Source organism: Perognathus longimembris, chromosome 3 (genome assembly GCF_023159225.1).
Source record: "Perognathus longimembris pacificus isolate PPM17 chromosome 3, ASM2315922v1, whole genome shotgun sequence".
Taxonomy (NCBI): Eukaryota; Metazoa; Chordata; class Mammalia; order Rodentia; family Heteromyidae; genus Perognathus; species Perognathus longimembris.
Genome location: NC_063163.1, coordinates 89,824,634 through 89,894,563, shown reverse-complemented (window position 1 = coordinate 89,894,563; position 69,930 = coordinate 89,824,634). Strand labels below are relative to the sequence as shown.

At 54.5% G+C, this 69,930-nt stretch overlaps 1 protein-coding gene and 1 long non-coding RNA gene across 2 annotated transcripts in view; both read left to right on the top strand.

Annotated features, from left to right (window-relative positions):
- The window catches only part of LOC125347989, a 6,509-nt gene extending 3,367 nt beyond the window's left edge, over positions 1–3,142 (top strand). The window contains exons 2-3 of the long non-coding RNA XR_007210286.1: positions 2,264–2,269; positions 3,001–3,142. This is a non-coding gene — a long non-coding RNA (uncharacterized LOC125347989). The remainder of the gene's footprint in view (positions 1–2,263; positions 2,270–3,000) is intronic.
- Positions 3,143–17,752: 14,610 nt separating this feature from the next.
- Rimbp2 (RIMS binding protein 2) lies at positions 17,753–67,183 on the top strand. The gene is made up of 21 exons (XM_048340926.1): positions 17,753–17,839; positions 22,204–22,326; positions 30,467–30,571; positions 36,410–36,460; positions 43,057–43,328; positions 43,920–43,998; positions 44,759–44,835; positions 45,976–46,085; positions 46,815–47,627; positions 51,310–51,461; positions 51,969–52,424; positions 52,850–52,996; positions 53,278–53,436; positions 56,530–57,240; positions 58,632–58,749; positions 61,518–61,702; positions 61,921–62,089; positions 62,261–62,364; positions 63,465–63,536; positions 64,304–64,438; positions 66,416–67,183. The coding sequence occupies exons 3-21, from the start codon at positions 30,470–30,472 to the stop codon at positions 66,602–66,604; spliced, it is 4,101 nt and encodes a 1,366-aa protein (XP_048196883.1). The 5' UTR covers positions 17,753–17,839; positions 22,204–22,326; positions 30,467–30,469; the 3' UTR covers positions 66,605–67,183.
- Positions 67,184–69,930: the final 2,747 nt, after the last annotated feature.

Genomic DNA, 69,930 nt, shown 5'->3' with positions numbered 1-69,930 from the left:
AATTAAGTGTCTAATTGGTGAATGCGCATCTCTGGAGTGTGGTTTCTCAGCGGGGGGGGGGGGGGGGGTTCAGGTTGTCCTGTCCTCCTCTGTGGAGTCTCAAGACCAGCAGGAACCATGGATTGTGTTTGCAGAGCTGGCTGGGGTACTCTGGAGATAAGCATTCTGTGTGTGCTGGAAGATGATTGCATTACAGAGCTCATAAACCCATCTGCAGCGGGGCCTAAATTGGGCCTTGGAGCTCAGAACATGGTCACAGCTAACTCAATTAAGACATCAAGCCGGAAGCCAGGTTGGGCAGTAAATTAATTTTTAATCCATGGATGTGGCTCACTTTTGACCGTCTTCAGTGCACCTCTACCTGGTGGCTGCCAATCAAGATGTCAAGTCAATCTTTACACTGGCAGCCCTCAGCCCTCCTCTAGCCCTGCCGCCAGCCCTGGTCCTGGCCTGTCCCCCGCTGGGCCCGCCCTCAGCCTGGCCTGTTCCTCTGGGCCTGTTCCCCCCTGGGCCCACCCTGTGCCCACCCCATGCCTGGCCTCTATGGTCTTGGTGATGTGGTTTGTCTGTCCAGTTTCACATAGGAGGGAGGAATTCTGTGGGCTGGACTGACTGTGAATCCCCATCTTGATGGCCACTGGCATCCTCCTTGCTGGCTGACCCACGCAGAGACCCTGGACAGTGAGGGTTGCCAGGTTCTGGTGCTCCTTTGCAGCCCACTGAATGCTCACTTGGGGTAGAGTCCAGCCGGTAGGCAGGGCTCGAGGGCAGGGAGGCTGCCTCTCTATGCAGCAGCAGACTGATTGATGTCCAAGAGCAGCTGGCAGACGCCCGGGTCTTTGCATAATTAACTCTGTGGTTTGTAAGTTTAAGGAACGTCTCAGCTTCTTCAAATCAGACACAATTATGCTTCTACTTAAAAAAAAAGTTTGTTAAGCAATGCTTGGAAAGTGTCATCCTATGCACAGGCCCCTGAAACCCTGGTCCCGTTGCTGGACAGGTGGGTGTCTCTGGGACCAGAGCTCTTCAGAGCTCTGCCATCTTTTGACAGGACAGCCATTGTCACTTGATGCTGGGAGCTCTGGGTGTGGACCACGTGCTCGTTTGTCAGAGCCTACTAGCCTGGCATTGGGGGTTTTGCTTCCTTGAGGTCTTTCTAGCCTCCCTGTTTTGCCATCAGTGCTGGGATTGAATCCAGGGACTTGTGCATGACAGGTGAGGGCTGTGCCACCGAGACATGGCCCCAGGCATGATTTTCCAAGACAGGGTTTCACTATGTATCCCAGGCTGGTCTCAAATTCGAGATCGCCCTATTTCAGCCTCCACAGAACTGGGCTATTGGTTGGAATCACTGTGGGTCCTTGGCTGATGCAATGGGTCCAGGGTAAGGGGCGATGGACGGCAGATCCTCAGATAGCAGGGGACATCATGGTACCAATCACATATCTCTGTGCTGGAGAATACTGCTAACATTCATACTGTGTGTGTGTACTCGCACGCATGTGCATGTGTATGAGAGTGAATCTTGTTCTGAAGGTTCTTGAACCTTAGTTGTAAGACCTTTTGGTGTTTAGCCATGTGCTCAGTGCAACCTTCAGGGGCTCCCTTCCTCCTCTTCCCCTCTTTCCTCCCCTCCCCACCTCCCGTTCAAGGATGTGCACATCTGTCTCCCACACAAAGCTCTCTGCCATCGCAAAGGCAATTGTGGCTGTTAATTATTCAAGGCAATTGGAAACGTTTGTTAAAAGATGAAATTTTAATAGACTGAGTTTAGCCTCCCAAACGGGAGGCTGTTCCACGATTCTGTCTGTGGCCTTGGGGACAGGACTCAGCGCTGATCTTGCTGGGGTCACAGTCACCAGCGCCTCAGCGCCTCCATGGGTTGCAACCACCACATAAAGGGGTGAGCAATGCAGGTGCAGTGCTGAGGGCTGGGACAGAGCACAGGATGGAGGAAGGGCAAGACCCCACAGGCTCCGCCCCAGCAGAGGGGGGCCATGGCTCCAGACTCCCATGGGTTCAGAGCACCCACACTGTGTGTGTGTGCACGCATGCACATGTGTACAGTTCTGGGACTTGAACTCAGGGCCTGGGTGCTGCCCCTAAGCTTTTCTGCTCAAGGCTGGCACTCTGCCATTTGAGCCACAGCGCCACTTCTCAGGGCATCCACTTTGAGATCTATCTCTGTGAGCTTCCATTGTATACCATCTCCTCTCAGATGGACTGGGCTCATGGTGGGCCAGGCCCTCAGCCCAGTGGACAGAGCAGGGTGCATGGTGGGCCAGGCCCAGCCCAGCAGATGGAGTGGGGTGCATAGTGGGCTGAGCCCAACCCAGTAGACAAAGCAGGTACATGATGGGCTGGGCCCTCAGCCCAGTGGATGGAGCCAGGTGCCTGCTGGCCAGGTCCTTAGCCCAGAGCTCTCCTCGCAGCCTCGCATTCCACGAGAGATCTGCACGGGGCTGTCACTGCTGGGGCGCCTGGCACCTGCAGCCCTCTGCTCACCGTGGTGGCCTAGAGCTGGGCTCAGCACCATGTTGGCTAGTCTGGGTCACCAGGGCACTGGGAAGTGCCTTCTCCAGGTCTCACAGCCAAGTCATTTCCAGATGGACTGAAGGTCCAGGTGCACAATGCGAAATTCCAGGCCTGTGAGCTGGTGGGGTGGGGGTGGGGGTGAACAGGGTGCAAGGAGCAGGGTGGGACAGGGCTGAGGGGGGCCATTGCTTCTCATTGATGCCCTTCCCAGCTGCCCTTCCCAGCAGCCCTGGGAGCAGCGCAGAGTGCTGGTGACCACATTGGTGGCAGGCAGGGCTGGCCTCGGTGGGGGCTGGTGAACCACACAGGCTGGAGTGAGGTTGAGGGCTTTCCTTTCCCCTGAGTTGAGTTCTGGGGCACAGGAACATTCGGTGAAGGAGGATCTCTGTTTACAGGAAGGAGAAGGATGTCTTGAGTGCCTCCATGAATGCTTTGTCTGAGAACTAAGAAATGTGCTGTTGCCAGGTGCAGGCAGCTCACGCCTGTTACCCCAGCTGCTCAGGAGGATGAGATCTGGGGACCACTGTTCAGAGCCAGCTTGAGCAGGAAACGTCCATGACACTCTTATTTCTAATTAGCCAGCAAAAAGCTGGAAGTGGAGCTGGGGCTCAAGTGTTAAAGTGCCAACCACAACCTTAAGTGAAAAAACTCAGGAGCAGTGAGTGCTCAGGTCCTGAGTTCAAGTCCCCCTGACCCCCATGTGTGTGTGTTCAGGACCATGTGTATATTTGGGCCTGAGTCTTTGGATTAAGGGGTCAGGTTTCCTTGCTGGGTGAGCTGCAGTCTTCCAGGCAGGTATCTTGGGGTGGTGTTGGTTCTGGAGTAGCTCGGGCTGAAAGTGAGTGTCTGGACACCGGTGTTTTGATCTCCCCATTTCTGATTAGCACGTCTGGTCTGATCTCTCAAGATCTGATCTCTTTGTTCCTGCCCTCCGGGAGCTGGGGCAGCGGACAATCTCCCTCTCTCCCTTTGTGTGCTTTGTACAAAAGCCTGGAGGAAATGAATATCAGGAGGAAATCCTGTCTCCAGCATTGCAAATCCCTCAGTGATGTCAGGTAGTGGATAAGAATTTTAATCCCACTGGGAGTGGGTTTAGCAAAGCTCTAGGGTGTCTTCTGCAGGCTCCATGGAAACTGGCAGGCCTCTCCCTCCTCAGGCCTCTCCTTCCTGCTAGTTTTCACAGTGAAGGTCGAGTCCACCCCCCCTTCCTGGCCTCAGCTTGGCTGGCCGCCCTCCCTACAGTTTGGGCTGCTTTCTGGGTGCAGGTCTTTGGCTACAAGCTCCCCACCTGCCCACTGCCATGGGAACCTACATGACAGTCTGGCTCCCGGTGTGACTCGTTTAGGACTTGGGGCTCCATTTATGGCCTGGGGTGTGTGCATATGACTCATTTAGGACTTGGGGCTCCGTTTATGGCCCGTGGTGCACACATATGCCTCCCGGCACCTTGGCAGCATGGCTGCTGCTTCCAGCAGCTTGTGCTAAGGAGCTCCCGCTGTCCCCACCGGCTGTCAGCCAGGGCTACATCCTCCTCCCTGGCTTTCCAGACCCACCGTTTGCCGTTTGGCTCCAGACTCTCTTTTCTTGGGTGATTGTTTGGGTCCAGCGTGAGCGAGTGTGTGCATACAGGCACACGGGCGGGCACCATCTGCCCTGCTGGAGGAAGCCCAGGGCCCTGTGCTGCTCGGTGCCTGGACATCACAGAGGCTGGCCCAGTCGCAGGGCTGGTGCAATCTGCAGAGGCCACACATTCATGGGGTGTCTAAGCTGCTGGTCCCGCTGTTTTCCCACAGCGCTTGAGCCGGGTCCTCAGGCACACATCTATGCCTTTTCCTTTGCTTACTGGCCTATCCTCCCCCACCTCATTGGCCTCCATTGGAGTCTGAGTTCCCTGAGAAGGACTGGGCTGTGGTGAGCACTGTAATAGGGAGGTCAGATCTGGCCAGTGCCATCATTAGCTGTGGAGGAACTTCAGATTGACTCCAGCTCAGATTAGAGCAGAAGCCAACTCCATCTCCACTAAGCTCTCCCCCACCCTATCCAGGGAAGCTCCCCTTTATTATGATGTTATATAAATTGACCACTTGAGGCCTGGGAGCTTCAAGGGAACCTGTGCCCTCCTATGAGTAGGCGTATCCACCTGCATCATGTGAGCCCTGCCAAATCCATGCACCAATTCTAACCAGAATGATAGGTTGGTTCAAGTAGATACTATGAGACAGACTGTAACTCTATTGGCCACCTGCGTGCGGCCTATCATGCTCTGTAAGTGTTGTATCTTCATTGGTCACCTGCGTGTGGCAAGTTTGTCTGTGATGTTTGCCTTATAATCAGGCTGGAAGGCCACACGTGCGCGCGGTTCCAGCTCCCGAGTCTGGGCCCTGATCCTGCACACGTGGTCGGCAGTTTCGGCTCCCGAGTCTGGGCTGCGACCAAGGCTGGTCGGTTCACTTTTTGTTCACTTTTTACTTCCCCAATAAATCCGTCTTTTTGGCATCTTGTAGCTGGAGACTGTGTGGTGGACTCTTGGGGGAACCAGGAATCCCCTCCCTTGGGGGGGACCCCGTTTCATTGTAGCGAATCCCCACTCTACTTCAAGCACCACATGGTGGGCATTCTCCTGGCAAGGTGCTTTTCAAGCTGCCAGGTGACTGTAGTGAAGCCCTGGGGCAGGAGGTAGGTGTGGGCTGGCCCACACCCTGGGCCCCAGGGGTTTTCCTGACCACCTTACCTAATCCACACTCTGTGCTCTGAACTGCATTTTCTTTTCTTTTCTAGTCACACTGTGGTTTGGACTCAGGATGTTCAGGTGCTGTGCTGCTTGAGTGAGGCCACCTGTCCTTTTTTGTTTTAGTTATCTTTCAGGTAGAGTCTTGAAATTTTGCCTAACTGGTCTTGGACCAAAATCTTCCTACCTGTGCCTCTGGTATAGCTGGGACCACAGGCACCTGCTACCAGGCCCCACTTATGGATCAAGATGGGATTGGTTAACGTTTCTTGGCCTGTTGGCTTCAAATCAACATTCTTGTGGCCTCAGCCTCCAAAGTACTGGAGACTACAGGCCTGATCCACCACACGAGGCTTACCTGCTCAATTTTTTTTACAGTCTTCCCACGGTCTAGCACTTTACTTTGTGCGTGGCCTGTCTCTCTTGTCTAGTTCCCAGCTCTGCTCGGCTTGGATGATGGCAGATGGTCCAGGACTGTCATGTGATAACCACACTGTGGTGTTCCATGTTGCCCTGTCACAGGGCATCTGATCCTGGGGAAAGAATGGAAGGGTAACACGGGAGACCTAAGCAGGAGCAGAGTCCTCACTGCAAAGCAAAGTCAAAGCACAGCCTAGTGTTCTCTGAGAGGTGGAGTGGGTGGAGGAAGGTTCTAAAAGGAACGTCTTCCCCAGGGGCCCAGGACTTCAAGCTTCATCGGGGTCTGAGGACAATAGTGGGCAGTTCTGGAAGCCCTGGATACTGGACCAAATTTCAGTTACTCTCATGTGTCTGGAAGGGGACAATTGGTTTCTGGGCCCAGGAGTCATCCGGAGTCCTTGGTTAATGCCGGACACCAGGCCACCCATCTCGGCCACTGGGTGTGGAACACATACACTGAGGGCTTGAGGTTGGCGTGGAGATGCTTCCTGCACCTGAATTTCACACAGCAGTGCGTGGTGAGTCTGCCTGGACTGGTCTGCTTGGTTCATCAGTGCTCCAGCGGCAAGCAGGGCCTGCCTGGGGAGCCTCAATGCCCCTGGGAGCTAAGCCCGCTCCAGGCACTCAACAATGACTAGTTCTACACTTTGTGATTTCTCCTAAATGAGAAAAGCTAGAACGGAGAGGGCATAGCATGTTTAATATAGCGTGTTTAGTGGGAATGTACTTTGGGAAGGTTGTGATAGAAAGTGGACAGAGATGTGGGGTGTGCAGGGTGATGGAGGGAAGTGTGAAAATGTACAAGATGGTCAGGGGGGCCGAAGTGGGAAGAGAGGGAGCATGAGTGAAGAATTGAGGGCAGGCAAGAAGCCAGGCACCATGGCTCCCAGATACTCAGGACGCTTAGATGCAGAGAACGGAGCTTCAAAGCCAGCCTGAGCAGAAAAGTCCATGAGAGTCTATCACCAGAATAACCAGCAACAACAACCAAAGTGGAGGCTAGCTCAAGTGGTAGAGCACCAGTTGAGCAAGCAAGATGAGTGAGTGCAAGGTGCCAAGTTCAAATCCTTATAACCCCTACCCCCCCAGCCAAAAAAGAGTTGGGAGTGAGCTCAGCTGATGCCTGGGAGAAGGCAAAGGCCCTGGGGCAGGGATGAGCAGCAAGGAGGACGGCGGCAGCTGGAGCAGAGTGAGCGAGGAGGAAATGTGGAGCAATTGAGGTCAGGCATATCGGATGAGCCTCGGAACCTTGCCGAGATGGAACTCCATCTCTAGGTTTCAGAAGGGAGCGGAACGCAGGCTGGGGTACTGTCTGGATCTGCTGGGTCTGTGGGGGGAGAGGGGACATCACTCTGTTGCAGAGGGGAGTGTTAGCACCCCTTTGAGAACCGGGGGCTGTGTGGGAGGCACTGAGCTCCTGGGAGAAGTGCTGCCTGGCTCTGGGGGAGTACTGAGCTCCTGGGAGAAGCACTGCCTGGCTCTGGGGGAGCACTGAGCTCCTGGAGAAGCACTACCTGGCTCTGGGGGAGCACTGAGCTCCTGGAAAAGCACTGAGCTCTTGGGGAAGCACTGCCTGCTCCAGCCTTCTGTCAATGCCTTGGGAATAGTACTTGCTCTTGGAGCCAGCTGGGGCATGCACTGTGCTTGTTCCTGCCCTCAAGGGGTAGTGACCTTAGTGATGGGGCTCCAGGTCTGGTCTGAGCTACCGTTTTTGTGACTTGCTCCCCATGTCGTTGGTGGCTTATTAATAACTGGAGAGGGATCCAGAACTGTTCCCTGTCAACCTTTGATCTGGGAATCCAGGCCCACCCTCCCCTCTTTCATCTTGGGCCCTACCAGTCTAGTGTCTGCTCATTCAGGTTCATTATTGACTCTGGGTGTGTTTTGGAGGAAGAACCCCTGAAAGGGTAAAACCTTCCCCAGGTCTCCAGCAATCCATTTATAGTGTGTGGGAGAAAGACGCAGACTGCTTTAACAGATGAAAAATGACGTGTGCAGGGCGGTCCTCACAAACCATGGGGTTTGTGAAAGTCTTCTTACTCAGGATCAGACCAGATAACAGGGTTCAACAGACAGTTTGTGTGTGTGTGCAGCATGCATGGTCTCAAAGTTCCTGCCTTTGTTCCCAGAAGGCAAGGGGCACCCAGATATGCCCAGCAGTCAGCTCATCCATGCCCAGTCGTGGTCAGCTTAGATGTGTCCAGTGGTCAGCTCAGCAACTGGCTCATCCATGCCCAGTGGTCAGCTCAGCCATGCCCAGCCACACCAGTGCATCTGTCAGAGGCATAGGTTCAGATTGTACCAGACACGAGGGAGCAGCCCAGAGGTGGTATTGAAAACCAGAGGCCTGGAGCTGAAAGCAACTTGCTCAGACCATCTGGCTATTCTGTGGTTGGCATATACCCTCCGTGGTGGTCTGCCACCCAAAGGTGGGGTGGCCTCTGGGGTGGCAACCTCAGCCCCCACCCTGTACTTCCTGGCTCTGAGCAGACCACGCATGGCCTCATGGAAGCTAGGTACCACCCAGTCCACCCCCAGAGCTTGGAAGTGTGAAGAGGAGAAGGGCAGGTGCTGGTCTGCTTGGCCATCGTGGTGTCTTGACCCAGGTGACAAGCTATTTGGGAAATGTGCATTAGCAATAATGTGGAATTGGCATGGTTTCAGCAGGAAAAGCCACAGGCTGGGGCTAGGTGGGAATGTGAGCTGAGCAGGCTCTCCCTGACCCTGAAGGCCTGTGCCTTCCTTCCGTGGTGATGCAAATGCCACGGACAGCTTACCAGCTCCATTCAGGATCTGCTCTTCCAAAGAAGCTGCCTGCCCAACCAAGTGCTCAGCCCTGCCTCCTTCCCGGCCCTGGGCCTCGCCCTGCCCAACCCACTTGGCTTCCTGGGCCCTCAGGTGCCACACTGAACATGTGTGCTGGCCACACTGAGCATGTGCACTGGGCCTGGCTCACGCACCCCAGGTGCTGGCCGCTGACTTGTGACTGTCATGGTCACCAGAGGAGAAAAACCAGCCCCACCAGCTCAGGGAGGAGGAGCTGCCCCACCCGGCAGCTGTGTTTGTTTGCAGTGACTAGAGGTGTATTTGTTGGTGATCGCAAAATATTATGATCCCAGATGTCCAAACGGATCACAACTGTGGAAGTGTTTGTTTTCTGACTTTGTGGGGTGTTGATGTTGCTGTGCTCTCAGTCTTCCGGAGACAATGCAGGAAGGCTGGCTGGACTTGGTCAGATGGAAACAGCACTAGGGCAGCCAGAGGGCCTGCTGGCTTTGCTGTGCTCCTTTGTCTCATTCCTGGGGACTTGAGCTGTCAGCGCCTCCCAGCAGTGTGAGCAGAATGGCCATCACCAGACAGCCATGGCGCTGTGTCCACCATCTGTACCACGTGTGTGTATGCAACCCTAAGGCATTGCAGATGGGGAAACTGAGTCTTGGGGGCTTAAACAACCCGCTGGAAGCCAGCTACAAGGGTTCTGTCAGTGGTGCTGTCCCAGATGAGGCAGAGTGTTGGGAATGGTGGCCAGGTACAGGAGAATCTGAGAATTATGCCATCACTCTCCAAGGGGAGTGTCAGCTGCTACCTACTGCCTCTCAATAAATGGCTCCCCAGTTGGTGGCCTCGAAGGACACTGGCCACCTGTTCCTGTGGGCGAGGCATTCGTGCACAGCTCAGTTCGGGGCGGGGCTCTGAGCCTGCCACCTTGTGCAGGCAAGCTGCCATCTGAGGCTTCAAGTGCCTGAAGGAGGCTCTGTTTCTAGTGGTGATCAACCTCCGTGGTCATCCCCCTGGGTGGCCACTCGAGGGGTGGACCCGCTGACTGCATCCCCAAAGGGTACAGAGGGATTCAAGGTGGCCACGGCTGTCACAGAGAGTGGTTCATGCTGCTGCTTCTTGCCTTGGCCCTGGGGCTGGAAGTTTGGGGCCAAGTCACTTGGGGTGGGTTTCTGCCAAGGTTCCAAGAGGTGCTCTGCCTGGGGGTCTCCTAGCTCCTTGTGGCTGTGGGTTGGTCTCTGTCTGATCTAGATGCCCTCTGGGCATGTGGGAGCAGGTGCATTGTACTCCAGTGCAACCTCCTCTTGACTTGATACGGCTGCCGTGGCCCTGTGTCTGGAGTCCATGGGCTCGGAGGTGGGGATGGGGGTGGCAGAGCCATCCATGGCACCAGAGATACTGCTGCACTTCAGTCAGGACACGGGAGCTTGACAGGACAGCCAGGTCCCCATGTCTGGTGCCCTGGCACTGTCCTGGGCCCAGCTTGCACTTGCTCTTGACTCTTTGCTTCCCATCCCAACCACTGCTGCTTCTCCCCTCTTTCCTATGACCTGGCCATGTCTGTGGACCCTGGCACCCCAATCAGGCTTGCTTCCACAGGCTTGGCTAGAGGGGACAGAGAGCAGTGGGGGCCTTGTTTGGGAGACTGCATCCCCCAAAGCAACTGAGTCCTCCAAGGCTCCAACTCCTCCCTCCTCCAGGCCCCACCCTCCTCCCAGTCTCTCCCTCCCCAGCTCCTCCCCCATCTGAGTCCCACCTTCTGGGAAGATCCCAGCTCCTCCCCCTTCCCCACCTTCCCTGTCTCTGCTCCTCCCTGGACCTGTCAGGTGTAGTAGGGTTGTGATCACTGCCCACAGTCACCCCATGGTTCACCTGAGCATTTCTGACTGGATGGTAACTCTGCCACCAGCCTTCCCCACGACTTTTTCTCCAGCTCTTTAGAAGCCCAGCTGAGCCAGCAGGGACGCCATCTGTCCCCACATAGCACCGAGCGCTCCTGCCTCCAAACTCCACCATTTGTCAGAGGATCGCCCTGGTCCTCTGTCTGTGGGTCTATCCCAGGCAAGCCTCAAGGAGAAGGAGACACACTGTCCACGTGGGTCTCTCACCCCCTGCTGTTCATAGAGATCTAGCCACTGTGTCTCACATCATATGCCTGCTAGCATGTGATTAAGAGGAAGACAACAGAAAGCCTTGTGTGTAACAATGGACTGGCTCAAAGCTCAGGCCCACACAGCCAGTGTGACCCCTGTTCAGAATGTCACCCATTGCTCGGCATTGGGATTCTTCTCTCTCCTCTTGCCCAATGCACAGGCGGGCGGCACCTGCTGGGCTGCGGGGTCACCATGACAACCGTGAGGCTCCTGCCGGCAAGGCTCTCTCCATGGCCGCTTCTGGTTCTGAGAAGCGTTGTCTCGGATGGAGGCCTGCACAGTGGTCCTTCGTGATGAGTGCTGCTAGCAGAATCTGATGACGATTATGTCTCACCAGCCAGGGGAACTGTCTCAGGGTCTCTTCATAGCCTCCTTCCCTCTGCTGGTTCACACCACCAGCTTGTGCACGAGCTACTTTACACAGAAATCCTTCCAAGGTCAAAGTCATAAAAACACCATTATCACAACCTGCTGCACGGCAGTGAGCTCTTGAATAGCTACCTCTCTAGCTAGATCTTATTTTTAGATTTTAAGACTTTTACTATCCCCCCCCAGCAGATGTGCATGTGTTATGTTAATGCCACAGCACAAATTCTCTGTCCTCACAAGAATGCCTGTGTGTTTACGGTCCCTGGAGATCATGAAGTGCAAGAAGCCCCAGAGGCTCAACCACCATGCCGATGATCATTTGTCAACCAAAGGTCATCTGGGACAGTGGGAAGCCCCCCATGTAGGCTCTGCTGCTGAGGCCAGGGGATGGGTGGCTGGTAGGAGGTATGCATTCCCATTTCCCTGCCAGACCTGGGATTCACCATGAATCCCAGCAGTCCTAGAGGGAAGAGAGTTCTGACATACACATGAAGAGCTGCCATTCTTGTCTCTGGCCTTTCCCTTCATTTTCCCAACTCCTATCACATGTTCAGGCTGCTTTGCTTCTTGACAACCCCCCCCCAAGTTCCCCCCCCCCCCACTCTGTGTGGGGTCTCTCTCCTTCCAGCTGGGGTGTCCACCTGGGGCATCCAGGCCTGGGGTGAAGGGTAGTACATTCCACCACTCCAGGCCTGGGGTGAAGGGTGGTACATTCCACCACTTCAGCCCTGTTAGGAAGATGGTCCAGAGGCTCTCACTGGACAGGTTCTACTAGCAGATGCTGAGCTACAGAGAGGAGAGCAGAGCCGATGTAAGGCCTGCCCTGGGAGCTCTCTCTCTCTCTCTCTCTCTCTCTCTCTCTCTCTCTCTCTCTCTCTCTCTCTCTCTCTGTCTCATTTCCTTAGTGTGTTAGGCAACCTTCAGCATCTTAGACCATTTATATCTAGATGTCAGTGGAAGCCTTTGGCTCCACACAGGGGCTGAGATTTCTGGAGAGAGAGAGGATCAAGCCTGGCCTAGTCACTTGCCAGGTGGCCCTGCTACCTGCCCTATCCTCAGTGGGCACAGGTCGGGGTCAGACAGGCACTGGCACAGACACTGTCTGACTGTGGTCTCCAGAGCTAGGACACAGTGTAGGGACCAGATACACACAGTGTCACGGCCTGCTCTCGACTATATATTTGTTTCAAGACCATATTTTGGAAAAGCATATATGGCAGGACAAGATTCAAGTGTTTCTTACATCCCTCGAGCAAAATATGTCAAGATCATACATAATTTATGTTCTCATTTATAGTTAAGTGCTCCAAGTAGCTGAGATTACAGGCATGTGCCACCCTGCCCGGGCCCCCTGGAATTAAACAAAGCAAACAAATAAACAAACAAACAAAGACCATCCTGGGGCCTGTACTGGGCCTCTGAATACAGCAGTGAGAAAGCCTGGTTTGCACAAAGCCATCCTCCCTGCTGTGACCTCAGAAAGAGCCAGCAGGTGTCTCTTAGGTGGAAGGCAACATCAAGGTCACTGTGTGGCACAGGCCTTGCTCCTGATTGTGTCTGGTTCAGCTCTGCAGCCAGCGATGCCAGTGATAAAACACTGGCGAGGAAATCTGGTCCCTGAGTGAAGGAGTCTTGATCCAAATGTTGCCCCCATCCACAGCACTGAGATCCACTTTCAACTAGCCAAGGAACGCAGGCGTCAGCACTACAGGTCAGGCATAGCCGTGTTTAGTGCTTGCTGGGGAGTAAGACGAGTAACATTCTTCATCCGCAGTTTCCTGTTTGCTGTGGTAAAAAGGGAAAGAGGTCTCCAAAAGTCCCAGTCCTAGATGAGAGAAAGCAGGTGCCATGAGCATGGCAGGCAGGACTCCTTCAGAGGGTAGACAGGGTCCTCCTCTTTTCTGGACACTGCCCATCTAGGCCTGGTGGTCTCGAGAGCTGTCCCAGGACAGTGCCAGTGGGTTGACTGTGTGACTGTACCTCTGTTGTCTAACCTCTCTGAGGACCGTTACCACTAATGAAGACCATAGGAAAGTACGGACCCAGCATGGCCAAAGTTGACCACTTTGCACCAGAAACCTTGTGTGCCAGAATGAAGGCTTGAACTCAGTGCCTCACACTCTCGCTTTGCTTTTTCACTCAAGGCTCTACCACTTGAGCTGCATCTCCACTTCTGGTGGTTCATTGGAGTCTTTGAGATTTGCCTGCCTGGGCTGCCTTTGAGCCATGATCCTCAGATCTCAGCCTCTTGAGTAGCTAGGATTCTAGGTGTGAGCTACAGGTGTCCACTTTAAATTTCCTGTTTTAAAGTTGGTGCTTAAGTAGGTCTGAGCTCCCGCAGCTGGAGTCACGGAAGGAAGGCTGTGGAGGAAGGCAACAAGGAAGGATGGGAGAGGGGCAGGGGAAGAAGGCAGGTGGAGTTCTTGAGGGACTCATACCACTTCTAAACTGTGCTGGAAATCATCGCTTGAGGAAGCAGATACCTTATTAAAAGTCACTTAACTGTTCTCCTGGTGTTGTTGTCTATGGAAGGTCCCTCTGGGGCTCCCTCTCTACATGAACGAAGTTATCACAGATGCATTTTCTTGTCTGTGGTATCGGGTGTCAGGTCTAGGTCCTCTGATGGGTGGGAGGCTGGTTGATGGATTTTCTTATGTTTTACTCCCCTTTCCCTTTGAAAGTCATTTTTCTGCCTTGCTCTAGAAGTATTTTTATTCCTGGGACTCTTTGGGAGGAGTCAAGTGTAGTTGATAAACTATCACGCCCCACGCAGGCAGAACCCAAGACCAAGGGCCTTGTGCTCATGGATACCCGGCACTGAAACTTGCAGACCACACTGGAGCACCAGGTACACAAGCCACTTAGGAAAGTGTGCCTGAGCACAGCAGGTCTCCTCATATGGTGTGTGTGTGTGTGTGTGTGTGTGTGTGTGTGTGTGTGTAGGGGGGAAGTCAGGGGTGAGGGGGGCAGTGGGGAGACCCAGGCTTGTCTCTCTAGTACTTCTGACTCTTTGCCAGAGGGCTGAGTGGTGTTTTTAGAACTTGAGTTAAAATTCATGTAGCATATAGCAAACCACTTTATAGCAGGCAATCCAGCGCTGTCAGAGCCCTGGCGGTGGTGTGTCATCACAGCCACGGAATTGTGAAACATTTTCCCCTCCAAAGGGCCCCAGCAAGCATTAGGCGGCCGACCTTCCTGCCTTTCTCCTCCTCCCAGCCTCCTTCAATCGCAAAGGGCCTTTCATGACTGTGGACTCGCCTGCTTTGAATATTTAACCCGAATGGATTTACACAACACATGAGCTTTTGTGCCCAGCCTCATTGACTTCTCAGCATATTTCTGAGGTCTGCCCACCCTGTAGCCTGGCCAGATGATTCCGTTCTTCATGCTGAACAATGTTCTGTCATGTGGCTTTGGCCCTGTTTGGCTCAGCTCCTCCGATGACAAACACAGGGGTTGTTTTCATGGTTTGAGCTCCCATGTCTGGAGTTTTTGGAGCTCAGCTGACCAGGGTTGCCACTTGATTTCTGGAGGAACCACTGGGCCATACTGCCTAGCACCCTTTAGCACCCCACCACCATCACCAGAGGGCCCCAGTTTTATGCCTCCACAGCAGGGTGGCACCTGAGCCCTTCTCCTCTGTCAGCTTCATGGGTTTGGGTGGAAAGGACCTCAGGGGCATCCTGGGTGCTGATGTCCATGCCAGGTGATATAAATGGAGGAGCCGTGGCTGCTGGGAGCCTGGTTTCAGTGTCAGTGTCACATGCCTGCATTTGACTCTGCTTCCCATGCTAAGCTGTGCTAGAGACTAGCTCATCAGTAGCACAGTGTGGTTGTCTGCTGTCTACCCTAGTGGTATAACATATTCAGGGCGTCTCTTGTAGTTTGCAGGGTGTTGATTGGGGTTGCCTCGTTTAACTCGTCAAGAGTTCTTGGAAGGGTTAACTCATTTTCTCATATCACACTGGGTTGGCATTAGGATGAGGACCTTCTCTAAGCCCAGGCCCCTTGTGTCCACCTGTTTCTCCATCCTGGGCGGGTGTTCACTCCTAGGGTGGGAGTGAGTTCAGAGAGCATCAGGACCCTGGAGAGCAGCAAAGCTACTGGGGGGAACCCAGCCTCTCAACCTCCCACACCCTTTCTTCCCTCTCCTCTAGCCACTCCATCCATTCTGTCCCAGGCGGGGGCCACTTCTGAAATATTTTTAGAATGCGCATTCCAGTGTTGGTTTAAATGATCTTTATTATATGTTATTTTCATTGATAATAATTACATCGTTTTTCAATACTGGTCTTGTACTAGGCTCTCATGCTAGAACTATGCAGTTTATATTTGAGCATAATGGGACTGCATATTTATAATTCATAAAGTAATTGCATGTGTCCAGAGATAAAACTGGTTATAAAACTTTTACAGCTTTTCTAAACCCATAAAGCCCCAAATGAATTAATAGATAGGAGCAAAACAAATGCACGAAACATGTCAAGGTCAAACCGACTCCTACTCAATTTGTCAGCTGCCATTAAGGCACACAAATCTCTTTCTGTGAGTAGAGCTGGTTTGCAATTGGCTGGAAGTTCTTGCAGGGTTCCTGCCTCAGACCCCTTCTTCATCCCTACAATTCAGTGATGTCTTCCAGCCTTCACGCTGCACAAAAGAACCATGGAAAATGGACTTTGAACTCAAGGACAGTCCATGTGGTGGAATTCTCAAGCCCGTGCAGTAATGCATGTAGACACAAATGCAGACGTTGGAATCCAATACCAAGTGATAAAGTGCAGTGAAATGTGTGCACATCTATCCGATTTTAGATGTGATAGGTGGAAAAAAAAGCATCCCTATGGTTTTCTTAGATCTCATGTGCCACCCCCAGCTCAGGGGACTCCATGTAGCTGTCCAGAGCCAGGCGTAGCACTGCTGAGCCTTGTTCTCAGCCCCCAGACCCAGAAAACTGTAGTGCTGCTCTTCATGGAGAAACCCAGGTGATGGATGAGGGTGGAGCAGGGGCTCACGTTAGAGGGGCCTCACCTTTGAGAACTACCCTGCCTGGGCACAAACCCCACCACCCCCTCTTCCTGTGGTGCTGAGGGATTGCAGACTGCCTAATGAGTGATCACATAGGGTAGTTTCTTCCTTTAGTCTCTGCTGCCTGCTGGTCCTAAACCTTCTTACTTTGCAAGGCTTTAAACTGAGGCAATCAGAGGTGACAGCAATTTACATTGCTCAGGAGCTGCAGGGTCTGAAGGGTCAGGCTGCCTGTATCCCTATGTGAGTCCATCAGGAAGCACAGGCACAAAGGACACTGTGCAGCCGTGGTTACCCCAGCCCTATGCTCTGAAGTCCTGACAGTGTGTGAGTCACAGGCTCACTCCTCATCTCTGGGCAGTGGGTGTGTGTCACCAAAGTTAATGACCAGGCCCTCAGATGTGGCCCACTGACAACCATGTCGACACTCCATGCCAGGGGTCCTGGTACTGCAGTGCAGAGTGAGGCACACATGCAGATGGGGTGGGAGAGGCGCTGAAAGCCTTACCCCAAGCTGAGGGAGCTGGCGACTCAGACAGGAGTGTCATCTAGTGTTAGATCCACCCAGCACCCCTCCTTCTGTGGACTGTCATTGTGGCTGCACCCACGCTGATGGTCGTGTGGCAGCTACAAGCCCACATCCTCTGCAGGCCTTCTGGTCTCCAGCATGCAGCTGAAACATCGGGCCATCTCTGCTCTGCTTGGCTTCTCCTGGGTGGGGCTGATCCATTGGGAAAGACTGGGTTTAATTGGAACAGTGGCGTTTCTTCCTGGAAGTCCAGGTCTACCAGATGTCTGTGATGAGGCCCTCCAGGGTGAGTCTCTCTGCTGCCCTCCAGGGGGAGTCTCTCTCTCTCTCTCTCTCTCTCTCTCTCTCTCTCTCTCTCTCTCTCTCTCTCTGCTGTAGGACCAGATGGGGAGCAGGAGATTCCACATTGCCTGGGTCAGCAGCATCTCAGTTTGTCTCTTGAAGGGTCAGGGGCCCAAGCCTGCATCTGCTGCTGTACAATGAATGAAACTGCAGGTGCCCCCTCCAGGGCTCCTGCCGAGCATCACATGAAATGAGCAACATTTGGAGTAGGCTCAAGATGGCACCTCCGTTCTCCCTCTTGGGCCTGACCCTGGGGGCCTTGGTTGGGGATCTGGCTCCCTGGGTTGGGATCTCCGCTTATCTTTGCTGAACTCCCTCAAGTGTTAGGGGTGGGGCTGTGCATTAGTTTTGAGGGTGATGTTGCGTTTCTGTACCTCTGTCTGTGGCCAGCTGCCCATGGTGGGGGACCGGGATAATAAGTGGTCCTGAAATGTGGGGTTCAGGTTTGGGCTGATCTGGGGACTGTGGGAGATGTTCTTGGTTCTCCTCCACAAGTGCTAGGATCTGTGGTTGTGCTAGGATCGGTCTCCTCTGCTGGATTTAGACAGAGCCTGCGCTTTCTCCCTGGGAAGACTAATTTCTTTGGGTTGCGCCACCAATCTGGAATGGGGAAGATGAAATAGAAATAAAGTCGATGGCTGAAAACTTTCCTATGATCACTGGGAGGACGAGCAAAAGACTCACTGAGTTCCTTTAATGCTAAGTACTTAGCACACAGTATTGTATCACGCTGGGACAGGCTCAGCAGTCCCAAATCCCATGCCACTGGAGGTTGCAGAGTTGAGAGCCAAGTTGAGACCCTAAGCAGAATTCCTGAGCCCTGGGCTCCAACCAGAGCCTCCTCTCACCAGCCCTTTCCTTTTGTCCCAGGACAATGAACTGAAAGAATTCGCCTGGGCAGACTGTTGCCTGAGACTCCACCATGCAGGCCTTCCTGCAAGAGCCCTGCGGCACAACCAGGTAACAACACCAGCATTACCCAGCCTAGAGGCCTGTGGGGAGGGGCAGGGGAGCTGTGGGGAAGGGCCAGAGAGACCTCAGCAGTCCCCTGCACTGCTCCTTCAATCAGCCTACACCGTGTCCACTAGCTTTGTGTGTGTGCCCTGCTGGCCCCTCCCCTTGGATGTCGGCTCCCCGGCCTGTCTTGGCAGGGAGGCACCTGTTGGGCAGCTTGCTGGCCACTCCCAGTGCAGAGCCGCTCGTGTCACAGCTTCACTGTGTAGAAGCTAAGGCACTCACCAGGCTCTAACAACTTACCATGCATGGATTCTTTGCCTTTCTGCGTTTTTTTTTTTTTTTAACATATCTGTCAGGGAGTTAAAAGTGATGATGGGGATAGAGACCCTTGAGCATTGCTGGTGGGAAGGAGCAGTGGTGGCACCGTGGGAAGCAAGGGGAGACCCCCCAAAGCCTGAATGGGGTCACATGTGCCCTGCTCATGCACTGCTGGCTTGAAAGCAGGGTTTCAAAGGCACATTTGCACACTCACATTACAAACTAACAGTGGCCAAAAGCTGGAGGCAGCCCACACTTCCATACAGGCCACACACAGCACAGGCCACGACACAAGCACTTGGTAGGACCCGGCTCAGACTTGAAAGGAAGGAAACCCTGACAGAGGCCACATTGCGATGTGGGTGAGGCTTGGGGCACGGGATGAATGAAACACGCATGGCTGCCTGGCAACTCTGAGTAGCTAATTTGTGGGAGGAGGGGTTGGAGGGGCACTGAAGGGGAAGCAGGGACTGAGCGTTAGCTTGGGAAGATGAGGGTGTTCTGGAATGAATGGTGGCCCGGCAGTAGGACAACTCTTATTTGCACTTTATCATGTTTTTAAAGGTATGATACATCAGTGCCCTCTCCCCTCTTCGCCCACTCAGCCCATGAGTGAAGTGTGAATTGCTGGTGGCAGCTTGGGTGCCAGGCCTGGCCAGGCTGATGAAGGCTGGAGGGAGCTGGGCCTGGGGCAGCTGTCTTCTTCCTCCTCTCACCACTCCATGTGCAACGCATGCTGCCGACCTGGGCTCCCATCCTGGACAGTGATCGGGCACTGATTAGGGAGCACAGACTGCACTGGGCCCTGTGAGCATCCAGCCAGGCCAGTGGTGGCCAGAGGCGGGTGGAGTCTTGGCTCCTCACTCTGTGGTGCTGTGGCCCCACAGTTCCCTTGAACTCCATGAAGTCCATCTTTATCTTTCCCTTAAGGTCTGAGACTTCTGCCCATCTGCCTTCCCAGCCCAGCCTGTTCAGCAGGCCTGGAGGCAGAGTGCACCCACAGCCTTGTGTTGTGCGGCCTGCGGCGTGTGGCAGGAGCCCAGTGACTCACCAGGACAGCTGGCAGGGACACGCCAGCCCATCCCGCCCCCTCGACAGCCTTGCATGGCTCTGTTCCCCTCACGCTGCCTGGGCAGCCAGCTATGTGCATACAGGAGACAGAGCAAGAGAGAGAGACAGTGACAGACAGACAGAGATAGAGACAGAGAAATGGAGAGACAGAGACAGAGAGATAACGGCTTCCCACTATGTCAGGATTGAGCTCCTCTGGGTCAAGTCAGGTGGGCAGGGGTGGGTAGGGCAGCTGGAGAAAGGCATCAGTCCCCTCTCCTTCCCACCCACCCCTCACTTCCTCTCAGGTCCACCGCAGGCAGGGTCTTCTCCACATCAATGTGGGGAAACACAGGGGCCTCTGGGGCTCCAGAAGCACAGCTGGATTTACTCCTTTCCTCACTGGTTTTGTGCCACATTCCTACAGTGTTTTAGACATCACACATACAGTCAGAGCTCTTAGTGATGGATACAAGGAGCTGTGCTGTCAGCACCTTCTCCACACCCTGTGCAGAGACGGGCGCTCGTGCACCACGCGTGATGAGGAATATGTTCAGTCCCTGTCAGCAGGGAGAGCCTGAGGAGAAACCACCAGCAGAGAGAGTCCTGCTCTTCAGAACAGGCTTGTAGACCGGCTTTCCCCCTATTTCAAAGCAAAACTCTGATTTCTCATTCAGTGGGTCCAGAAGGCATCCACGAGGTTCTCCAGGCCCAGCCATTGTCCTGCAGCTGCCATCTGAGGGGAAGAACCTCTCTTGATTGGATCTTGGTTGCTCCCACTAAAATATGTCCTGGAAATGGACATGACTGGTGGTGCAGAGTGCACAGGAGCATCTGCCACCCTAGGCTGTTGGTTCCCATGCCCCAGAGCTGGGGGCTGGGCAGACCTCTGAGTTCACAGACCATGGACTTAGGGCCTACAACCTCCAAAGTTCACCGACTCACAGGCCGGAAGTGTGCAGTGCAGGAGGCTGGGGCCTGGCCTGGGGCGCCCAGGGTCACCGTGGTCACCTTGGTCTCCATTGTCTCATGCCTCCCTGTTTCTTAGGTTTGCTTTGTTTCTTGCAGTACTGGAGTTTGAACTTAGGGCTTTACACTTGCTGGGCAGGTGCCCTACCACTGAGCCATGCCTCCAAGCCTCTTAGTTTTTAAATTCAGGAGTACTGCGAAGTCTGTAAGGATGTCACACATAGATATTTGGGATCTTTGAGGCTGAGTGAAAGGTGAGGGCCCAACCAGCACTCCACAATGCCATCTTATATTTTATCTCGGCCAGAAAAGGGAAGGAAGGAATGACACCACTTTCCCGTGATCAGGACAAAGCAGCAGCTGCTGGAGCTTGCCCTGGCGCATCCAGAGCCTAGGACATCGCTTTTGGGGGGAGGGGAGGGGGCCTGTCATTGTTAGTCTGAGCCCTCTTTCTTGGCTCAGTTCTCCAAGAGAGGGTTCTAGGCCCCATGCCAGTGTTGGGCCATGACCCGGCTCTAAGTGAATGCCCTCTTATTATGAAGGGGTGGATGATGAGCCAGGCACCTCAGCCCAGCTCTTGCCCCTCTGCAAAGTGCTGGGGTCTGTCAGTGCCCTGAGCATGGGCACCAGTCAGAGCAAAAGGTGTACTGGACCCTGCAGAACCTTTGAGAGGAGTCTGGATTTTTTTTTTCCAATTCCTGTGGAAAGTTGTAGACATTTCCAGCATGGGAAGACAGGATGAGCACTCCAAAAAGCTCCTCTGGGTCCTTGCTTGAAACTGAACTTCCAGATGCCCACTTGCTCCTCCCCAGTGCCGTGGGGTGTGACAGTGCTCAGCAGGCCCGGGCCCCTGGGGTCCAGGTTCAAGGGTAAGGATGGTTAGACTCAAGTAGGACCTGATGCCTTCACAGGAGCCTCTGTGCCCCTTCCCTAGTTTATGGTTAGGGGCCTCGCGTCGCGAAATGCTCCACATGGCACTTCTGTGCGTCACACCTCACCATGACCCTAGCCAGCACCCGTGCAGGCAGAGTCTGAGACAGAGGGGTCTTTTGTGGCTGACTTCACAACGGTGTGCTTTTGAAGCCATTACTTGTGCTCTAACGTTTGGGTAAGAGTGAACAAGAGGTCCGCCAGGGGCCAAAGCAGGTCACTTCCATGTGGAGTTAGTGGGGAGTCAATGGTGGTTCCCCCCCCCCCCCCACCTTGGTAGAATGCGCCCACCGGCCTCAGAGCCCAGGGGACTCTGAGAGTAAGGGGTGTGTCTGGTAAGCTCACAGCTCAGCCCCAGGGCTGAGATCACCAGGAAGCCCAGGTGAAAACCTGTGGAGTTCTGCTGGCATTTTATCAATTGTTAAGACCCGGGTGAAATTTTTAGAAGAATCAAAATGCACAGTCAATTTGGGTAAGACTTTTTGCATCAGTGAGGGACAGAAAGCAATCCAAATTGTCCCAGGTAACTAGGACATCGGAGAGATGAAGAGCTTCAGATGCAGCTTGATCAAGGTCCTCAAATGACCCCAACCTGCCTTTCCCTGTGCCTCTTTCCACTTTCTCCATTTCATTGGCTTTGTCCTCCAATGGGTTTTTCCTTCATGAAGAATTACAGCACAGGAGCTACAAGGTTTTGTCCTCAACTTCCCAAACTGGGCAGAGGGCTCTTAGGGAAGGCTGTAGAGATGTGATTGGGTCACATGGCTTAGCCATCGTGCTATTCAGGAGGTAGAATGACACCAATTGGCCAGGCCTTCATCACATTCACAGTGGGAACCAATCACTGTGGCTCATGGTGATTGTGGGCGGGGAGGAAGAGGGAGGAGCTCTGCTGGCTAGCCACACACAATAGGCAGGTACCGAGGAAATACAGGGTGGAAGAGGAGGAGGAAGAGGAGGAAAGGAAGAGGGAGGAAGGATGGAGGGAAGGAAGAATCTCCAGAACTCAAGGATATTTGTTGTTGCAAGAGGATGCCAGGGTCCAGTGGAAGTCAAAACGGGTTGTGACAGCCTCCATCTCTCCTTTGCTCTGCTCCTAGGTGAAGGCAGAGAATGCCTGGCTCTTCCACAAGCTTGCCGTAGTGACCAGAGAACGCGATTTGGCCGTGGAGGAGAAGTACCAGCTCCAAGGCAAGCTGGAGAATCTAGAACAGGTCCTGAAGGTAGGGTGGCTTCGTGCTTAGTGACCATCCCACTGGCCAGCACTACAGGACCACTGCTGCTCCAGAGTGGGAAACAGCCAAAGCTCTCAGAGCCCTCATCAAAATTCATGGTGGCAAAAAGCAATTGGTAACAAGATTGCAGTGTTTCTGGAGGCAAGCCTGCAATGCCAGCTGTGCACTACTGCTGAGGGTGTTCAGCACACCCGGCGACTGTCTAGGGGTATTTGGAGGCACGTGGGCCTCTCTCCCACTAGCGAGGAAACTTGCTGCCCAAGTTAGCAAGACAGACCTGGATGTTCTCCCAGAAGAGCCAACGAGGAGATACATGTGTGTACACAGGAGGAAGGAGAAAGGTTGCTTTATAAGGGTGCCTTCCTCCTGTTGGTGAGCAGAGGGAGGTGTTTGTGAAGGATATGAGCAGGGGGTACTGTCAGCCTCTGGGGTGTTGTGTTCCAGGTAGAATTCCACAGGTGCAAAGAGTCTGCAGTTAGTGGGTGCTTGCTAGGTTGAGGAACAGCCAAGGCAGGGTGACCAGGTGGATGCCCTGCATAACGAGGGCAGTGAGGTCAGGGTGAGAGTGTTATGCAGATGAGTGATGAGATGGGCAGGGTCTTACAGAATTACAAGGACTGTAGCATTTGTCCGAAGTATTATGTTCATCATGTAACATTGACATAGATGAAGATACCTGTCCTAGACCCAGCACCTTTAGGCAACCTTTAAGCATTAACTTCTGCTTTTAAGGACTGGAGGACTAAAGGATTGGTGGACCGGTGGACTGGAGGATTGGTGGATTGGAGGAATGGAGGAATGGAGGACTGGAGCACTGGAGAATTGGAGGACGAGAGGATTGGTGGAGTGGAGGGTTGGAGGACAGGAGGAATGGTGGAGTGGAGGATTGGTGGATTGGTGTTTTGGTGAATTGGAAGAATGGAGGGATTGGTGGAGTGGAGGATTGGTGGATTGGTGTTTGGTGAATTGGAAGAATGGACTGAAGAATTGGTAGATAGGAGGAATGGAGGATTGGAGAACTGATGGGTTGGAGCAATGGAGGATTGGTGAATTGGAGGATTGGATAACAAGAGGACTAGAGTATTGGTGGAACTTCTTCCCAGCCGGGCCAGATGATAGGCTGGGCAGTCCTTCCTGGACAGTCCTCCTGTCATCCCTTCTGTCCATCTCAGGCAAGAATGGAAGCTGGCAAGTATGAGCTCAGGCTCATCTGCTATGTGGTGTTATGGTTGTCACAGAGGCCTCATGTCTCAGGCTGGTAGAGCTCCATGGAGCGGGAAGACAGGCTCTGCCTGAAGCTGGGGCAGCTGGGAAGTAGTATGGGTGCACTGATCACCACGTCCACCCTTTGTCACAGATGCTACTAGGGGATGAGAGGCCCTCAATCCCCTTATTCTCAGCTGAAAGCTCACCCTGCACTCACTCCTGCCTAGGATTGCAGGCACAGATGAGGAGCTGTGAACAGTCCATTCCAGAGATAGGGACAGTCCATCCAGGAGACAGTTCACACAGGAGACAGTCCATCCAGGAAACATTCTCCTTAGGAGAAAGTCCATCCAGGAGACAGTCTACTCAGGAGACAGTCCACTCAGGAGACAGTCCACTCAGGAGGCAGTCCACCCAGGAGACAATCCATCCACAAGACAGTCCATCCAGGAGACAGTCCATCCAGGAGACAGTCCACTCAGGAGAGAGTCCACCCAGGAGACAGTCCACTCAGGAGACAGTCCACCCAGGAGACAACTCATCCAGGAGATAGTCCACCCAGGAGACAGCAGGAGCTCTACTGGGGCAGGAGCTGATCTGGCCTCCAGTCAGAGTTCATGGACTAATTGTCTGGAGGTGTGTTCACAGGTGGGGTTGGGTGGCTTAGGGTCTGACACAGTCTTGGATGAGTGTTGGTATGGATGTTTGCCGAAGGAAACCTTGGGGGTGGGGACTGTGGTCGGCCACCACTTTGTTTGTGACCATGTTCTTTGACCTTGTGGTGCTCAGGACAGGGCTTTGTGCTCCTCCAGGTGGCTTTGTCAGTTGTTGGAGGATGCAGGTAGCTTCATGGGGGTGGGAGGGTGTGGAAGCTCTGGTATCTGCACTGAGATGTGGTGGTTATGGCTGTCTGAATGGTATGGCTTTACACCTGGCTCCCAAGCCCTCAGGATGGGCAGCAGAGACATTGTCCAGTAGATAAAGAAGAATGCCTGTCTTTGGCTCCTGTGGTGGCATCACAGCCCTGGACGCAAGCCAGTGGCCTCTGTGTCTGTTTGCACCAATAGCCCCATGGGTCACATCTCTGCGCTAGTGTTTTCATTTTCAAATATCACCAGTGGGTAACTTGTCTTTATTCTGATGATTCATTTTAGCCAGAGATAGCAGGTAGCCTTCTCCCTATTGCTCTGTAGTTGCTCCTGCAGATCGAGTCCAACCCTGCCCTGCTTTTATCAGAGGCCCTTGTGGCAGTATTGGGGACAGCCATTCAGGAGGCACTGGGGCTATCTGCTCAGTTGAGGAGGAAATGCAGTCAATGGCTGTGGACAGTGGCTTCCTGCAGGTCTGAAATGCTCGCTATAACCATGCTGTCAGAAAAACCCAGAGAAGCCACCTGAAGGCAAAGGCAGCCATTGAGATGTGTCAGCCCCCCCGCCCCCCCCCCCCCCCGCCTCTGGCTGTCCATCCTGTGCTGCTTCTTTGGCCACAGCTTCCTGGTGGGAGCCTGGCGCTTGGTGCCTGCCCTGATTAAAGACTTCTCACACTCTGAGGTTGTATGGCAATCTTGGTGTGTTCTTCCCAGGTGCTGGTAAGAGATGCTGTGCAGCACAGCAGAGCCCACTCATGTGGCATCATTGTGTCACCTCTGTGTCCTGTTAGGCAACATGGCTTTTCCATCATGCCTCTCCTCAGGCAGGCAGAGAAATCTCGCCTTCGGCCTCTGGAGCAGGAGTAATTCAGTGTGTACCCGGTCTGTGTCTGGCAGGCAAGCTTCCTCGGGAAGAGGCCCTGACATTTGTAGGCTACTTAAACGCTGGTGTTAATGTCGACACATGGCTATAAATATCACTGCTTTAAAAATAAATCCTGCCACAGGCAGTGTGCTACAGACAGTGAGGTTTTTTCTACCACGACACATCCTGTGCATCATCCTTGCGCATCATTTTGTGCTTCGTCCTCACGCATCATCCTGTGCATCGTCCTTGTGCTTTTCTGATGTGAAGTTTTCCATTCAGAATGACACAGGGCCTTGGAGTGTATTTGTGCAAGCGAGAAACCAGGTTGTGGGGAGGGCTCTCTGGTAGGATTCTGCCTATGGTGGGAGCTAGGGACTTCTGATTTCCTCTGGGGTTGGGGGGTCTTGAACCCCGTGCTCCCAGGATGGCCAGCACAAGGACCCTTGAGGAAAACCCCAGACACTGGCCATGGGGCTGCTGTTCCAGGAGGGAGGCTGGGACTACAGGAGAACTTGCCAAGGGGCTGTTCCCCTGAACATCCACCATGGTGGGTGTTGGACCTCCCCCAGGAGGAGGGGCACAGTGGGGGCCCCCCAAGACAGTGCGCCATCCTCTCGGTGCATGGTACAGGGCCATGGCAGAGTCCCAGGGGCTCTAGGCCTTGGAACTGTGCCCTGTGCTTTCCTCCTCAAAGTAGTGAGCCTGGATTGGTCTCCTCTGCACAGGACGCAGGAGAGAAGATGAGGGTTAGTGAAACCAGGAGAGGCCGGTGAATGCCTTAGAAGCATTGCCCTTTGCAAGGTGTGCAGCATGAAGGAAGGGAACCACTCAGCCTGCCCTGTGTGGGCAGCCTTCTCTCTTTGGTAATAAACCCAGCCCTACCACGCCCCCATTGGAGTTATCTTTCTCTCACTGTCCTCTTAACTCCAAGAATTTCAGCTGCAGTTTTGACCCTATTTTGGCTAGAAGCTTTTGTCACCATCTGAGTCACTGCATTGTTCCTGATCGTGAGCTCCTGTCTTTGGGGGAGGAGCATAGACAAGAGGCCTCCCGTGGCATGGCAGTGCTCCCACGGTGTGCAGCCCTCACTGCTCTGGCCTCCCGTGGCATGGCAGTGTTCCCACTGTGTGCAGCCCTCACTGCTCCGGCCTCCCGTGGCATGGCAGTGCTCCCACTGTGTGCTCCCGCTGTGTGCAGCCCTCACTGCTCTGGCTGTGACATGTGCATCTCTGAGGTGAGGAGGTCAGAATGAAGACCAGCCATGGGTTTCATGTCCACCCATAACCACTGGCTTGTCCCACATAGCCAGCGTGGCTCCCATGGTCCATAAAGGTGCTCGTGGGAACAAGGGTCATTCTTGTATGGCATAGCCAAGACAATCACGTGGCCCTTGTGGGCCCTGGTACTGCTATGAATGAGGAGGGGCTGGAGAAGAAGGGACTGGGGTGGACGAAGCTCAGCTATGTTGATAATTATTCCACCTCATCAGAAGCCACACATCATGGAGATAAAGGAGACATGGCATAAACATGCAATTACACTTCTGGGTGGGAAGAGCATGTGCCCAGAGGGCGGGACACATGCTGAGACCTGGTAGTGGGGTGTCCTTGGTGGCTAAGCACATGACCAGCACTGTGGCGGGTCACAGGGACCCTGGCAGCTGTGTGAAGTTGTTCCTGAGACCACTGTTGGGGACAGCGTAGCGGTCCTGCCAGCAGTCTGCTCAGGCAGCAGCTGTGGGTGTGACAGGAAGGGGCAGATGTGGCAGGGGAGGTTGGGGCTCTTAAAGATTGGATGTAGAGAAAGCCAGCTCCCCATCCAGAAGAGCTAGGGAGGGTGGCAGAGGTGTGCTTGGTTGTATTTGATGAGATGGACCAAAAGAACTTCTCAAAACTTCTTAGCACAGAAAGTCAGGAATTCTCTGGTCATGTGCAGCTGGTTTTCTGTGCACTGGGCAGGACAGAGATGGGAGGGAGGTCTCTTTTGGGAAGAGAGAGGGATGGAGATGGGAGGGAGGTCTCCTTTGGGAACAGAGCATGTGGACAGAGGCCTCCTTGGTAAAGGCCAGGAAAAAGGGGCTGCAGAGGCCACGGGGTCCTCTGCTCCATCCTGGGGCATCCAGGATTGGCCAATGCAGCAGGGCTGCTGGCAGACTTGCTCGCAGGGGGCAGGGGGGCAACATGGTGTTGGGACCCATCTTAGCAGGGCGGTTCCAGGCCAGCAAGGGGCAGGGAGGAGGAGAAGCCAAGTGGCCACGTACATGGAACCCCTTCTTCTGAGGTCTTATGAGTGAGGAGGCAGAAGTGGTGGTGTTGGGGTAGGGCAGAGCTGAGTAGGGGACTCTGAGTCCTCTGGGACTTTTCCTTTGCAGCACTTCCCCTTCCAGCAGGAGGCTCATGAGTGGCCAGCATCTCCCACCTGGGTGACACCTAGCCTACGGTAAATGTTTCTGATGCACCCTGTGCAAATCATGCTCTTCTCCCACTGACTAAAGAGTGCACTGGCTGCATTTAGCAGTGGCCCTGCCACACTAAGCAGAAGGCAGAGATTAGCTGGAACAACAGTTCATTAGACAGCTGCATTGGGCTGGGGATGTGGCAGCCTGTCCTGCGGTTCCCGGATCCATGTGGCTGCTGGGGGCAGTGGTGGGAACATGTTGTGCTGGCGTTGAGTTTCGACATTCCTGGGATGCCATCCAGATGTTCTAGCTGTGTGGCCTTGAGCCAGTGGCTCGGCCTCTCTGAGGTGTTGCCCTGTGGAAATGGAGACCCAGCACCTGCTGTCAGCATGAAGGGAGCCAGTGCAGGCAGGGCTTGTGGCCCATGCAGCCGCACCCTCTGTGGTCCTGCTGGCTGGTCACGGTCACCTCACTGGTCCGCGGCTTGTGTCAGGGAACATTGCCACAGCTACTCAGAACCCCAGAGAATAACTGCCCTTCCCGGGTCCACGAGTGGCTCGTGCGTTGCACACCCCAGGCCTCCAGAGGACTCTGAGCTGCTGGTTTATAAAGCGCAGTGATGTGGTGTCGGGAAGGGAACATGGAAGCACAGTAAGGGGGTGAGAGGCAGGCCTGGGGGGAATCCCAACAGAGTCATGGTGGAGCATTGGTCTCTGGCCTGAGCAGCCTGGCTCTTCACAGGTGCAAGGGACTCTGGTCCATGCCTGTCCTGAAGCTGCATGTGCGGTGCTGCCCCCGGCCCTCACTAGAGGGGATTTAAAGTGCAGGGGGATGTGCAGAGGCTGCCTTCTAGATGAGGAACCTTGGCTTCCAAGAGGGTACTGGTGCCCAGAGGGTACTGGGCCATCTCTCTGGACCCCCAGGGATGGGAATGTGTGTGTGTGTGTGTGTGTGTGAGAGAGAGAGAGAGAGAGAGAGAGAGAGAGAGAAAAGCACAAATGTCTGTGTCTTTGCACATGCGTTCATGTCCCCATCTGTCCTGTGAATGGCCTCTTCTGGTCTCAGCCCGGTCAGGTTGCAGTAACATACCCGATGCCCTGTTTTGTGTGTGTGTGTGTGTGTGTGTGTGTGTGTGTGTGTGTACGTGTGTGTATGTATGTCTGTCTGTGCACACGCATCCATGCCCCTGTCTGTCCTGTGAATGGCTTCTTCCAGTCTCAGCCTGATCAAGTTGCTGTAACTCACCTAATGCCCTGTTGTGTGTGTGTGTGTGTGTGTGTGTGTGTGTTGTGTGTGTCTGTCTGTCTGTCTGTCTGTCTGTCTATGCACATGCATCCATGACCCCATGTGTCCTGAGAATGGCCTCTTCCAGTCTCAGCCTGATCAGGTTGCAGTAACTCACCTGATGCCCTGTTTGGTGGGGTTTTGCTGGCATTTGGGGGAATTCGGTATTCCCAGCATCCTGTGTTCCTCAGTTTCCATAGCAACCATGAAACCAGCACTTGTCTGCTGAGGTGTGGGGTAATTACAGCTCTGGCATCTCCGGGAGGGGCTGGTGGAGATGGTAGAGGGGATATGGAGGTCATGGCGTGGGGTGGGGGGGGGTGGGGGCTTTACTTTAAAGGCAAACAAGCAAGACGAGCCAGCAGCCGAGCCAGAGGCCTTCTGCATGCTGAGGTGAAGTGTTCAGTCTTGAAGAGAGGCACTTGTGGTGACCCAGGGTGGGGCAGACATGTGTGGGGCCTCCAGTGGGTCCCCAGCCACTGTGGTTCCCTCTTCCCAAGTGAAGCAGCCAGCGCCCTGGTGGGACTTGGCAGAGCTTCTCCCCAGCCCCTCTCCCACCTCATGACTCCTGGGCCCACAATCCCCTGACACTAAAACAAAATGAAAACACTGACTTTGAACAAACTTGCCAAACGATAGGTAAAAACAAATCACCAACCACATGTCGCATGCCACATAAGCGGGTAGGCATTTATTGTCAGTGTGCACGGGAGTCTGCACGGTGGCCTCTGAGGGCCACCCCTGGAGAGGGTCACTGGGGCATTAGAGGTGGACGCGACACAGGAGCAGTGAGGCTCAGTAGGTGAGGGCCACACCCAGGCTATCTTTCCAGAATGGACCAACAGGTGGCCCTGGACAAAGCCACCGCAGCACAGCCTGGCGGCCCCTTCACCCTGCCTAGATGCCACCCTCCTTGGGACTTTCCCCAGGGGACAAATGAAGGGATATTAGGCCTTGGAGAGCCAGTAGTCAAGATCAGAGCCCAAGATTCAGGTTCTGTGGCGGGCGTGGGCTCTGGGATTGAGATGGCCTAACTAGCTGTGTGATGGACAAGAATGACACGTTCATGTGCCTCTGTTTCCCTCCTGTGGAATGGGCCAGCTCTTGCTTTCTGGGATTGCGATAAGGGTCATCAATGCAGATCAGAAGCTGGGGCTGTGGTGGGTGTGAGGAAAGGTAATGTACCTTCCATTGTTTTTGGGGAGAGAAAAAGAAAGAGGAGGCCCCCCTCCACCTCCGCCTGCCAGCCTGGAACTCGCAGATGCTCCAGCACCGAGAATATAAAAAGCAAAAGCAGGGGAGGCAGCCCGGAGGGGCCAGGGTTCCCCCTTGTGCTGCCTCCCTGTAGGAAAGCCAGGAGGTGAGGTGGGGTGAGGAGGCGGGTGGGTGCTCCGTGTGTGTCCTGTTGTGTCGTGTCCCGTGGCAGCGTGCTGCAGAGTGAACGGCTGGCAGTGGGCGTGGTGGGTGCGGTGGGCGCGGCATTCAGGGCTCTCTGTCTCCACAGCACATGCGAGAGGCTGCGGAACGGCGGCAGCAGCTGGAGCTGGAGCATGAGCAAGCCCTGGCCGTCCTCAACGCCAAGCAGCAGGAAATTGAGCTCCTGCAGAAGGTGAGGTGGGCGGCGGGTGTGGGCATGTGTTCTGTGTGAGTGGGTATGCCCAGGAGGGTGAGGATGGTGAGTGTTGTGTGTGCCCATTGCATGCGTGTGTGCAGGTTTGAATGTACATAAGCCTCAGAGGTGGGTGCCTGTGAGGAGACGTATGTGGGGGTGGTGAGAAAGGAGAGAGAGAGAGAGAGAGAGAGAGAGAGAGAGAGAGAGAGAGAGAGTCTGGGAGGGCCGAGAGAGGCTGAGGGCACTTGGCTGCTGTCTGGGGTCCCCCCCCCCCCAATAGCCCTTCCCCCAAGGCCACAGAGCCCTGCCTCTGCCTCCCTCTTTTCCTCCTGGCACAGAGGGCTCCCAGTGGCCTTTGCTCTTCTCTGTTCTGGCTTCTCTCGGGCACTCGGGCTGACTTGAAGCCCTGTCCTGCAATGTCCTCACTGGCCAGGGCACTTGCAAGGGATGTTGGGACTTTGTAGGGCAAGGCCACCATGACTGGCTGTGACTGGCTTCGGCTCTGGAGGAAGGAGAATCACCCTAGACCACACAGGGAGTTTGACCCTGCCACCAAGCCTGGGGTGCCTGTGAGAAGGGCAGCAGCCCTTCTTTTGGTACTGTTGAGAGTGGATTTGATCAAATGTCCACCCACGGACCACATTTGTGTGACTATGGGGCATCCACAGCTTGCCTTTGTGACAGCTGTATCTGCTAGCTTAAGGCTACTTACATGATGGATGTGTTTTGTTTTGTGCCAATCCTGGGACTTGACCTCAGGGTCTAGGCTAGTGCTCTACCACTTGAACCACAGCTCCACTTCCAGTTTTTGGTGGTTATCTTGAGACTATTATCTGAGTCTCAAGGACTTCCCTGCTCAGACTGGTTTTGAACTGCTATCCTCAGATCTCAGCTTCCTGAGTAGCTAGGATTACAGGCATGAGCCACCTGTGCCCAGCTTATATGATGTGCTTTCAAGTAAGTAAATCAACTTTGTGGGTAACACAGCATATCCCATGAGAAAGAGAGAAAGAGAGAGAGACAGAGAGAGAGAGAGGGAGAGACAGAGACAGAGACAGAGAGAGACAGAGACAGAGACAGAGAGACAGAGACAGAGACAGAGAGAAAGAGAGGAAAACGGGGAGAAGGGCAATCAAGAGAGGAGAGGCAGAGGAGATGAGATGGTGGGCAGGAGGAAGGAGAGCTGTGGTCCAGGCTATGTCCTGTGCATCCTCTGATGGTATGGACTCAGGAGGTTCTTCTCAACTTCATCACCAGCGTTGTCTGATGTTTGATGACTGGGAAACAGGAAGCCCTTGGGTGCCCCAGGAATGCAGACCTGAGGGTCATGGTCCCCACTCCCTGCCCTCCCTCCTCCCATCGGGGAAGAGAGCAACTACCAGGTGGGAGAGGGCTTTAGGCGCGGCCACGGTACAGGGCATGGATCTGTAGCTGTTGGCCCAGTGCTGGCTAGGATGGGCAGCGGGTGACCCCCCTGCGCTCCTTACAGCCCTCAGCTTTTGTGCCCACCTTGCCAGGTCTTCCATCTGACCATGAAGAGCACTCCTTCGGACCCGGCTTGGCTGGCGATAGGAATCTCTGCTTCCCCTGCCAGAGTTTATTAGCAAGAGGCAGCAGGCAGCCCTCTCTGATATCCTGTCTCTCATTATTTGCCAAGATCTTGCGTTAAGGACAGATTTCATTAAGCCAGTGCTGATGGGGACCGACAGAGCCCCATTACCTGTCATAACAGGTTGGCCGGCACACCGGGCAGCAGTCAGCCTTCCATCTTATCTAGAAGACGTTCTGCTGCATCGTGGGCAGAAATATTACTCTCCTCTCGCCTGGCCTGAAGGGCCTACTGCCCCCCCCCCCACCAAGTTCAAAGCCAGGTCCCCTGGCTGGGTCTTCTGGAGGCAGATAAGAAGTCTGCAGAAATACAAATATTGATCTGTAAGGGTGACAGGACATTGTTTTTCTGGAGCCAGCAGAGTAGTTACTAAGTATCTGTCATTCAGCTCCCAGAATCATTCCTGGGCATCACCCAATTTCCTCTCATCCTTTGTCTCTGAGCTCTTCATTTTATTTTGAATGTGCTAAGCTTCATGGGGTGGGGTGGGGAGACAGAGCAAGAGAAACTAGATGAAATATCAACATGCCAAGTTTGCTTTTTTTTTTTTTTTTCTTCTTAGAGTCTTTGCTTCTGGCCTGTGTGCACCCCTAAGTGAGATTTGCCTCTTTTAGGAGACATGTCCCAGCCTGAGTCGAGTTCTCATTCTCCAACTTGGGCTGTCCATGGCCAGTGCCTCATGAAGGAGGCACCCGTTGCCTGGCAGCTCAGCCTGTCTGGGATGGGGTGGGAGAAGCAGGTGGGATAAGGCAAGGCTGGCATTGCTACGTTAAAGAACAAAGGAAGAGCCAGGCACTGATGGCTCATACCTATAACCCTAGTTATTCAGTAGCCTGAGAAGGGCAGCATGAGGCCTCCCTGGGCAGAAAAGTTAGTGGGACTTCATCTCCAATTAACCAGCAAAAAGCAGGGCTGGAGGTGTGGCTCAAGTGGTAGAGTGCCCACCTAGCAACTGCAAGGCCCTGAATTGAAACACCAGTACTGGTAGACACTAACCACAAAGGGTGAGGCACAGGTGACTCAAGCACCCCTGGGGTGGAGGTGGGGGGATCTGGGTCAGGGGGGACCAGCCCTGTAAGCTGGAGGCGTGGGCTGTAAAAATCAAATCCTTGGAGCCAGGGATTGTCTGGTGGGTCTAACCAGCAGCAGCCATGGTCTGCCTCTGCCGCTCCTCATTCGATCCATGCACCAGGCAACTGATTATTGCAGGCCTCCTGTCAGCTGCGTCAGGAAGTGACACAGGGTGAAAATGGGCTGCAAATCACAATCACAGCCATCCAAATTGGCCTGTGGATGCTTATTGTAGGGTGCCCGCCCTGCCTTGCCCCCATGCCACACAGCCCCGGCCACCAGCCTCCTCCTTGCCTGGCCTCCCCACCCCCCGCCATTCCTATTGTTGCCCCCAGGGGTTCAGTGTCTTGTCAGTTCGCATCCTTGTCTCCACGTCGTTGTGCAGGAGCGCAGGGCTTGTCCACACTTAAGCCTTACCTGCAAGCCGGCCTTGTTTGACACTCTCTTCTGTGAGACCCAGCTTTTCCTATAAGCTGCTGAGAAAGCAAGCATGGAGAAGCGGCCAACACCTTGGCACGTGTGGGCCCCACGCTGGCCTGATTTCTGCTCTTCCCTCTCTGAGTGCAGAGTGCTGGGTGGAGCGCAGCTTCCCCTCTGCCTGCCGTCAACGGAGTGGTGACCTCACTCTTAAAAAACAATTTTTTTTTTTTGGTGGTATTGGCTGTGGCACTCAATCCTGGTGCTTGCTAGACAGGTGCTCTACCACTTGATGCCTACATGCAGCCTCGTTTTATGTGGGTTACTTTGAATGTAGGGTCTCACTCTATGCCTGGGCTGGCCTGGTCCTGCAGAGTACCAAGTCAGGGCCTCTGATTGAGGCCCCACAGTTCTCAACAGTCGCAAGGGTCTCGTTCACCTTTCTCTGGTGTTCATGTACCCAATGCCAATCAAAGGGCCTTGTTTTGCTCTGTTCTAACTCATACCCATCACCTCCCCCCAAACACCTGCACTCTGAAAGGCTCCTGGGCCCATGCCTCATGCCCTATGCCTCAAAGGGGTACCTTCTATGTGTACGCGTCCCTCTTAAGACCATTGCTGTTCTGTAGGCTGTCCCAGAGCTGACATTAGGCCCTTCTTGTGGACCCCTCCAGCCTCGAGAAGAGCTTGGGCATCTGTGGGAGCTGTGTCTCCATCCCCAGTCCCTGGCCACGGGAGACCATGCTTTCCCACTTGCTGGCTCCTGAAATGAGCCTCGCTTGAGTTACTGCTGAAAGTCTCAGCAAGAATTCAGCCCTGCCAATTTTTTATTTAAATTTAGCAAGCTATTCTGATGGCCCAAATGGCCCAGCTTGGAAGTAGCATACAAAAAAAAAAACACCCCAAAAAACCAAACTCCTGATTTTCATCCGAAGCCGGAAACAAAGTCTGTACTGCCAGCTTGGCCGAGCCTTAGCCAGGCTGCTGGGGGCTCTGTTGTGTTTAATCCTGACAGTTGAGAACTCTCACCAAGTAGATGGCAGAGTTATTTATATAGTCCCTATATGTTCCCCGGCTGTTCATCTTTTTTTTTTCTTCTTCTTCCTATTTTGTCCTTTATTATTGCTCGTGCTGTTTTTGCTTTGAAAGGAACAATTTTAGGCATTCGATGCTGAGCTGAATTCAAGAATGGTATAATTACTGGTGGTGGTCGGTTTGCTAGCCCTGCTCTGAAACTCTCTTTGGAAATACATGAGAATGAAATGAGTGTGGATGAACGATGGAAATATGGGAAGCTCAGGCTAGTTTGCTTCTAGCCTCGCTGAAGCCAAGCGCTTCCTTCTCCCCACCCACATGCAATCTTGCAAGTGAGAAGCTGAAGCTGCTGAGATAATGTTCCTTGCTCATCTGCGGGCTCTCCGCGTCCAGCACTAATGATTTTCTAAGAGTCTTCCAAGTGAGTGTCACCTCAGTACGCATGCTCCTTTTTAGTTCCCTTCTGATTTTCTTTTTGGGACAGAGTCCCGGTTTGCAGCTCAGGCTAGCCTAGAACTCACCATCTTCCTGCCTCAGCCTTCCAGGTGTGGGATTATAGGTGTGTGCTGCAACACCTGACTGTAGTGCTCAATACTTTAAAGGACCTTTCATCCTTCATAACTGGAAGATTGGGGCAGCAGTGTGGCTCAAGTGATAAAGTTCAAGGTGCTGCATGTAGCCTCCTCTCAGCGCCGCCAAAACCACTGAGGAATGCCTGTGAGCTCACCTTAGGGGTGTCCCACTTGGTGTGGGGCATACACAGGAGCCTGTGACATGGTCTTGTCTATCCTGTGTTGCAGCCCCCATCCCCATGGAGCTTTGGGGTCTCTAACTCAGACACAGGGAACATCATGTTTTTAATAGTGGATAATGCTGTTCATGAGAACTCATGGTTACTAGGGACAACAAAAAAATTCCAACAGGCAGTTTGTGCATGCACATATCTGGCAGATACAACTTCAGATATGGCTTGATCCAGGGCCTATACCACGTGGCCTCAGCACCACTGAAGCCTCGGTGCCCAGCTGCTCTGCCCTCCTTTGAGCTGCCTTTGTTGTTGGTCTTTGTGTGGGTGTCCCTGACCCTTCCCACACCCGCTTATCATGGTGGCAGGATGACTGCAGTTTGCTCCAACGTCTCCTCCTACTGGGTTATGATTGACTCTCATCTTTTCCGGGCAAAGGGAGTTGTTTGAATTATGTCAAATGGCTGCTCCACAAGCCAAGCTCTGCGAGCCAGGAGCAGATGTATTGTATGCATCTTCTCCTTGTGGTAAGGGAGGAGCTCAGAGAGTTGAGGACTCCTAGGAGGGGCAGCCAGGCAGGCCAACACAGCACAGCCATCTGGCGGGGTAGTGGGGTGGTGGTGGCACACACAGTGCCTCAGTTCCTCACCCTGTCCCACCCACCCCGTCTGGGAGCAGAGCTGTTGGGAGTCACGTTTTCAGAACCACATCGTGCCTCTCAAGCAGGTACGGGCATCACGATTCGTGGGAACTCCCTCTTCAGCTGGCTTAGAGATGCCTGCTCTCAGGTCCAGCCAAGGTCCAGGCGTCTGCCCCACAGAGCACCAGATGTGGCCAGGTCCATTCCATCCAGCCCAGGGTTGGAAAATAAAAACACATGTGCACAGTCTGACCACCTGGATTAGGACCCGGGTCTCTCTTCCCTTCACATACTCACTTTTCTCTCTCCCGCCAACAGGCTCAGGTTGAGGCTAAGAAGGAGCACGAAGGTGCGGTGCAGCTGTTAGAGGTAAGCAAGGGAGGTGCCGCCTCTGTGGGGCAGGGGAGGCTGGAGGAGAGCACAGTGCCAAGTAGAAATGGATGGCATTCACCAGATGTCTTCTGTGCCTGTTATGCCTCTTCATATTGTCCTCACAGTCAGGCTACCCCTCAGGTGCCATGATGACTTCATCCTTACACGCAAGGAAACAGAGGCAGAGAGAGGCAGAGTAGTCCTCCCTGGGGCCCACATCGGGGTCTGGGCTGGGAGGACGGGCCCCTCACTTGGTGGGTGCATTTTCCCAAGAAGTGGTGGAGTGCCATTCCTCAGGCTGTCCCCACTGCTGGTAGACCATGGGACATTTCTAAGGGTTGACGCTAACAGTGAGGTGGTGTCTGCAAGGCCAGGGAGAGGGGAACCTAGGAATCAAAGTGCTCAGTGCCCCCAGAATTACTTCCGGGGCATTATCCCCAAGGAATGACCTTCTCTGCTGTCTGAGGGCCAGGGCTTCATCCCCAAGGCATGGCCTTCACTGCCTGTGGGCCTTCCTCAGGGCCACGATGGCTGGAGTTTGGAGGGAATGACACTCATGTCTGCCCACTGGACACTTCTTGTCCCTGGATCTAGGGTGTTGTCAGCCCCCTTGGGAGGTGAAAGGCAGAGAGGCAGGGCTATGAGGTCAGCTGGGGCAGCTCTGCATCTAGTCCTGCCTGCAGTCCAGCAGCTGGCTGGCATTGGCCGCCTGCTGAGGACAAGGCTGTGTGGCAAATGCCCCCTAGGGGGTGCTGTCTCTAAGCTTCTAGTCTCCAGGTACCTGACCTTGTCTTGTGTCCCCAGTAGGAGAGCCACTATGGGAGACTTTCAAATCTATTCCTCCCATGGGAAAGCAGGCATCATTACCATCCTAGATATTAAAATGGATTTTTGAAGCATCCATTTAGTTAATGAATATCGGGGAAGACAGGTATGAAGAATAGATGCAGCCCTCCACCCTCCTACCTGCCAGCCACCGGAAGACGCCACACCATCTCCTTGGGAAATGCCTCCCTCTCTTGCCCGAACCACTCCCTCGAACTGGACTGCTCTCCCTTGCTGGATGGCAATCCCTCCCCCAGCCCCCCAACTCTGTTGGGCAGTGCAGCCCTGTCCCTCCCCTAGCCCCCAGCTCTGCTGGGCAGTGCACCCCTGTCCCTCCGTGAGTCCCCCAGCTCTGCTGGGCAGTGCACCCCTGTCCCTTCCCCAGTTTCCCAGCTTTGCTGAGCAGTGCAGCCCTGTCCCTCCCCCAGCCCCCCAGCTCTACTGGGAAGTGCGCCCCTTCCCTTCCCATCTCCCAGGTCTGCTGGCCCGTGCACCCCTGTTCTTTCCATGGCCTTCGAGCTGGCTGCAGTGGGGCTGGGGTGGACAGTGGTGCACATGCTGAGCTGGGCAAATGGTTGTAACACATTGTGACTTGGCTTGAAAACTGGGGAAAAGGTGATGTGGCTGTGCTGAGAACGGTCCTTTTGTTCACAACTCTCTCTCTCTGGTTGTCCCGCTTGGCTCTCTGCCCAGAATGCCCTGGACAGCATGCAGGTATTCTGATGTGTTCCCCGTGAGTGCTGTAGTGTGTGCAGTGCCCCCACCCCAGGCAGCCGTGAGCCCTGGGCCGCCCCCATGGCCTCCCTCTCCCCTCCAGGTCTCCTGACCTGGGTGGGGACCTGGGTACCAAGCCCCGAGCAGACAGGCAGAAGGCTGCTCCCCCGGATGGGGGCTGGCCCAGCACCCACGGTGTGCTGTTGTTGGCCACCACGGTCATGCTCAGGATGGTCCTGTGACTTCGGGTGACTCCCGCCCCCCGGGAATTATCTGGGGCTGATGGGGGGGGGGCAACAACATGAGGGGGACGGCAGAGACTGCCCAGAACTCAGTCAGGGGTCACAGGAATGCATACCACCCCTGGGCCTTTGCCTCTCCTGTCAGTCCTGAGCGAGCCGCAAGCTCTCTCCACGGGCAGGAGGGCCCTTGGGCTTTCGTCTGACTTCTTCACAGTGGTGGACAAGCTGAGGACCCTGAGAGTTGGGCTGGGTAATGAATTCAGAAAGGTTGGCTGGACGAGGTAACGAGGGCCAGCCCAGGGCCCAGGGAACTCATTAGAAATGCATCATCTCCAGTGAACTGTAGCCAGAGCTGCAGGCACAGCGCTGTGGCCGCCTGCAGGACCCCTGTGCAGTGGGCTGAGCCCCAGCGTAGGCTGTCCCCAGCCACAGGGCTACTGACAAGTGAGCAGCTCTTTGAAGAATCAATGCCCAGAACTTATCACCAGAGCCCAAGCCCATTCCAGACCTACCTACCTCACAATGGAGTGTTGACGGATGCACGGAGGTCAAGCACTGCCCTCGAGGCCACGGAGAGCACTGTCCTGCACAGCTGTTCTTTCAAAGTGTCGTGTCTCATGCTGAAAGTCTGCAGGCAGCATGGTCCATCCTGGAGCTGCCCCTCTGTCGCTCTGCTGACTGCAATCACCATTGCTGGATGCCCAGGAGATACCATGTCAGACCCCTCAGCATTCCCACACATGCCAGCCCAGCCCTACTTCCTGGCCAGTCAGAGGACTAAGTGTCCGCTCAAAACCTTGGATGGGTTCCAGCCCCAGGGGCCAGCGAAAACAGAAAACCTGAAACATTGCAAGGCGGCCCTGGAATCCACAAGCAGTCAAGCTGTTCTTGGAGGCCCAGAAGCAGGAAGCCTCCAGGTGCTTCATCTAACAAAGTAGAAGAGGAAATCCACAGAGTACCTACCACTGCAGCAGCCTGCTAAGCCCCCAGGAGCAGCTCATCTGGAGAGAGCTCCGGGCCCTGGCATCCGCCGGCCCTGGCCCCCGCCAGACCTGGCCAGCCCCCAGCCGGCCTTCTTGTCACTGCACCATGCAGTGGATTGGATATCACCTATAAAACCACAGATGTGGCTGTGATCTTCCTCCAGATCTCATGGATGAAACAATTAAGGCACAAAGGTGGGAGCCATTTATACGAGGACAAATGGGCTACACCAGGCCTTGAGGGCAGAGCCAGCCTGACACAGTCACCTCCAGGACACTGAGAAGTCTCTGCAGAGATGACTTATTTTAGGAACAGAGAGAGAGAGAGAGAGAGAGAGAGAGAGAGAGAGAGTAAGATTGCATATGGCCCTGTGTACAAGAGGACCAGGAGCGTTCCCATGGCTTGCTTCTCTATGGATCCTGGCATCTCGCTCTTGGTGTGTGACTGTCTTCCCACACTGGTCTTTGGGCACCTCTGTAGGCATTTGCTCCCTCTCTTCCAACACCCTCAGTCACCGTCTCCTGGGGGAAGTGTTCCTTTGGACTCTCAAAACGGTCCTGGTTGGACAGGACACCGCACACAGCTCTTCTTTAAGTCAGGGGAAGTAGCGGGCACGGGGTGTTGTTGGATATTTTTCCTCAGTCTTTATAAATACTCACATTCACATTTGCGGGTCTCTGCTGTTTGTTCCAATTATAGAGCATTTGCCTGATGACAAGCCATCTGTCACTGCGGCGGTCAGGGCATGGGCACCTGCCCTCCCCCGCTGCAGGTGGCTGCTCTCTGCGAGGCCATGGCTGGTATGTGCAGCCACATGGCTGGGTGTGTGTGCGTGTACACACATGTGCACACACACGTGCTCACACATATACACAAGCACACACATACACAAGCACACACACATACAAGGGGGCTGCTGTTCTCTCGGGGTCTCCTGGAAGTGAGTGCTCCTGTGAGTGCCATACAGGTGACCAGAGACACACAGCCCAGCTCCTTCCTTTAGTGGCCCAGGCCCTGGACTGCCAGCTACAGCCAGACTTGGTGAGAGTTGCAACTCTCAGATTCTTTGTGTTGGAACTGGGGGGCTGGAGGGCTGATGGGGGCTCAGACCACAGCCAGGTAACATCAGAATGAATATGGATAAAGCAAATGCTTCCGGAGAACATGCCCACGGAGGACGGCTCCATTGCTCCTCAGCCCTATGGCGTCCTGGGATCGGCGGTGCTGTTTCTGTGTGGAAGCTGCCAGCCTGGCCTTAGGGCCCGAATCTGCCAAGTCAGGATCTGGACATAGCACCATGTAAGACCCAGCCTTGGAGGCCTGTCCCCAGAATGTCAGCCAGTGGCCCTGACCGTCCCATGCCGTCCACTCAGGGCAGGCCAGCTCCCTGGTGCCTGAGCCAGCTGCATATCTTGAGCACTTGAGTTCTATCAAGGAATGATGGCATCTCCATCCTTCATGCTGGGAAGCTGGCACACCTCAGCTATTGGGTGGAGGTACCCCCTGCTCCCCCAACAAGACAGTCCGCATGGCAGGGATCTGGGTGGGTACCGCCCGGGAAATAGGGGAAGGAGTCTGCAGGGCTACACACTGATCTCTGCCTGCTACCTCATGTGGGCATAAATTAACATTCTGGGCACAGATGCTGTCTGCCTGAGGATGGACTTGCCTCTTCCATCAGGCAACTCTCTGCATACAGAGAGATCCATTCCCTGCGCCTGCGCACACCCAGGAGCCTCACCTGCCCACAGGTCCCCTGTCCACCTGAAGAATTCAGCTGAGTGCAGGGCCCTCCTCCTGCCCTCCTGTCCACACCTATCTGTCTGTTGTTCCCAGCTAAGGACCCTACCTGCCCTTGTGGGTCCCAGATCTGTCTTCAGGGGCACCAGAGTCCCCTGGGTTTGAGTGTTCTGATGTGGGGACCCCAGAGGAGGAATCTGCACGTAGATCCCCAAGCCCTCCCCACGCCTGGCCCTGCTCCTCAGCCCTGTCTGGTTCTGCACCTCTCAACTGAGACAGCTATCTTGGCTTGGCTCATTCAGCTTTTTAAAAGAAGAATCCTGCTGATTTTTTTAATGAATTGAAGAAATTAATTATAGACTTGGGACTTTTAAGGTTATTTTTAGAAGCCCATGATCTCAGACATAAATAGCACTTCATTCTGGACGAAGTAGCTGAGGCATTTAATGTCTGCGGTGGAGAGGAGTAGGAAGGGGAGGGGAAGAGGAGATGGGGGTGGGGCGGAGAGGGGAGCAGTAGGATGAGGAGGGGGAAGAACAGGGAGTCCATTGCTGAGCCCTTGCATCCCACACACCTACATGGAAGTGAGCAGCAATTGAGCACTGGCTGGATACCAGCGCTGGAGCCAACAAGACCTGGTGCTGACGTATTGTTGGAGAGACTGACATGGTTTTACAGCCATGGAGCAAGGGCAGGTGACGAGGCAGGAGGCTGAGCCAGGCGCTGCTGCAAGGATCAGGAGCCTGCACCCTGGACGCTGCCCACTCCTCACCGATTCAGCAAACGCTTATTGAGCACTGACTGTACCGGGCATGGAGGACGCATGTGGACCAGGAAGCAGCAGCCAGAAGTGTAGTCTGTAGGATGGACAAGGAAGCAGGGGTTGGGAAATGAGCAAAGAGCAGGTGGGGGGTGTCATGAGGAGGCAGAGGGGTCCTCGATGCCTGTCCTCATGCCACCTGCGCTGACCAGTGCCAGAATTCTCATCCCTGGAGAGAATGAGGATAGAGATGCCTCACTCATGCAAACCCTGTGTGAGACTGTATCAAGGCAGGGGCCTGGCAAAGAGGTCTTCCAAGCCTGCCCAGAGCCAGGTATAGCCACCCCGCCCGAGGAGGGAGCTTGCGGGCCTGGCCTTCTCCTACCTGTGTTACTTTCCCGGTCTCCCTTAGTATCTGATGATGGCAAATGGTAGCCATGTTGCTAACCCAGTCCAGCAAACTGACACTCCTGTATTGTTTAGGAGTGGTGTTCTTTGGGGGGACTGTGATCCTGGGGATGTGTGCCTGTGAGAAAGCATTGCATGCTGGGTTAGCAACTGAGCTGTTCTGAGTCAGAGCTGTGCCACAGCCTCGCGCTCCAGATCTCACGCAGCCAAGGCAAGGCGTGCCAACTGCAAAGTGCCCGGCTGCACACCCAGCCCAGAACAATCTGAAGGAAGCTGGCTGGGAGCTGAGAGTGTGCTGGAGTCCTTGGCATCTGCAGCTCCTCATTCGTGTCCAACAGGCGGGTTGCCTATGAACCTGAGGTCAGACGCTGCCCTGCTGTGGTGCTGAGACAGCTCCTGACTACCCCCCCCCCCCCCACCATGCAGAGAGTGTGCACATGCATGTGCATGCACACGCAGGCACACACAGCACACAAAACATGGGAAATCAGCACATGCATGCATGGGCACATGATACATGCATGTGCACCCACAATCAAGCACACACACAGCACACAAAATACAGGCACACAGGTGTGCACTGATAGATACAAGCATGGCACACTCATATACAATACACATGTGCACAGACATATTGCATTTGTGCATGGGCACGCTACACACACGTGCACACCCACTCACACAAGCACATACATGCATGGCACTCGCACACAACTCACATTCACAGTCACACAGATGCACATGATACACATACATGAACAGCAACAGCACACGTGTGCAAAGCACACAGCACATACATGCACTTATACACTATGCACAAGTACATCCACCCTCATGCAAGCACACGTGTGCACACATATGCACATACCCCCCCCCACCAGCTGCCCCTCACTGACTCCTGTCTTGCCTCTGCTGTGCAGTCCAAGGTTCGTGAGCTGGAAGAGAAATGCAGGACCCAGAGTGAACAGTTTAACCTGCTCTCCCGGGAGCTGGACCGGTTCCGGCAGCACGCAGGCAGGATTGACCTGCTGGGAGGCAGCTTGGTGCCCTTCCTCGATGTCCCCCTGGCCCCTGGCAAGCCTTTCCCGAAGTTTATGAATGGATTAGCAACCTCTCTGGGCAAAGGTAACTGCAGCCTTCCCTGCGCCTTAGTGCTGGTGGGAAGGTGCCCACAGGGGCCGAGTGGGCCCGGGTGGCCATGGCGCTGGGTGACGGCAGCCGCCCGGGTTCTAGGACGCTGTGGCAGGAAGCAGGCCAGCAGGGGTTGCCACTGCCAAGCGCATCACCATGTCCACAAGGCGTGCGGTGGGTGCTCATCTTAGGTCCCTTCCACAGAGAGAGAAACTGAGAGAGCCTGGCCACTCCCACGTGGGGTTCACTGACCTGCGACCCCGGCTTTGCGGGTCTTCTCTGCTGGCACTTTTCCCCTTTCCTCCCACCCCACATCTAGTGGCACAGTGACATTTTGGGAAGTTCTCCCCAGAGGCCAGGACACACCCTCACTTTTGCTTAGCTGGCAGAGAAGGGCAGCATGGGGAGCCCCTGGGGACAGAGCCTCTTGTCTTGGCTGTGGAGGATGACTACAGGTGTCCCATAACTGGGTCTCTTTGGAGAAGCTAATTCCTTTAAGCTAATTCCAGCTGGTGAGCTTGTGCAGAGGCTGTGGGCTGCAGGCTGATGATTATTATTACTTTTATCATTATTATTTAAATATAGAGAGGAACAGTCTCGAGGGCCCCACGGGACGCTGCACTGTGACGGGTGACTATATCCCACTGTCCAGGGACAAACCAGAGCCTCCGTGTATCAAGCCCACATTCCTGTCGGCAGCCAGCAGCCCAAGATGCAGAATTGAGTCCGAAGTGAGTCTTGCAGGATGGGTTACCCGGCCGCCATACCCTCTGCATCCAGGGGATGTGACAGCTCACCTGTCCTTCCTGACCCAGCCTCCTCCTCCTTCCTCCCTCCTCCCTGCCACCCCACCCTCACAGCCATTCATTGCCATAGTCCCATCTTTACTGTCCTACTATGTGCCAGTATGTGGGACCCACTGTGGGCAGATGATGCCTCTGTTTGGTGGTGATAGACTGCACCCAATCGACATTAGAAAGCCAGGCCCTGTTGTAGGTCCTGAGGATACTGGGCCTCATATCCTGGTGAGGGGACAGGGGAAGGGGCTTTCCCGATATTTGTGTCATAGTGCATGGATGAGAAGGAGCTAGGGTGGAGCTAGAAGTGTGGGAGGTGGGCAGAGGCCGCCCCACGTGGTACCAGCATGTTATCACACTGGAGATACTGGGAGGAGGGGAGGTGGGTGGGGTGGTGATGTGGCACCCTGCTGTCTTCTCCAGAAAGCCTGACCTGGCCCATGTTGGGGCTGAGTTTTTTTGGGGGGTCCCTGCCTCTGGCTTCCTCCTGAATTCCTTCCAAGTGTCATTCTGGGAGGCATGAGCTGCACAAGGCAGTGCCTCTGACTCCGGGCTCTGGCACAGGACCAGGCTGTGGGCTTTCCATCTCCTGGGGGTTCTGAGATTGGGGTCCACTTTTCCAAAAGTTCAGCAGGACTGGGGGAGGATCCTGCGGGCCACGGCACAGTCCACAAACATGCTTTGTCTCCAACAGATGGATAATGAACGGAGCTCCAATACCTCAAAGCAGAGATTCTCGGGGAAAGTCCACCTCTGTGTGGCCCGCTACAGGTAAGGCCCTGCATGTGGTGCTGTCCACGGTGCTGAGCACCAAGCCCGGAGGAGATGACTGGACTGGAAGGTTCAGCTCCTGAGTGCAACAGGCCCATCTTCAGGGCTGAGGAGAAGGTGGTGCTCCAGCTGGGCCATTGAGAATGGATGGAGGCCCAGGGCATGGGCATGGATTAGCCCACAGGCCTTCCGGTCACTAATGGTCTTTGGCCGGAGGCCTCCACACAGAGGCTTCCTCCTAGTTCTAGAGGCTGGCAGTCTGCACAGAGGAGTCGCAAGCCATGTCTCTTGCCTCCCCCGGCCTCTGGTGGTCCAGGGCTTGGCTTGTGGCTTCATCATTCGGGGATCTATGGTCACGTGGCTTCTCCAGTGTGCATTTCTTTTTTCCATGAATCTGCACTCACTCTGCTCCAGTTTGCCATGTCACACTGGATGGCATGTATAGAGACCTAGTCCCCAGGCAGCCATGGTCCCAGGAGAAGCTTGGTACCAGGAGAGGCTCGGCCTTGAACAGAATTTTCTGGACCAATGTGCATACCTCTCAGTAAACAAGCAGACTTCCCGGGGCTCACCCTGAGGGAGAAGCTGTGAAAGCAGGCAAGGACATGTGACACAAATTGAGGCTGCTGGCCAGGGCGGGGACGCAAAGACAGTGTCCAGGGTGGGGAGCTGGCAACATGGCGGATGTTGGTGGGTCCAGGGGTGGGTCTACACCTGAGGTGGCAGACCATTCCACAAGGTAAAAGTACAGTCCGCTGCATGGCAAAGTGAAAACACGGAGCAGTGCCTGCAGTATGGACGCCCGAGCTCAGTCCTATAGACCCGCAGATGGTGGGGTCCATTTGCTTCCTCTTGCCTCTCTTATCTGGGGAGTAGAGTTCTGCTAGAAGAGAGCTGAGACCAAGATGCCAGTCACAGACACACCTTCGGGTGGCAAAGGGCTCCCAGCAAGCAACTGGCTGTGGCATTACCTTCTGCCGGAGTGCGAATGAGCCAAGGCAGGCTTGAACGTCCTGTCTCAGAGGACTCACTAGCTGTTCCAGGCTTATAGTTTTAGGGGACAGTTGTGAGCTGCCAGGGTTGGGCTGGGAGCAGAACCCGTCTAGGATCACTCACCAGAGAGCTGTGTTCTATCCTCAGCTACAATCCCTTTGATGGACCCAATGAAAACCCAGAAGCAGAGCTGCCCCTCACGGCGGGAAAATACCTCTATGTATATGGAGACATGGATGAAGATGGCTTCTACGAAGGTCTCTGTGGGTTTGTGGCTGCCAGTGTGAGGCTGGGTGCTCTGTCCAGCCAACTGGAGTGTCTGGACCCTGGGACACCTGCCACCCCCTGCTCTGCCCCTCCCACTTCTCAGAGTTTTCAGGGTCCCTTGGTGATAAGTAAGACAGTAGAAGGGTGTTCTCCAACTCCACGTGACCCCTGGCATCTGGCGGGGGCATTCTGCAGGTTGAAACTTCAGATGAGGAAGCCCTGGATACCAAGGGCTGATAGTATTCCTGCTCTTGTTTCCTTGTCTGACTCTTAAGATACCCTATCTGAGTCCTTTCTGTCAGGGACAGGGCTATGCAGGCCCCACACCGAAGTGGCTCTTGGCCCCTTGGCTGTCATGGCCTGTTGGCTGGCCTTTTGGCTGTCATGGCTCAGGTCTTGCCCCCAGCTCCTGCCTGATCTTCCTCTGTCATGTCACTTGCCCTCCACCTTTCGGTCCTGTGTGTGGCCATGGTCGCCTTTCTGGTTGTGAGTGTGAGTCGTCCACACCCCACCCCTCTATGCTGTGCTGGTGCAGAAGGGCTTCCCAGGGAAGCAGCTTATACTCTCGTGTCCTCATGGTGCTTCCCAGAGCAGAGAGGCGCAGCTCATCATCAGGGAGGCCAGCCTGCCTGGTGTCGTGAGCCATGTCCCAGCCTCGTGCTGGGGGGCCCTGGGACCTTGGGTGATGACTGGCTGACACCTGTCTTTTCCCCTGACAGGAGAGCTGCTGGATGGGCAGAGGGGTTTGGTGCCCTCCAACTTTGTGGACTTCATCCAGGATAACGAGTCGCGGTTGGCGAGCACACTGGGAATCGAGCAGGACCAGAACATCATCAACCATTCTGGCATGGGTGTGGAGGGTGGGCACATCCTTGACCTCCATTCCCCAACTCTTGTGGGCTCGGCCATCACTGACAATGGCGGGGGGACACTGGACGTGAGCATCGATGACATCGGAGAGGATACCGTGCCTTACCCTAGAAAAATCACCCTCATCAAGCAGCTCGCCAAAAGTGTCATCGTGGGCTGGGAGCCCCCTGCTGTGCCACCCGGCTGGGGCACCGTGAGCAGCTACAGCGTCCTGGTGGACAAGGAACCTCGCCTGAGCCTCACCCTAGGCAGCAGAACCAAGGCCCTGATAGAGAAGCTGAACACGGCTGCCTGCACCTACCGCATCTCTGTGCAGTGCGTGACCAGCCGTGGCCGCTCGGACGAGCTGCAGTGCACGCTTCTGGTGGGCAAGGATGTGGTGGTCGCCCCCTCCCAGCTGCGCGTGGACAACATCACACAGATCTCCGCCCAGCTCTCCTGGCTGCCCACCAACAGCAACTATAGCCACGTCATCTTCCTCGACGAGGAGGAGCTGGACATCGTCCGGGCGGCCAGGTACAAATACCAGCTCTTCAACCTCAGGCCTAATGTGGCCTATAAGGTGAGGGTCCTGGCCAAGCCCCACCAGATGCCCTGGCAGCTGCCGCTGGAGCAGAGGGAGAAAAAGGAGGCCTTTGTGGAGTTCTCCACGCTGCCTGCAGGTGAGCCGGGCCCCTGCCTCTCCCTGCCACCGCTGCGGGGGGTTGGGGTGTGGATGTGTGTGGAGGGAGTTGGGAGGCGCCAAGGCATCCTGCTGCTGGGTGGGAGCGGCCCGGAGGAGCAGGATCTTCCTCACCTTGCTGTCCTTATCCAACAGCTCAGGAGGTAGACTTGGGAGGATTGTAGCCTGAGGCTGGCCTGGGGAAAACACAAGGCCTTGCCTGAAAAGTAACTAAAGCAAAAATGGTTGTGGGTATAGGTCAAGTGGTAGTACCTGCCCCCCAAGTCACCAAGAAAGCCCCAGCATGATGTCATGGGGGTCTGTGCGGCTGGGCGTGTCCCCAGCTTGCGTCTGCCAGAGGCTCACCTGTGAAATAGGGGAGAAGGATGAGCGACAGCTCAAGGCTCCACATGAGAGTGGAACCACCCTCAGCACTGCGGGTCAGTTCTTGTCCTTTGGTTTAACATAAGCACCTATGACCAGGTGTAAGGCAGATGTGAGATCCTGCCACAGGTGGTGTCCCGGGTTCTGGGCACAGCTGGATCCCTCTGTTCCTTGACTGTGCATGCAGGGAGAGGATGTGCTGGCTCTGCCGCCATGCTCCTGGGGACAGGACGGGACAGGACAGTCTGCTAGTGGTTCCTTCTCTGAGGGACAGGACCCAGGGCTGTCAGTGGGCAGCTGCTGCCTGGACCTCCAGGGCTCACAGGCAGGTTCCTGAGGCAAGGACAGCCCATTAACATCAGGGCTCCATTAGTCACCACCCCCACCCCCCACCCTCATCTGGAGCTATTGTGGAGAGTGGCAGGCTGCGAGGTGCCCATGCATTGTGCCTGACTGCTCCTGGAGGCACCCCTGGAGTCAAAGTGGCTGAGCACGTGCCCAAGCCCTCAGTCGGCGCTGACGTGAGGGAGTGGCCATCCTTCCCAGTCTCAAGGGAATCAAGGCCATCACCTGCCTGGAACGGCTGCACTGTAAGGGTGGTGCAGTGAGGGAGAGGTAGAGGAAAGCTCGGAGGGGTGGGGGTGGGGGGTGCTGCCCAGAGTGAGGTGCATGGCAAGGGTGGTGCAGCGAGGGAGAGGCAGAAGAAAGCTCGGAGGGAAAGAGGGGCTGCCTTGAGCGTGTCAGCATCATGCCCCATGCCCACAAGAGGTCCTGTGTCTAAGCTGAGCCCCACTGCAAGGAGACCCCAGGTCCTGGGAGGCCCCCCTCCTCCTCTGGTGAAGGCTTGGCTAGTTTCCGGTTTCTGGCTACTGAGGAATACATTTATGGAGCAATTATTGAAAATTTCTCCATTAACTATGGTACTAGTTGTAGGAATTCTATAAATGTCCTCCATCCTTTCTCTCCCAGCGTGGCCAGAATTTGTTTCAGGAGTGAAGGAAAATGTGAGCAAGTGGCATTTTTCCATCTATCAAGTCACAATGAGTCTGTTTCGTTGACAAAGAGAAGCATGTTGCTTTTGTGATATTAAATTGGACTAGGGTTGGACTCCACTTAGATTTGATGAATTGCCTTTCTTTTCTGGCAGCACTGGGATTTGAACTCAGGACCGTGTGCTTGCTAAGACCAGCTTTATACCACTGATCCATACTCTGCTTTTCCAGCCCTGTTTTGCATAGGTTACTTTTTTTTTTTTTTTTTTTGGCCAGTCCTGGGCCTTGGACTCAGGGCCTAAGCACTGTCCCTGGCTTCTTCCCGCTCAAGGCTAGCACTCTGCCACTTGAGCCACAGCGCCGCTTCTGGCCGTTTTCTGTATATGTGATGCTGGGGAATCGAACCTAGGGCCTCGTGTATCCGAGGCAGGCACTCTTGCCACTAGGCTATATCCCCAGCCCCATAGGTTACTTTTTGATAGTGTCTTAGTCTCATGGGTACATGCCTGAACTGCGATCCACGTACCCCTGGGCGTCTCATCACCACTGGTATCACAGATGTGTGCCACTAGGCCCTGCTTCCCTTGTGGTGTTTGCAGTGGTCATGGTGGTGATGGTGGCAATGTGACTGTAATGACAATGGTGATGGTGGTGATGATGAGGGTAATGATGGTGGTGATGGTAACAGTGGTAGTGGTGATGGTGATGTTGATGATCGTGGTGGTAGTGATAGTGATGATATTGATGGTGATGGTGGTGGTGTGACTGTAATGATGATGGTGTGGGGTGTTGATGGTAATGATGGTGGTGATGGTGATGGTGGTTGTGGTGATGGTGTTGATGGTGGTGATAGTGTTGGTGATGGTGGTGTTGATGATGGTAATGATGATGGTAGTGGTAGTAGTGGTAGAGGTAGTGTTGGTGGTGATGGTGATAAGAGGGATGGATGATAGGGCATTGAACATAACAGCTGCTGGCACGTAAGTGGTACGTGATGCACATTTCATGGACAAGGTAACTGAAAGGCAGGAAAGTAGTGAAGTTTCCATGGTTATAGCACAGCAATCAGCAGCCGTGGGATCAACACCCAGGTCCTCCACCTCCAACACCTGCATTCTCCTTCATGCACAGCCTGCTCCTAGCGTTCATTCCAGAAAGATGCAGCTGGCCGCCTTGGGCGTGAAGCAAAATCTTCGCGGCCTGCAGCTGCCATGTCCGTGTTGAGGGTGCGAGTGGTGGGTGATCAGAGTGGGCGGGCTTCTCTGCTTTTCCTCCCTCATTCCATACTCACCTTCCTGAGGTAGGAACTTATGTTTCCATGAGTAGTTCAGGGAAGAGTGGACTTCTGACTGAGGCTGAGATGCTTGAGAGACACCTGTCACAGTGGAGTTGCGTTTGCCATGCGATGATGAACAAGTCCCACTTCTTCCTGAACAGGATGGGCTTCCCCAGCCTCAACTACCAACTCAGTTTTAGGATGGCAATGTGTAAGGTCACAGAGCTGTGATGAGGACCAAATACATGGAACATGGATGTGTGTACAGAAATATGTCACCCACAGACTGCTCCATGAGTGGCCTGTGCCCTCCAGGTTTCTTCCTGCCTCTAGGCAGCTCCCGGCCCAGCTCTGGGAAAGCTCCTGGTCCAGCTCTAGGGAGCTTGAGGCCCAACTCCTCAAGGGAAAAACACACTCCTTTCAAAAGAAAGTGACCTGTAATCTCCAACAGCAGGATTTGTGTGGAGCTTCACTCCAGCTCTGGAGGATGGGGAGGTGCCCGTGGGTGACATGGCCCTTTCCTACCTGCTGCCTGAATTAGTGGCTCAAGATGCCTTCTCTTGCAAGATAGGTGTGGGAACAAGGAGAAGCCATTATCCTGTGTCACTGAGTCTGTTCACAGCTCAGAGATGGAAAGAGAGAGAAGGAAGACATAGAGACAGAATGGGGAAGGAGAAAAGGGGTTTCTTTTCTTTGTCTTGGTCAGCCCTCCTAGTCCCTCCTCAGGCCAGCCCTGGCTGGCTGCCTCCCAGTGCCCTGGGCAGAGATCAATGTGCCACCTCCAGCTTGAGAATGGGTGAGGAGGTGGCTCTGTACGGTAGATTCCAAAAAAGAGCAAACTGGCTCACCAGCTGGGGGAACTTCACAGTCTCCCTTCAGCCTGCTGCTGGCCCACTATTTCCACTTTCCTTCTTTCCTCTCCTTCCTGCCAACTTCCAAGGGTCAATCTGTTTCTAGGGGAGATGGTTACAGTGCCTGAGGCTGGCCACGAGGCCAGGCGCTGAGAGCTCTGTTCCTTCTGTCCCTCCCAGGCCCTCCTGCGCCCCCACAGGATGTGACCATCCACGCCGGGCCCACAGCGGCCACTGTCCAGGTCTCCTGGAGGCCACCTGCACTGACACCGGCTGGGCTGTCCAATGGGGCAAACGTCACTGGCTATGGCGTGTATGCCAAAGGGCAGAGGGTGAGTTGATGATGGAAGTCGAGGCTGGCTCCATCCAGGAGGGGTAAAGTATGGACACCTCTGTCAGCTGCCCCCGGCCTGTGCTCCCCTGGGGAGTGAGTGTGGCAGGTCAGGTTGCCTGCCTTGGGTGTGATGGGGTGGCTTCTAGAGGAAGGAAGTCAGAGCTGCAGGGAGTCCCCACCCCGACTCAGGGCCCTGTGGAAGAGGCCCCTTCCCCATGAGCTCATGACTGGACTCCTCCAGAGCCTTGGTTCAGAAGACTGAACACACAGCTGGCGAGGGAGTCTCAAACTTCCTTCCTCGGTGTGCAGAGGCCCCTGGACACCCCTCCCACGGGAAGGACAGAGGCCTCCCCTTCGTGTGCAGAGTCCTCAGGACACCCCTGCCATGGGGCTGCATGCCTTGGGTGCCACTCTCCAGGGAGGGGAGCAGTCAGCGCCCATCCAGCATGCACAGGGAGAGGGCACGGGGGGCTCAGGCAGTGCCACTGTCCTTCTCTGCGTGCAGGTGGCCGAGGTCATCTTCCCAATGGCAGACTGCGCTGCGGTGGAGGTCCTGAGGCTGCGGAGCCTGGAGGCTAGCACTGTGACCGTGCGCACGCTCTCCGCACAGGGCGAGTCCCTGGACTCCTCACCCGCTGCCATCCCCCCCAACCTCCTGGTGCCTCCAGCCCCCCACCCCAGGACTGTCCCCCCACCAGAGCCATTAGCAATTGCCCCCGACACCAAAGATGAGCATCTGGGTTCTCACGCCAAGGCCGACGCATCCTGGGAGGAGAGCCGGGCGCCGGCCCCACCACACAGGCACCTGCTGGAGCCGCCGGGCCTACAGGGCCCTGGCCCTGGGAGGAGGTCACCCTCGCCCAGCCGGATCCTCCCGCAGCCACAGGGAGCCCCTGTGTCCACCACCATGGCCAAGGCCATGGCCCGGGAGGCTGCACAGAGGGTGGCTGAGAGCTGCCGGGTGAGCTGTCGTTCCCACTGCTCGTCCCTGATCTCCCACAGCGGAGCACCTCACACACACACACACGAGTGCATACTTGCACAAACCACATAAGCACACACATATGCATGTAATGTGCACACACATACACCAAACAACACACATGTACATATGTGCATACGTGCACACACAGGCACACACATATACATGCACGTGCATGCACACACCACACATACACACACAGAGATAGATCTGTCTACACAGACTCCATTAATTGTACTCATGAAGATCCTTTACTCATTGTCCCCGAGGGAGGTCACTGGGCTGGTTGTATAAATGCAGCCTCCTGAGGCTCCTTGTCCCTTGTAACATGGTGGCAGGACCCCCCGGGCCAGGGCGTCTCCTCCAGGCTCTCCCAGCTTACCTCCTCCCCTTCTCTTCCCAAGTTAGAGAAAAGGAGCCTCTTCCTGGACCGGGGGGACCCCGGGCAGGACGCCAACTCGGATGAGGAGGACGGCTATGCCTCCCCCGAGGTCAAGCGAAGGGGCACCTCGGTGGACGACTTCCTGAAGGGGTCAGAGCTGGGCAGGCAGGTGAGCGGGGCAACTGGCTCTCCATGGATTGTTGCCACAGGGACAAGAACCTGCACTGGGATCTTTGTTCTGCCAGAGCCTCAGGGTGGGGAGGCCTGTGCTCGTCTTCTCTGCCCTGGCTTGGACAAGTCTGCCCTACGTCCAGCCTCATTTCCCTCTCCCTCACTGAGGCCTCCAGGCCCGTGGGCTCCGTGAGCTGGCCACAGCAGAGGAGGCCAGGAGCCTCTGGAGGAACTGGAGGGGTCCAGAGACCCTCCCATCCATGTGCCTGTTCCCCGTAGCCCCACTGCTGCCATGGAGAGGAGTACCACACGGAGAGCAGCCGGGGCTCCGACCTCTCGGACATCATGGAGGAGGACGAGGAGGAGCTATACTCAGAGATGCAGCCTGAGGATGGAGGCCGGCGGCGGCCCAGTGGCACCTCCCACAATGCCCTCAAGGTGAGCACGGGTGCCGGGCGCTGGTGCCCCCCACGGTGCCTGCCTACAACAGCTCCCCCTGGGGTCTTCTCTTGGGCTGGTTCCACACTTGCACTTCTGTTCTGAAATTGGGAGGCTCCTGTCTCCTTTGCAGAAAAGTCTGGGTGCTGGAGTTTGTGGGTGTGCACTTGGTCTCCCCAGGGGGATCCTTGCACAGAAGCAGGAATTGAACATGAAGGAAAAACGCAAGCCCAGCTTCAGGGTGAGGAGTACAGGGCTGGGGGCTGCATACAGGTCCTATAAGACAAAACCCAGGGGGGCTTGCATGCAGGGTGGGCAGGGGTCAAGCAGATGAGGTCAGGGGTGGGCTGGGCTCAGCAGAACGGGAGCTGGGCAGCTGGAGAGCCAGGGCCCCCATCTGCCCTGCCCCGGGAGACATTTTCTGCTGAGGCTGCGAGGTGATGCTCACGGTGGATCTGTCCACCACATCACCGGAGCTGACGGCCTAGGCAGCATCCTGAGGCCGGCCAGGGCTGCAGGAAAGGGTGTGGGCTGCTCCCCGGGCAGCTCGGAGGCAGGGGGACCAGACAAAGGGTCAGGTAGCTGCCTGAAGGACCGTGGGAAGTCTTCAGGGCGAAGAGGCCCCTGGAGGGAAATCCCAGGTGAAAGAGGGTGTCGGACCCCCATGTTCGTTCCTCTGGTCACACGGCTGTGCATTCAGAATGGAAGGCAGGAGGCCAAGGGCAGCCAGCTCAGGGTCCCACAGCTGACTTCTGCGCTCCTAGCCAAGGCTGCTGGTGGGACCCTGGGGAATTCTTCCCACAAAGAACCTGCCAGATCCTTGTACCACCCTGCATGGCTGCAGCCCGCTGTCCCTAAGGCCTCGCCCTCCTCCCCAGGTCCCAGAAGGTACCCCACACAGGAGTCACACCAGCCTCTCCCTTGGAAGAGGCCCATGGGGTGGGCGAGGTCACGGGGAAACCCCTGGCCCAGTGGCTTTCCTGGCAGGATGAGGCCCATGCTTGTCCCATGGGCCAGGCTCATTCAGACGCCCCACACCAGTGCCTGCCTGCCTGCCGGGGGGACCTGGGGCCTACCCTGCTCGAGGCTCTGCGGACCTCCTCACCCCAATGCTGGCCAGCGGCACAGAGAATAAATAGTCCAGAATGTGGTGCTGGAGGAGGAGACATTTGGCAGTCAGCAGAGAGCACTCACCCCTGCACGTGGTAGACTCTGTGTGATGAAAATCCCGCATGGCCTGGCAGAGCCTGCCCGGGCCCACACCCTTCCTGAGGCACCACTGAAGCACAGGGGTGGGAGTGGGGGCCACGTGACTTCACAGCTCATGTGGTTGGGAGTGGTGTGAGGTGAAAGATTGGCCGAGTAGGAAGGGGTGGCATACCAGGGTGCTGCCTGCCTGAAGAATGAGCAGAATGTCCCGAGTGGACAGGCACACTGAGGCAGTGTTGAGAGCCAGATGATTCCAGGCACACTGCACACTCATGAATACCGAGTCATCCCAGGCACACTGCGTATCCGTGGGTGCCGAGTCATCCCAACACACTACACATCCTGAGTGCTGAGTCATCCCAGGCACACTGCATATCTGTGGATGCCGAGTCATCCCAGGCACACTGCACATCCGTGAATGCTGAGTCATCCCAGGCACACTGCATATCCGTGGATGCCGAGTCATCCCAGGCACACTGCACACTCATGAATGCCGAGTAATCCCAGGCATACTGCACATCCGTGAATACCAAGTCATCCCAGGCACACTGCATATCCGTGGATGCCGAGTCATCCCAGGCACACTGCATATCCGTGGATGCCGAGTCATCCCAACACACTACACATCCTGAGTGCTGAGTCATCCCAGGCACACTGCACATCCGTGAATGCTGAGTCATCCTAGGCACACTGCACATCCTGAGTGCTGAGTCATCCCAGGCATACTGCACATCCTGAGTGCTGAGTCATCCCAGGCACACTGCACACTCATGAATGCCAAGTCATCCCAGGCATACTGCACATCCGTGAATACCAAGTCATCCCAGGCACACTGCATATCCGTGGATGCCGAGTCATCCCAACACACTACACATCCTGAGTGCTGAGTCATCCCAGGCACACTGCACATCCACAAGTATTGAGTCATCCCAGGCACACTGCACATCCTGAGTGCTGAGTCATCCCAGGCACACTGCACACTCATGAATGCCGAGTCATCCCAGGCATACTGCACATCCGTGAATACCAAGTCATCCCAGGCACACTGCACATCCGTGGATGCCGAGTCATCCCAACACACTACACATCCTGAGTGCTGAGTCATCCCAGGCACACTGCACATCCATGAATGCTGAGTCATCCCAGGCACACTGCACATCCTGAGTGCTGAGTCATCCCAGGCACACTGCACATCCTGAGTGCTGAGTCATCCCAGGCACACTGCACATCCTGAGTGCTGAGTCATCCCAGGCACACTGCACACTTATGAATGCCGAGTAATCCCAGGCATACTGCACATCCGTGAATACCGAGTCATCCCAGGCACACTGCGCATCCGTGAATGCTGAGTCATCTCAGGCACACTGCACAGCCACAAGTATTGAGTCATCCCAGGCACACTGCACATCCTGAGTGCTGAGTCATCCCGGACACACTTCACGTTCCACGAATGCCAAGTCTTCTTGGGCACACTTCCTGTCCTGTGACATCTGTCCTGAGGTCTGTCAGGCACAGTGCAGGCAGTGGGTACAGAAGTCCCCGCACAGAGCATGGGCGCAGCACTGGGCGTGTGCAGCCTGGGCCACCCTGCCCTTCCCTGCCTCCCACACTTATTAGGCCCCTCCTGTCTCCTCGGTCCACCCGCATGGCACCCATTCCTAACGCCCCCGCTGGCTGTCCATGTGCTGTTCCCTGCCTCCTTTCGGTGCCACCATGTGACCCTATGCTCCATTCCAGCCCTCCGGCCCCCATGGGCAGAGGCCCACTCAGCCTCACCTCGCGCCGGGACTAATTCTGTGTGTGTTTTCTCTCCTTCCTTGCCCGCCTGCCCACCTGCCCACCTCATGTCTGGTCGCACACTGCTCTCACGCCCCTGCCCTTAAGGAATGCTATAAGTCCAGGAGCCTGGAGGGTGTTTTCCTGGAGCAGCCTGAGTTCCCCCAGCACCCACACCGCAGTAAGAGGCTATTCAGTATCCCTGAGGTAGCGGAGGAGGAGGTGGAGCACGGGGAGCCGCTGCTTAGGCAGGCCGCCGGGGCCTCCCGAGCCAGGGCCCTGCTGGCCATGGGGCAGGGGTCCGGCCCACCCTGCTGGGGGCACCCGGCCCCGCAAGGCTCCTGGATTCCGGCCAAGCACAGGGGCCAGGGGCCTGCCCACATGGAGGACCTCCTGGAAGACAGAGGCTGCCGGTTCAGCCGCTCAGCCACCAGGAGCCCCGACAGTGGTCTGGACTGTGGCAGCGAGGAAGATGAGTCCCGGTTTAGTTTCAGGAGCACCGTGGCCAAGTGCAGCCCGGGCCTCGGTCACTGTCCCTGCCGGCGAAGCCCGCGGCCTCTGCTGGCCCGGCGGAGGACGCTGACCCGGCAGAGCAGCATTGAAGAGGATTTGGGGGAGCAGGTGGACCCCAGTGATGTCATCAGAAGCGATGACACCCTGCTCAGCCCAGAGAGGCCCTTGCCCAGGAGGTATGGCTGGGACGAGGCTACTGGCCACGAAGATTTTCAGGGTGTCTGGAGGAAAAGCCCAGCCATGCCCGACAGTAGGGCTGCTGACCGCCACACCCAGCCTCCTCCCAGAGTTGCAGACGGCCCTTTGGTGTGTGACGTCATCTTCCTCTCCACCCACGCTTGCCAAACCAATCCGTTTTCCATCCTCCCATCCTTTTCCTTTGGTTCTGGTTTACAATGCCCATGCTGGGGACTCTTCTCGGCCGGCTGGCTTTGGTTTTGCTGCACTTTTGATTTCTTAAACCCCTTTGCTTCCCAATCGCTTGACCATGCAGAAGATTTCTTTTCTTTGCTTTAGAGAAATAACTCCCCCCTCCCCCCTACAGATCAGTAATGATTATTTATGGCTGCTTCAATTCAAGGGCAACTGAATCTAAGTTTTAATTAAGGGTTAGCTGAACTACAAACACCCAAAAGTTTGGCCATATGAAAATTATCCAAAATGGAGGATTTTTAAAACACATTTTAATAGCTCATGGATTACTGGAGGTCTCTCTCTCTCTCTCTCTCTCTCATTGTTTTGGGACTTTTAGTTGTTTCTTTAGCCTTCAATCATAATTTTAAAAAATAGAGACCCTTTATTAAAGAAGTTCATTTTGCTTATCATTTCTAAGTGTTTTTGTTGTTGTTTTTGCTGTACCTCCAGTTTCCAGAATGCATGTCCTGTTGTTAGCTATAGGCACCCCCCCCTTTGCCTTGGGGTCCAGTGTGGGGGTCCATCCAGGTCTTCATTCATCTCTCCATTATGTTTCCTTCAGAGTGTTTCATCTCCCTATGTTGAACAGTGAGCATCACCATGGTATCAGCAGGCCTCTCAGAGCCTGACACGTGTCGCCTGTGGTCACACATGCCCCTTCTCCGCACCTGCGACCCAGGCCCGTTTCCTAGTGAGGCAGAGGCTTTGCTGTCACCCTCCTCGCCTGTCCCAACCTCTAGGCCATTGAGAGGTGGGGATGCCCAGAAAGTGCACCTGTCAGGCTCTGCTCTTCCATGAGGTCCAGTGCATGGCCATGACTGCATGTGGGAGTGTCCCTCTCTTGAGTTTTCGGGAGCCTCACGCACGATTCTGGAAGCGGGGGCCGCAGTGGGCTTCTTGTGGTTTGACAGCTGGGGTAGGGCAGGCAGAGCCAGACGAGGACTAGCATTCGAGTGTGCGAAGGTACCCTGAGTGGGTGCAGACATGTCTGAACTGTGTGACCAAGCACTGAGGCAGCAACATACAGTGCCTCCTACCAACACATTTTTGCTCTCTGACCCCCACAGTGCTCCTCAGAGCAGCGCTGATGCAGAATATGGGGAGCCCCCTGGGCCCAGTCAATTTCTTTCCCAGGCCATTCAGCTAACCTTTCAGTTAAAAGCTAAGTTTAGTTGCCTTTCAAGCTTCTGCTTCCAGTCCGGATTGATTTGGCTAACTTATTCTTTCTCCCCCCCGCCCCCCCCAGGCCGAGGTGAGACTTACGACTGTTGTTCTGTCTCTAGATTTTAGGAAGCACCGCATTGGCTGGACGGGCAGACAGAGTGGATCACGTGGGCCGGAGGGTTTCCCACGGCAGCGCTGGGCCTCACAGGCCTCGGCCGTCAATGGCCCCACCTCTCGGTCAGTGGCCTGGTTCATGTCGTACTCTTTCCTTCTGGCAGGGCATGTGGCTTCTTAGTCTTCAGTCTATACACACACACACACACACACACACACACACACACACACACACCCCTTAGGAGTAGCATTTCCAAGTACAGAGACAACTCGGGGTTATTTGTGGCAAAAATAAGGCAGGAATGGCATGCAAAAAGAACAAAGCCTATTTGATTGGGTTTTCTGAACATCTACAGGTTCGGTCATGAAAACCTATTCCCGACTGTTGCCTCAAAGGACCCCTTTCGCCATCTCTCTAGGGTCCCAGCCTGAGTGGAGGCAAAAAGCTAGAGTGGTGGTGTGCCACAAATATCCATCTAAGTCCCCATGTGATAAAGAGTTGTCGGCATGCATAAAATGCACCGGCAGCGGGTACCATATCAGGCAAACACTAGAGACTGGGCAGAATCCTGAGGGGAAGCACCCCTCTTCCTCTCTCTACTGCCTCCAGCACCACTGTTCTCCAGCTCCCACCCTTTGCTTCATGACCCCTACACTCCCGGCTTGGTTATCTGGTGGGATTGAGCCGTGGTATTGTCACACCATCACTGTGGTCCATGGGTGTGGGCATTTGTTAAGTCCGATGGTAAGAGCTCCAGAAAGTGTCCTGCATGAGATAGCATGGCCTGGGAGTCAGCCATGTGTGAGAACACACCTACCACACTCCATACACACGCACACACGACGTGCATAGCACACACACAATACAAACAGCACATACATACACATACACACTACTGCACTTCACACACATGCGCCTTACACATGAGATATATGTCATACACACAACACACAGATGCAATGGAGTAGGAGAACCACAAACAGAAATAGCCTACCACGCCGCCATGACCACGTGGGGCCACATGTGCTCAGCCGGGCCACTGTCCCAGGAGCTGCTCCCGCTCAGCTTGGGGTCTGGGTGAAGCTGGATTCCTGGCCTTCATTGCTTGTGAGTGCAGTGAGGAGTGGCTGGGCTCAGTCCTGGTGTCCAGGGGCAGTGTCCATGCAGGAGGCACATGAGTGTTCTGGGCATGGAGATGTGGCCTTTGGAAGAGCTATGTGTGGCACAGTGTCCCGGGACCGAGAACAGAACATTGTGCTGTGACAAACTACTTGCTGACCTTGAGTGAAGGCTCTGGAGCCCGTGTTGCTGCCCGTGGAGTGGCCACACATGCCCACCACACGTGGCTTTGTACACCTCAAGGTGAAAGCACACCATCCCAGATCTGGCCCCTGCATGAGCCGCCCCTGTGTGTGTGGATTGTCCCTGACCTTTGCAGGCTCTGCATTAGCATCCACCCATGTTTTGTCCCACAATTCTGGAAACTAGAAGCAAAGACTTCCTGGGCCAGGGAAAGGCAAATTCCTGTAGAAAACAAACTGCAGAGCAAACAAACAGAACAAGACCCAGCGAAGTAGGCATCCTGCAGGCTCCCCCTTTCACAAGGGAGCAGTTCACTGCATTTGAAAAGCACAGCTTCCAAGGGCATTTTACTTAGTTATTTACTGATTGGTTGGTTTATGTATTTGTGCCAGTGTTGGGGCTTGAACTCAGGGCTTGAGCACTCTCCCTTAGCCTTTTTGTTCAAGGCAGAAAGTGGTAGAGATGGAATTCTACCACTTGAGCCACATTTCCATTTTTGGCTTTTTGCTCATTTATTGGAAATAAGAGTCTCTCAGGAATCTGTCTGCCCAGCTGGCTTCAAACTGCCATCCTTAGATCTCAGCCTCTTGAGTAGCTGGGATTGTAGGACTGAGCCGGCAGTGCCTGGCACACCCGTGCTCTGGGCAGGCTGTCTGCCCTGCCTCTGGCATTGAGATCTGCTTGCATGGTCAAGACATTACCCCCGCCCCCCCCCCCCCCCAGCCCTTGCCCTGCCACTGCTCTGCCTTTCTGCTCCCTTCTCTCACATACAGATGTGTGCACACAATTGGCCTGCCCCAATGGTGAGCAGAAAACACGGGGCAAGTTCATCACCGCACTGTTCCTGTGCAGACTGTTTTCCTTGTCACAATGCCCAAGGGGTTCTGTGCCACACAACATGTCCCACTCAAGCTCTTGAACATCCTGCTTTTACCACCTGTGGGGGCTCTGGAACCCCATCCCAGTGGCCAGGAGGGAGGACACGCGCCTAACCCTGCGACCCAGCACACAGATCTGATTCTCAAAGAGAAACATTTTTAGAAGCTGGGTGGCGGGTAGACTGGAAGCCCAGGTCTGCCAGAAAGCCCTCAATTCAAAGCCCTGAGGAAGCTGTGTGGGGTTCATTGACTGTGCAGAGCTTAGCAAACATGGAACTTTAAGACACACGTGTGTGCTATGTGTCAAAGTGCCTGAGCCTTGCACTCTATGGATGTCCTGCATGTGTGTGTGTGTGTGTGTGTGTGTGTGTGTGTGTGTGTGTGTGTGTGCGCGATGGCCTAACCCCTGCAGGCCTCCCAAACCTGCTCTAGCTTGCTCTCCCCAACATGCCCTAAGCATCCCCAGCGGAGACCCCCATGATTGTGGCCATGGGTCGTGGCTCCAGGAAAGTCACCCTTGGAGATAGTTGTCTGCTTCTAGGACTCACCCTGAGGCCCCCAGATCTCTTTCCTCCCCCATATTGTGACAAAAGGAACAAAACAGAAGGTGAGAGCCAGAGCTACACTTCCATCCTCAGCACTGCGGCTCAGTCCCATGAGCTCATGCTGGGGGTTCTCAGGGTCACACGGCCTCTCCACTCTGCCCCCAGATGAGTACGCCCCACAAGACCGCCTCTCTCCAGACTTCTATGAGGAGTCGGAAACCGACCCTGGAGCGGAAGAGCTCCCGGCCCGCATCTTTGTGGCTCTGTTTGACTATGACCCGCTCACCATGTCTCCAAACCCGGATGCGGCCGAGGAGGAGCTGCCCTTCAAGGAGGGACAGATCATCAAGGTGGGGTTCTCGTGCACGCACCCTCTCAGACCAACACCACATTGTGGCCCAACACGGGTGAAGCTGAGGGCGAGCGAGGCGTGGGCCCCAGCATGGGTGAACACATCCTGTCGGCTCCTGAGGCCGGGCGTGTGTTCCAGGCCCGCAGCAGCACTGTCCGCAGAGCTGCATGCTTAGGAACAGCCGGCCACAGCGCTTCGCTTCCCTCGTGGCTCCAGGTGTATGGGGATAAAGATGCGGACGGATTCTATCGTGGGGAGACGTGTGCCCGGCTAGGCCTCATCCCTTGCAACATGGTATCTGAGATCCAGGCGGCTGATGAGGAGATGATGGAGCAGCTGCTGAGACAAGGCTTCCTCCCTCTGAACACGCCCGTGGAGAAAATCGGTGAGCGTGGGCCGGCCCCCTGGGAGCAGCTGCAGCTGAGTGAGGGCCGGCGGGGGCAGGGCGGGGTGGCTCTCACAGCTCTCTCTGTGGGATCAGGCTCTTTGCTCCACTCTCTGGGAGACACCTTTTGAGCTCACTCCAGGTCTGATTCCTCTTCCTCTGATTCCACAGAAAGAAGCAGACGAAGTGGCCGGCTCCACTCCTCGTCCACACGAAGAATGGTGGCTCTGTATGACTACGACCCCAGAGAGAGCTCTCCCAACGTCGATGTGGAGGTAGCTACTGGCCAGGCCATGTGGCACAGTGGCTGACACAGCAGCCTGTGGCCATGCTGACCACAGCTGTCGAGATGGCAAACCCAAGACAGGCAGTCACCCTCCCCACCCCCAATCCGCCCCCCCTTCCCTAGGCATGGTGGCCATTGTCCTGTGTTGTCCTCATGAGTTCAGATGGCACCTAGTCTTCAGGCCGAGCACTGTGGCGGAGGTGTGTGTGCGGGCCAGTACAGGGTTCTGACATGTGCCTAGGGGTCTGGAAGTGCTGCTGCCCTGACAAGCTGTGTCCCCCCCAACTCTGCAGCAGCATGGCCGGAAGGACATGTGCGGCCCACGCCCACTGCTGGTGAAATGGGTCACCCTGAGGAGCAACGTTCACAGGGCCAGTGGGCCAGAGCCAAGCAGCAGGGCTGGAAGGAACTGGGAGCATCTGCTGTCCAGGTTCACACGGCTGCCATGGTGGCGAATGCTGTCTCCTCACTCCACCCAGTGGCTCGTGCCGGGGGTGGGGGTGGGGGAGAGTCCCTGTGGCAGCTCATGAATATGTTATTCCTGTTTAGAAATCAAATCTTCTTTGAAAGGTATCCTCTGCTGGGTTTCTGGCTCTGGCTTCCTCTAGTTTCCATGGTGCGAAGTGCATGGGATGGTATCATCCTGAGGGTGGGGACTGGAGTTCAACATGAGGTCCCTAAGCTGGGGCCTGCCATGGCCAACCCCAGAAGGATGGACATTTATTAATTGTCGAGTAGACCCAGAAGGATGGACATTTACCAGTCGTTGAGTCTGTGCGGTTTTAAAAAAGTTCTGGAGAGCAGTGCTTATGGATGGTCCTTTAGAGAAAGGAACATTCCCCAGTGTTCCAGGCTTTTAGGGTCAGTCCAGTGACTGATACACTATCAGATACACTGCCAGATATACTGCCAGTAGGTCATGGCAGAAGCCTCAAATTTGGGCCAGAAGGTGCTAACATTGTTTGGGTTGACATCCTGAGCTGTACAAACCTTCTAGAAGGCCGTGACAGAGCCATCTAGTTGCTTTTAACAGATCTCATTCAAAACCCACTTCTCTGGGTGACTGAACGATCTCAACTGTCTCTGCAGGCTGAGCTTCCATTTTGCACTGGAGACATTATTACTGTTTTTGGTGAAATCGATGAAGATGGATTTTATTATGTAAGTTTCTGATATGGAGAAGCACCATTTCAATCATTATGTCTTGTTTATTCCTTAAACTTATGCATCAACTATGATTTTCAAACAGCGTGCATAAAACTTTGACTAGCTTGCTCTCTTTTTCCTGAGGGTGTTTTTTTTTTCCCCTACTGGGATTTGAACTCAGGTCCTTATGTTTGCTTAGGCAGGCATCCTACCACTTGAACCATGCCCCCGGCCATTTTTTGCTTTTGTTATTTTTCAGAGAGATGTCTTTGGCTTCTTTCCCTGGGCAGATCTGGACTTTGGCCTTCCTGCTTTGCAGCTGGGATTAAAAGCAGGCACCACCACAACTTGGCTTATTTCCCCAGGTGTGGTGCCCCAGTGTCTGCCTCCCCCCACCCCTTGTCTTATAATCAGAAGGATGTAGGTTTCAGAGTCCAGGGATCCTGGCCCAACTCTGCCTGGCTTCTGATTTTATAAAAGCCCTGGATTTCAAAGGACACTCAGACTCTATCACATACGTTGCTGGTATTTCCCCCCCAAATCATCGTTCCGCTTAGCTTTGCCTTTAACGTGTGTGTTCCTTTTCGTCTTCTTTTTTGTTTGATTAAACCGAGGTTTTAAATCTGCATGTGCTCGAACTTGGTCATCCTTGAGGATTCTTGAGCACAGGAATTGGAACCCATTTGGGAGAAAAATGCAAATTACAAACTGTCTCCTCTTCAGCAGCGCTATGAGGATAAATAGTTCTATGTGTCATCCCCCTCCTCCACCTGTGCTTTCAGGGGGAGCTGAATGGGCAGAAAGGCCTCGTGCCTTCTAACTTCCTGGAAGAAGTGCCTGATGATGTGGAGGTGTACCTCTCTGATGCCCCATCCCATTACACCCAAGATACAGCCATGCGCTCCAAGGCCAAACGGGTAAGTCAGCCTCCTTAGCCTCCCACCCTGGGGCGGCCTCCCACCCTCGGCCCCTCCTGTCCTAATGTGAGCTGTGTGCTTATATTCTCACCTCCTGGGTTTGGAGCAGATGACCCCAGTCCTCCCTCTGTCCTTCCCTAAGGGCTGGGCCTACAGGTACCTAGTTCTCAACCCCAAGTCTGTTTCACACGGAAGGGCCCCTCAGGGTCCCCAGCCAGCCTCGCCTCCGAGGCCTTCCACCCTCCACGACAGAGGCACATGTCAGTTGAGGCAGAGTGACTCGGGCATGGATGGCCACCGGCCTGGTCAGGGCCCTCTAGGGTACCCGCATCTATCTGCCTTAGCGTCTCATCTTCACGTTACGTCATCTCCGCGAGTTCTTATCTGTTCTATTTCACGTATATATTTTTATTTCTTCGCTCATCTTGGACACAGAAGAAGAGCGTTCATTTCACACCTTAATCAGGCATGTAGCCGTCACGTAAGTGAGCAACTGAAGACACCTAGAGAGATACCGACTTAAGCTACCCTAAGCGGACCCATACGGCCGACTTAAGGCTCCACTGTGGGCTTAGAGAGAGAGAGAGAGAGAGAGAGAGAGAGAGAGAGAGAGAGAGAGAGAGAGAGAGAGAGAAGATATGTCTCAAAAAACCATTGGACCTAAAGTGCTAGTCGATTACTTGGTTGCAAAGCAACTGGATTCATATCAAAACGGATCCTCTTTAAAACTCACTTCTTATTTCTATCAAGAGCATTTGAAAGGTAGCATTGAGAACATATTTCTTAATGAGCTGTTTGTTTACACAGAGAGTGTCCCAGTGTCTACTTTAATTAAAGCTGCATATTGCATTGTTAACCACTCTTGGAAAAAAAAAGCACAACCTAATAAATGTTTACTTAAAAATAAATTTAAAAAAGAACCTTATCACTCAAGATTAAGCAGGCTAGTGACTAAAGATGACCAGGTGTTGGCGCCAAGCCACAGAGCACTGGCCTGAGTGCGGAGCTGCCGCACCTCTAACCTGCAAGAAGCCCAGGGCTCGCCTCAAAGTATAGCTGCTTGGAGTGCGAGCTCGGCTCTGGTTTACCAATGCAATAGGACGTCCTAGGACACGCAGCTCTCCCCTTGCACCAGTGGGCCCAGGTGGTATCTTCAGGTGTGCTTTGGGATGCATTCCTAGGTGTTTTCCATTAGAATTTGACCTTGATTTCAAATCCAAGCAAGCTCGAAGCCCCTGGCTGCTTTTCTATGGCCGCCCAATGTGAACGCTCGCTTGCCCAGGGCTTTGCTCTGGGAGGCCCCCAGCCTTGGCAATGGCATGTGTCCAGCTGCAAAAACAGGCAAGGCCAAGAGGCCATGCGAGGTGTCAGAATAAATCTCCACCCCTCCAGAGCACAGCTGGCTATGTACTGAAATGTACTGAAGTGCGCCATATACTGTGTGCTGGGGAAAATTCACACTCCATTATTTGGAAAGAATGGAAGCATTTTGGACGGGCCTCTGAGCTTTCTTCGATTGTAATTAAGGTTCATCTTAGTTTTTTTTTTTTCTTTCAACCAGTGTGCCATCTCCCAAGTTTCTGTAGGATTCTAACTGGCCCGAGAACATATCCAACAGTGTCAGGCCCCTATGCAACCAAACAGTTCCAATCCACCCAAATTCCACTGAGGTGAGGCATGGGCACCAGGCAGGCGCCCTGCCTGCCCCTGCTTTAGTCTGAATTTGCACAGTAAATGACCTGGCTTCGTTTGCCAAGTGATTCACGGCCCCTCCCCCCCAAGACAAAGACACTCTTAAGTGCACACAGCCAGGCCTCTCTCTGAGGGCCGTGGGAATGGGCACCACCGTGCTTCTCATGGCATGCTTTAGAACTTGAAGAAAGGAACCACCCTTTCCTTCCCCTTGCTGGCGGGAGATGGGGCAGCACGCGATTCCAGTGAATGCACACTCAATAAACTGTCACATGTACCTACTAGGTTCCTCCCGAGGGTTCAGGGACAGCAAGGAGAGCTCCACCCCCCACAGCCCACCTCCATTCGGGGTCACCTACGTCATCTTTGGGTTCTGGTAGTCCTGGGAGAGGCAGGGAAATGTCCTCGAGAAGGAGAAAGGGGCTGCTTTCCAAAGGGAAGGAACTGCTGAAACGGCTGGGTGCGGTGAAGTGAATGTGCGTCCGGACAGCCTCCAAACCTATGCGATTTTCTTTAATTCCAAACTAGGGCTTTCATGACTCAAGCACTTCCTAAAAAACACTCTCCTTCCCCGACACCACTAGAGAAATGCACTTTTGCACTACCATCCTCTAACCACCTGCAAGACCAGAGGGCTTGCCATCCTCTCCCTCCGCGCCGCCAGGCCCTGTGAGGAGGCGGGAGGGCTGTCTTGCTGACCCGCAGGCTGAGGGCTCTCTGCAGCCCTGGCCTTTGTGCATTTGTCATCTGCACTTAGAGGAAGGCTTTCTACCTTCCTCCCTGTTCCAAATGCTTGCCTCATTATGCATTAACTTCACTTTGGTCTTGAAATTCCTAGTTTAATTTGCCTTGATGTTCTGCCTTATAGATGCACAATGATTTGTACTGTCTAATAAAATGCTGTGTGTACTTTGTATGTGTTGTGCATTCCTGGTCTGCAACCTCACTGACACAGGGGTTTGACATCAGGTTGCCAGGCTGTGCATTTTAAGATGAGGGTCTTAGTCTTTCAAAGCAAGCCAGGCAATACACAGAAAATGTTTACGTATTCAATTATACAAAAAAAAAAAAAAAAGAAAGCCAAGGAGAGAAAAGTAGCTTTGTTTAAAGTTTCAGTACTCCAATTGGCTAGAAAGCTGACAACTCTTTGCTTTCAGTGTATTTTGTGGCACATGCATTTGTTATTTGTCACAATGCCACACCCAAACACATAACACACAGTAAAGACATCCCACAATGCACTCCCCACACCAACAGCCTAAATTTAAATCTCTTCCAAATGACTCCTACCCATCTTTATCATTTGCATTTGAACAAAAGTCTTACAAAGTTGTTGGCAGATATATTTGATGGTTTCTATTTTGTAATTCTTGTCCACTTGTAAATTGTTTCTACTCTTTATACATACTTTTCAGACTGCCTTTCTTTTGTAATTTCTGGAAGGTTTGTACATGAATGATAAAAAGCTTTCCCCATTGTGTCTTCAAAACCTATACTGTCAATTGTAATATAACTGTATGTGGTAGGATTTATTAAAAGGAAACTACTCAGTGTGTGGTTACATACCGTGTGGGTGTGTGCATGTGTACAGTTCGTGTAAACTATTTTCTAGAAATAAAATTTGTTATTTTATACAATGCTACTTTATATCTTTATTTCTAATACTTTTTTGTGGTGGAAAGATAATTGGATTCATTAGAAACTTAGCTGCTTACCTTTTTTCATGAAAACCTTAGCAGCTTACCTTTTCTGGGGATTTTTTTTTCAAAAAATAATTTTTAATCCTACCAATGCAGTCTTGGGTAAACAGAAGTCAGAGGTCAGTGCCACAGGCTGAGGACTGTAGGACAGAGGGCAAGGGCTTCGGGGGCAGAGGCTGAGGACTGCGGGGACAGAGGCTGAGGAGTGCAGGACAGAGGCCGAGGAGTGCAGGACAGAGGCCGAGGGCTGCGGGGACAGACACCGAGGGCTTCCGGGACCTAGGCTGAGGGCTGTGGGGACAGAGGCCGAGGGCTGCGGGGACAGAGGCCGAGGGCTGTGGGGACAGAGGCCGGGGGCTGCGGGGACAGAGGCCGAGGGCTGCGGGGACAGAGGCCGGGGGCTGCGGGGACAGAGGCCGAGGGCTTCGGGGACAGAGGCCGGGGGCTGCGGGGACAGAGGCCGAGGAGTGCAGGACAGAGGCCGAGGACTGCGGCGACAGGCCGAGGGCTTGCTGGGACAGAGGCCGGGGGCTGCGGGGACAGACGCTGAGGAGTGTGGGGACAGAGGCCGGAGGCTGCGGGGACAGAGGCCGGGGGCTGCGGGCACAGAGGCCGGGGGCTTGCTGGGCTGCATGTGAAAGAGGAGCCACACTGACCAAATGCAGTGACTTCCCTAACAAGCCTGCCCTTTGCAGTCCATGGGGCTCAGGCAGAAGGGTGTGAGGGAGGAAAGAGGCCTGCCTCCATGTCAGGAAGCAGAATGCTCCAGGGGCTGGGGCCAAGAAACACCCTTCAAAGAGTGCCCCCAAACCAGACCCCATCACCCTCTCAGCTGTCAGCTCCATAGAGGACTCACTCAGGGATGAAGCTGGAGTCTGGCTGGGACACTGTCCTGTCAGAGATGGCGACCAGGCTATACTGGATGCAGTGCAGGGAGGTAAGAAAACCAACAAGCTCCCTTCCACCCCATCCCCCACCCAGGGCTGGGGCTAACCTGGGCAGTTCTTGCAGCCTGTCTTGATGAATGCCCTGATGGTCTCTGGGCACCTGCAGCCTCTCTGACTGTGTGAGTTACTAGTGTGCCTGCCACAGCTCTAAGTCCTTTCTCTTCAAGGTGGAACTTTACACCTTGAGAATGAGATTTTAATAGTTGCCAACTAACCTTGGAATCCACAAACTGATTACGCTACAATTCCTCAATGCTGTGACAACCTTTAAGAGCTTTGGTCAACAAAATGCTCACACCAGTGCTCTGAAATGCCACTTTCTTTTGCATGTCTTGAGATGCTTAGCAAGCAAGGTGAAGGGACGGCTCTGAGCTGCACATGGTGGACACTGACACCCGGCAGTCCAGGCGGTACACAAAGAGAACAGGACAGCATGGACAACGGCTTTATTGTGCTGCAGAGGGCAATTACAGGTTGGCTTCCACAGCACCAGCGTCCCCAGGCCCGGCGCAGGGTCTTCCTCCCTTACAGCGGGTCACTAACTCCAAGCCTCTGCGGAGACTGCTGACAGTTACAGTGCTCAGATGCAAGTGACTGCAGCCTCCAGCCGGCCCCCCCACCCTGCGAGCCCCAGCTCCTGCAGAGCTCTCCCCAGAAGCAGCATTTTCCTTGTTTGAGACAGAGTCTCGCTATGTAGCCCAGGCTGGCCTCCAACCCTTAAGTCCTCCTGCCTCTGTTTCCCAAGTACTGGGATTACAGGCGTGGCCACCACACTTGGCAGTTTACTTTCCTAAGTGGAACCATATCCTTTCATCTGCTCTCCAGCAGCTTAAAAAATTAAATGGGAAGAAAATGCATACTTCCAAAGAATGAACTAATAAACTATACTGTTATTCAAATAAGGTGACAGTCACTTTCATTATAGTTTGTAAGACCTAGAGTGTCTTGGATGCAAAATGAAATAAACACAAATGTTAATTTTTACTGTCATTACTGGCCTCTTATCAAAGAACCTTAAAATATTTCTTTGGGAAAAAATTTAAAACTTTCCAACTCTACTTATAAACCTCTTTTTCTAACTCTCCTAAAGAAATAAAAAATAAACACCCCCCATACCATATGTATTTAATGGTAGCTTTTATCATTAAAATAT

Bases quoted from the DNA above. Each gene is read 5' to 3' on its own strand.
- Rimbp2 (XM_048340926.1), top strand. From the start codon at position 30,470: ATGCGAGAGGCTGCGGAACGGCGGCAGCAGCTGGAGCTGGAGCATGAG. The intron at 36,461-43,056 runs GTAAGCAAGGGA...TCTGCTGTGCAG, and splicing joins GTGCGGTGCAGCTGTTAGAG to TCCAAGGTTCGTGAGCTGGA. The intron at 64,439-66,415 runs GTAAGTCAGCCT...TGTACCTACTAG, and splicing joins TGCGCTCCAAGGCCAAACGG to GTTCCTCCCGAGGGTTCAGG.